We start from the raw sequence: 63,244 nt of genomic DNA, 5'->3' as shown, positions 1-63,244 counted from the left end.
CATGAATTTTAACATTGAAATAGCCACCAGCTTTGGGGAGTGGCTCCTCCATTCTTTGCAGTTTGGCTCTGTGATGTTATAGGATTCTGATGTGTCTTTAAGGAACATTGTTGTAACCACCGTTATATGTCTTCAACCAATCTTGTACAAAGTGGGCCAGGTGGGATGACTTACAACTTGTCTCTATTCTCTTTGTATCATTTCTGCATTTGAAACTGTGAGTATTGGCTATACAGTTGAACTTACTTGTACTTGGAGACATCAGCAGGAGGCTGGGCCAGCTGACTGTGAAAGGGGTCAGGACAATAGAATATTTGACTGATATAGGGACTTGGGTGGTACCCATCCACATCTGATAAGCTTTTCTGTGAACGATCAGAGCAGCAGTGGCATCTACCTGTAAAGAACCGAGTCAAGCATGGACAGATCACTTGCTCATGTGCTAATTCCATCCCATCATGGGTTACATTTTTACACAGGAGAACAATGGGAGTCCCCCTACGTAACCAGTAATATAAGGTCCTCCATTTTATCTTCAGCCTGCTTCTCACCTCTGAAGGTCTTTGCTATGAACTGAAGCTCTGAAGAAGGAATGAACTGAAGCTCTGAAGAAGGACAGATGATCCATCCTAAGATGGATGACCCCAGAGACTTGGCTGAAACTAGCAGTTTCTTCCATCACTGCTATGAGCCTGCAGCACAAACATGTCAATTGGTGTATGGAATTGGATTCCTTTAACATTTTAACTCTCACGCTTTCTCTTTAATTTCTTCCTCCCAAAATCAGCCAGTTCCTGAACGCGATCACTACACGTGCAAGGATTTTCCCTTTAACTGCAAATCCTCCAGCAGTACGCCTCCCTCGTAGCAAAAATATGATAGATTGTAACCCAAGTACAATCCCATTTGTTCAGTTATTCATAAGCATTTTCTTTACGAGCTACAGAAATTGAATGTATGTATCTCAGTTTTTACTCCATTTTGCTCCGTTTCGGGACAAAACTTCTAGCTGACCCCAGGAGTACCCCAGTTGTTGTCTTTCAATCTCTGTAGATCTTTTCCACATTGTCCAAGGTCTTTATCTTTTGCATTTTCCTTGTGAGGTATATTGGAGAGCTTGATGGATGATGCTGGATGATGTTTTTTTCTGAGAGTGTGACCTAGCCATCCCCACTTTCTTTTCTTGATTTGAGTGTCAAGTGATTCTTCTTCTCCAAGGTAAAACGGGTTGGCTTAGGGTTAACAATCCTATCCATAAACACTGAAGGTTACAGAAACATGTACAAAGAAACCTACAACAATACAAGCCTTTGGGAAGAGTTCACAATCCACATGGACTGAGTATGAAGCATGGCAAAGAAAACTGAAGAAAGCCACATACCTAAGAATGAATTAGGAGACAGGCTTTCAGAGACAAGGTCCAATCTAACTGGTAGTTTCTGCTCATCAGAATGGGAGGAAGGGACAGACAAGTAAACGAGTGAGTTTGAAAACTTGGGTGGTTGGACAACCTTAAATCTTGATGAATATGATATTAAAATCTGACTGCAAGTTCGAAAAGTGATGATCCAGTAGGGGTTACTACGATCTATGTGTTTTGTAAAAGTTAGCAGGCCCTCTCAGATGTCCACAGAGTTCAGGGCTACTTCCACTTTTTAATGCCCATAGCCACAATAATGGTCTAGTTTTGTGCACCTAAAAGTGATTTATTTTTATTAATATTTATGAACATTTTAACTTTGTAATATGATGCCATCTACACATTTTTTTAAAAAATATCTTTTACCCAATCACATCCCTCATTTGTTTAAATTTGGAGCTCTAAACTGAGACAATGTGTCACACTTTGGGCTGATAAGGATGTGCCTAAAAAGAAATTGTGAAACTTATCAAATGCTAAAAATTAAGTAACAGAGTGGGAGCTGTGCTAGTCTATATACTATCAAAACAAAAACGTAGTCAAGTAGCACTTTAAAGACTAACAAAATAGTTTATTAGGTGAGCTTTCGTGGGACAAACCCACTTCTTCAGCCTATAGCCGTACCAGAACAGACTCAATTTTTAAGGCATAGAGAACCAAAAACAGTAATCAAAGTTGACAAATCAGAAAAAAATTATCAAGGTGAGCAAATCTGCTCTCTGATCACCTTAGCTGCGTCTACACGTGCACGCTACTTCGAAGTAGCGGCACCAACTTCGAAATAGCGCCCGTCACGTCTACACGCGTCGGGCGCTGTTTCGAAGTTAACTTCGACGTTAGGCGGCGAGACGTCGAAGTCGCTAACCTCATGAGGAGATAGGAATAGCGCCCTACTTCGACGTTCAACGTCGAAGTAGGGACCGTGTAGACGATCCGCGTCCCGCAACGTCGAAATTGCTGGGTCCTCCATGGCGGCCATCAGCTGGGGGGTTGAGAGATGTTCTCTCTCCAGCCCCTGCGGGGCTCTATGGTCACCGTGGGAAGCAGCCCTTAGCCCAGGGCTTCTGGCTGCTTCTGCGGCAGCTGGGGATCTATGCTGCAGGCACAGGGTCTGCAACCAGTTGTCAGCTCTGTGTATCTTGTGTTGTTTAGTGCAAGTGTGTCTGGGAGGGGCCCTTTAAGGGAGCGGCTGGCTGTTGAGTCCGCCCTGTGACCCTCTCTGCAGCTGTGCCTGGCATCCCTATTTCGATGTGTGCTACTTTGACGTGTAGACGTTCCCTCGCTGCGCCTATTTCGATGTTGGGCTGAGCAACGTCGAAGCTGAACATCGATGTTGCCGGCCCTGGAGGACGTGTAGACGTTATTCATCGAAATAGACTATTTCGATGTTGGCTGCACGTGTAGATGTAGCCCTTGATAACTATCACCTTAATAATTTTTTTTTCTGATTTGTCAACTTTGATTACTGTTTTTGGTTCTCTATGCCTGGTACGGCTATGGCATGAAGAAGTGGGTCTTTCCCACGAAAGTTCACCTAATAAATTATTTTGTTAGTCTTTAAAGTGCTACTTGACTGCTTTTTTGTTTAAAAAAATTATGTACATTTGAGGCCCACTTTGAGCTTGAGGAGAAGGCCAAATGTCCTTCTAACCCCTCCTCCAATCCACTGATTGGCCCTGGAAGTTAGTTATAAAAGGTAATTTAATAATTGAGAACAGCCCTGGGAGACATTTTTCCTGACACAGGAAGTGAACAATTGGCCATTGCAAACTTATTGTTGATTATTCAGTTCTGTCTTAGAATAGAGTTCCCTCAGCCTGAGCCACAAGCTCCCCACCACCCAGGGAACCCTAAGTGTCCCTCTCCACCTGCTCACCAGTCTCAGTTCTCCCCCTCACCTATTCTCCAGAGTGCATAGAAGCTGGACATTAATCAACAATGTGCCTTTGTAGCCAAGAAGGCTAATGGCATATTGGGGTGCATCAGTATGAGCCTTGCAGCAGATGTCGGAAATTGATTATTCTCTTTTATTCAACAGTGGTGAGGCCACATCTTGAATTTTCAAAACAAAAAGCAGTCAAGTAGCACTTTAAAGACTAGCAAAATAGTTTATTAGGTGAGCTTTCGTGGGACAGACCCACTTCTTCAGACCATAGCCAGACCAGAACAGACTCAATATTTAAGGCGCAGAGAACCAAAAACAGTAAGCAAGGAGGACAAATCAGAAAAAGATAATCAAGGTGAGCAAATCAGAGAGTGGAAGGGTGCGGGGGAAGGTCAAGAATTAGATTGAGCCAAGTATGCAGACGAGCCCCTATAGTGACTCAGAAAGTTCCCATGACGATTTAAACCATGTGTTAATGTGCCGAATTTGAATATAAAAGCTAGCTTGGCTGTTTCTCTTTCCAGAATGATGCGATAATTCCTTTCAGTAACACACATACCTTGAGGTCATTGACTGTATGCCCCATTCCATTAAAATGTTGACTAACTGGTTTGTGGATCTGGAGTGTTTTGATGTCTGTTTTGTGCCCGTTGACCCTTTGTCTAAGGGAGTTAGAAGTCTGTCCAATATACAAAGCATCTGGGCATTGTCGGCACATGATGGCATATATGATGTTGGTAGAGGAGCATGAGAAAGTGCCCGTGATTCTGTGAGTAACCTGGTTAGGTCCAGTGATGGTATTTCCAGAGAAGAGGCTGTTCTAAGTAGTGTTAGAATTGCAGAACAAGGCGCAGTGGTCTCAAGTTACAGTGGGGGAGGTCTAGGCTGGATATTAGGAAAAACTATTTAGCTAGAAACATGGCAAAGCACTGGAAAGTGTTACCTAGAGAGGTGGTGGAATCTCCATCCCTAGAAGTTTTTAATTCCCAGCTTGACAAAGTCCTTGCTGGGATGATTTAGTTTAGGTTGTTCCTATTTGAGCAGGGGGCTGAACTTGATGACCTCCTGAGGTCTCTTCCATTTCTGTGATTTTATTATACATCCTATTCAGCAAAACATCTGAGCAGAGAACACAAGTGTGTTGCTCCTGTGCCCTAATCTCAGACCTGGGCATCCCAAAATCTGCAGCTGCCAGAAGCTGGGAATAGAAATTTTACCTTTCTGTTCATTGCTTCTTTTCATTCCTTCCAGCCCCCTGCACTCTGGGACTACGTCAACCTAGACTTGCCCTGATTGCTGTTTATTCAATCTGTTATTAAACATCTACAATGAAGGAGGCCTACTACACAATTCATTTTCCCTGAGAGTATGAAAACCTTTTCAAATACCTAACCTTAATCTCCTTTCCTGCTGCCTCCAGCGAATGCACAGCACAAATGAACCCTGTCCTCTTTAGAACAATCTGTAATTTTGAAGATTCCCCATCTATTTTCCTCTCAGCCTTCTATTTCCAAGACTTCTATTTCCAGCTCTTTAAACCTTCTCTCAGAGCTCAAGTTTCAAACATCTTTGATCATCTGTGTTGCTGTCCTGCGGATTGTCTTCCACTTGTCCACACCTTTCCTAAAATGGACCACACAGAACTGGAGCCAGGACATTAAGTGAGGACTCGTGTATGACAAGTTCATCAAGAAAATGAACTGCTCTGTCTCACATACCACATTCTTGTCTACCTTCCCTGGGATGATATGTGCCATCACATCCACAACACAGACTCCTATTACATTTGTGATCCACCATGACCCTCCCTGATCTTTTTCAGAAGTACCACCTCTTAGCATCCATTTTAGTAGTTCATTCAATTTTCCCTTCCTAAAAAAAATGTAATTTGCCCTTTTCTTTCTTTAATTTCATCCTGCCAAGGCTGTACCATTTACATAACCAATAATGATTGTTTTAAAATTTTAATCCTGACCTTCAAGTTGCTTGCTACCCCTCAAGACTTAGTGTCATCTGCCAGTTTTATAGAAATATTCTCCCCTGTATTAGTCAACTTGTTAATTAAAACCTGAGCTATATCGTTTAGAGTTCCACCACCTACATCCTCCGAGTCCCACAGTAAATCATTTGGCACTGTTTTGGAGTTCAATTTTTCCTATTTTTTTCTATTCATCTGGGAGTAATTTCATCTGACAATGTTTCTTCTGTCTGTTTATGAGAACATCATGAAGTACTGTTTCAAGAGATTTATGCAAATCAGCATGTCTCACAGTTACTGCTCCCTGCCGTTGTCAAGTAACCGTCTGAGAAATATTTTAATATAAAATGGAAAAAAATATTTAATGCAAAATGTTGTTTTTTCAAAGAAAACTAGAAAAAGACATGAAGATTTATGATGAAGTCTGAACTTTTTTTATTTCAGTCCATATGTTTGATGCCCAAGAACCAATTGGATGCATTAGTTATAGAAATTCTCAAGCAGACTCTTTAATTTTGTTCATCCTGGATTTAATAGCATATTGAACAAGACGGGTAAGCTCTACTCATTCTACTACAAATTCAACCTCCCAGTATTGGAATTCTCTCCTCCGGCAACATCTGTTGTCCGGCAGGACCACGCATGTTACTGGACCAGAAACCTGAGTTGGGAGGCTTCTAGATGGAGGATCACCCTGGGCAGAGGAGCACAGCAAGGCTCATGTCTTGGGCCAGAGCTGGACTGGGGCCACACCCAAAGCCTGGCCAGGTGCTCGCTGGGCCATGTCTGTGTCAGCAGTTCAGCCAGGGTCACAGCCAGCTCCCGTGGCTGGACAGGGTCTGGAGCTGGCCTCCACATCGGTGGGGCCAGGGCTGCACCAGCTGTACCTATGAGGCTGTGGCTTGAGGCAACACCCACAAGGCTATGGCCATGGCCATGGCCATGTCCATCTCCCATGAGGCTGGGGTCACACTGGCAATCCAGGTGGGGTCAGAAAAAGCCTCTTGGTCCAGAGCCAGTGCCCATCTGCTCCCCAAAAGGGCTTCTGTCCCCAGCCAGAACCAGCCTCCACAGGCCTGGGGTGACACCAGCTGCCTGTCCAGAGCCAGTGCCCGTGGGGCTGTGGCCATGTCCAGCACTAGTAGAGCCAGGGCTAGAGCTGGCAGCAGCTGGCTGGTGTCAGGCTGAGGACTGGCCAGGAGGGCAAAAGTGCAACCAGCAGGAGGGAGAAGCAGCAGACTGAGTGGCCAGAGTAAGGAGACCACCCTTCCTCCAGCAAACTCCCTCATCAAGGACAAGCGAGGCCCTGAGGGTGCCAGCTGAGGGAGGTACAGCCTGTGGTAGAGTCCCTTTGACTCCTCAGTCTGGCAAATACCTGGAAGGGCAGCAGTGACTTTCAGCTAGCTCGTCTTACCCAGAAAGGCAAATTTTTTCACAATTCAGTTCTGTTCCGTTACAGTATCGGGTGTATCAGACAAGCGGGTCTATCTTACCAGCTGCGCTGATGGCGCTTGTCAGTAAAAACTCCCAATTGCTTTCCCTCCGGCGGCACGCAACAGGCTCAGCAAATGAAACGTGGTTCTTGGTGAGGAGGTGTCTCTTTCTTTCCCCATCACTAGATGTGTATCAGATTCGGAATCTTTTAACCTGATTTAAATTTCCTTGAAGTAGGAGTGAAGAATCTAAATTACTTCTGCTTTAAGGATCTTTTGCAATTTTGGGTAGCGTAAAGTGGCGTTAGGATCAATAGAACTGACTGCTCCTAAATCGAAAGACTCTGGCAACATCTGCAGATATCTGCATCTGTTCACATCTCTTTCCATCACTACCCAACTGCCTTTGCTCCATCTTCCATAATAATGAACTGCAGCTTAAGTGAGCTACATGAGGGAGACTGTTTATTCACCTCCCTCCCTTCCCCATCACCCTGGAGATGTCTGATCACAACAGAATGTCCCAAACTACTTCCCTAGAGGAAATAACACCTTCTGCTAAAAACAGCAAGAAGTCCAATCTATCTATCTATCTATCCCCACACCATATCTATCTAACTATCTATCCCCATACACCAGATCTATCTATCTATCTATGTATCCCCCTACACCATATCTATCTATATCTGTCCCCATACACCATATCTATCAATCTATCTATGTATCCCCATACATACATCACCATATCTATCCTACACCCTACACCATATCTATCTATCTATCTATCCCCATACACCATATCTATCTGTCTATCCCCATACACTGTATCTATCTATCTCCATACACTGTATCTATCTATCTATCTATGATTTTGTCTTCAGAAACCTGTTCTCATTAATTCTGCTGTGATAAGTTTACTCTGTTGCCCCTTTGCTTCCCGTATTATTTTTTCCAGTATTCCTACCCTGATCTCCACAGCCCGTGCTGTGTGCCTGAGTCATTTGCTCTCATAATCCTTAGCTGGGGGAGGGTCAGTAATCCACCATTGAAGTCAGACAGTTTTTATACTCCAACAGTGTGAAGTCAACCACATCTATGTTGCAAATAATTTGAGAAACCCCACTTGAAGAGACTGCCCACACAGTTGTCCTGTCCTGCTGGAAATTAGTTCAAGAATATCACTGCTGTCCTGACAGGTCAAACTCTGGCAGGCAGAAGGTTGAGTTAGTGATATGCACCTGCCATCTCTGACCCCTTCTAATGTTAAGCAAATCGCACCACGATGGCCTTGGTTGGCAGAAGTGACCAGAAAGATCATCTGGGACCTTTCCTGACCTTTTTTATTTAAAAGCCTTCATCCTCACTTCGTGCTCTAAAAATTTCTGGGCCCACCTGTGCCACAATATCTGTTTTTTGACATATAAAAGCCCGTGACAGTGCTCGGAGTAGCAAGCAGAGCAAACGTCCAGGCCCCAGGCCTGGTTGCTCAGGACTCTGATGGTGAACCTTCGGTTTTCTGTCTTGTGTAGCTCATTTCAAGGTGATTTCTAAATAGTTTATTTCAGCATCTGGAGCTGTCTAAGATGCGCCGCATGCCAAAATAAGGCTGTATTTCAAGGCATCCCTGTTCTCCTCCTGAGAGAACTGTTTTGAGAAAACGGGCATATTTCTTAGTTGCAGGCAACTATTTCAAGATATTGTCAAATACCAAGGTAGCACCTACCAAGTAGACATAGCCTACAAATCTAACACCAGTCTTGCTTGGAAGGACCCATGAAACCTGCTCACAGCTCCTGGAACCCTGGCTGAGAACCACTGGTCTAGAAGGCAGGCACCTTGGCAGGTGGTTGATGAGGTCTGAATAAAGAGGCAAGTTGCTCTTCTCGTTGATCTTAGCCAGGGGCCTGAAGGGGGCCCATTTGTGACAGGCAAGGGTCATGGGTCAGTTCTGTGTTACAAAGTACTGGCAATGGTATTTGGGTAATGAATTCCCACTGCTTTCATTGAAAATGCCTCCCTGAGACAAGATCTGACTTCTGTTAGTGCTTTGGAGTGTAATGACTTCTCTCCTGCACCAAACTAACAGCTCCCATGTTAGTTGCACCACTGAAAAGTGCTGCTTTTTGGTTCTGCAGATGATGATATTTCTGAGAAAAAACAGAAAGACCACACACCCAGTTTGGTGGCCAGGTTTTTTTCAACAAGGCCCACACACCAAGCTACAGTTTTATAAAAGCAAATATTGCTGTGAGAAGGTATTGGCTCAGGCAGGGTAATGTAGTCCCCTCGGACAATTCTATTGCCCCTCCTTTCACTCTTCTTTTTATACAGTAAAACAAACAAATTATGTAGTATATCCATAGGGAGCTACCATCCTTCCACCTGGTAATTCCAAAAGAAATCCTCATATCACACTGACTTTCTCTTTACAAGAGGTCTGTGTATTCCTCTACAGACTTTTTTAGCGATGTACTTATGTAGTTACTTAAGAGTTCTGTGTGTTCCTGCACCATGTTCTCCAGTCTGGAGCACATGGCTGATATTCTGACAGGATAATGATGACCCTAGCAGATAAACCTAGCTTAGCTCTGGTCCTTAACTATAGTAATGTTATTTTGGGGGTGTTTTTGTTTTATTTATTTATTTTAAATTGAAAGGACAATATATATGCTGTATTTAAATGACTGTATAGTGCAGGGGGTTGGTGTAAGGGAGCTCAGGGTGGAGGAGTGCATGTGAGAGATGGGGGAGGTAAGGTGTAGACGGTAGGTTGCCTACAATATGCCATGTCCCACCCCATTTTCCTACTCTCTTCTTGGCGCAGATGTCCACCTGTGCTCTCTCTGCCGTATATCTATCCCCTGCTTATGCTGCCCCATGGTGGTCACTGCAGAGAATTCCTGTCCCTGATCTCAGGCCCCTCCCTTTCTGTGTTATGGACAACAATAATATTTCAGGAACATCCCATTTCCCTGGCGCCACCAAACACTGACCTCCCTCAATATAGGATAAGAGGAAGCAACATACCAAATTTGGTGGTCCTAGCTAATTTAGAAAGAGTTTTTGAACAAACTGACTCACAGACAGGCAGACTCATGGACAGAGGGAGACATAAACACTCTTAGAGAGAACGACAGAAAAAGAGAAAGAGAGAGAGAGAGAGAGAGAGAGAGAAAGATTAGAATGCTCACACTGTTCTTGTGTTATGGGAAGGGATACATAATTTTGTTTTGTGAGGTCTCTTCACACCAATCGATATTTTGTAAGTCTCTTTATAGTTCCATGGTCATTTCTTTTCCAAGGTGAAAATTCCCACTCTTCTTAATGTTTCTGCATGTGAAGGCCAATCCTAGTTGAATAGTTTTTGTTTCCCTCTGTGATCCTTTTTCCATTTGGAATATATCTTTTGGGAGCTGGTATGGCTTAAACCCCAGACTATATTCAAGGTGTGGCTAATGTGGAATTATATCATGACATTATGACATTTTCTGTCTTATTATCTCTCCTTTTACTGATAGTTTTTCATATTGTGTTGGCTTTTTTGATGACGACTGCACATTGAGCTGTGGTTGTCAGAGAACTGTCCACAATGATCCCAAGATTTCTTTCTTGAATTTAGCTCTCATCAACTTGTTCATAGAGTTGAGGTTATGTTTTCCAGTGTGCCTATCTTTACATCTGAGGATATGTTACATTACAGTTTGGGAAAGGATGTGGGTCCCATTAGAGTTGTTAAAAAAAAGAAGGGAATTATCTGTATTTTGAAAAAAAGCCATGACTTAATCCATTTACTCCCCATATTAATTACATTCAGGACATTATAATCCAAGTTTGGGTCGTTTTGACCAAATATCTATTAATCCAAAACTTTTCTAACACCTCTGAAAGTTCCCCTGACTGTTCTTCCTAAGGCTGCCTTCACCTCCTTGTTTCTTAGCGTGTAAATGAAAGGGTTTAATAGCGGAGTTATGATGGTATTAAAGATGCTCACAGTTTTGTTCAAATATAGTGAGTTCTGTGCTGAAGGCTTCACAAAAATAATAATGGAGGAGCCGAACCAGAGGGTTACCAGAATGAGATGGGCCGAGCAAGTGGAAAAGGCCTTTTGCCAGGCTTGGGCTGATGGGATTCTTGAAATGGTGGCGATAATGCAAACATAGGAGACCACGGTTATTGCACATGAGAAAACGATAACAAGAAATGAGAGAATGAATGTTGTCAGCTCAATCACATATGTGTTCATGCAGGAAAGTGCAATCCAGGAGTCCATTTGGCAAAAGTAATGATTGATGACATTAGCACCACAGAAAGACAATCTTGAAATTAGAGCCACCAGCAGAGAGCTAGACAGGAACGCGCCCAGCCAAGAGGCAAGGGCCAGCTGAGCAGTGATGGTGTTGTTCATGAGAACACTGTAGCGCAATGGGTGGCATATGGCCAGATAGCGGTCATAGGCCATTGTGGCCAGGAGGAAACACTCTGTGGCACCCAACAAGAGATAAAAATACAACTGTATGAGGCATGAAGTGAAAGAGATGGTTTGGCTTGTGCCCAGCATAACGCCAATGGCCTTGGGGAGAAATGATGTGGTGAACCAGATCTCTAGAAAGGAGAGATTGCAGAGGAAGAAGTACATGGGGGTGTGGAGCTGAGGGTGGATCCTCACCAAGGCGATGATGCAAACATTCCCTATGATCGTTAGGACGTATGTCACAGCAAACAGCACGGCAACGGACATCCGGAAATACCAAGTGCCGGGAAAGCCCAGTAGAATGAACTGCTGCACACTGGTTTGATTTCTCAGTTCTGTCCAAGCCATGACATCCATCTGTCAACACATGGAGGATTGGGCCAAGAGAAATCTGATGAGGTTTAACAAGGAGAAGTGCACAGTCTTAGGACCTCGGGACCTGTTCAGTGCTGAAGAACAGAGTTTACTGGACCATGGGAGGTTAATATTGTCTAGAAACATGGTCATCACATTCACTGCTTACTGGGCTATTAAAAGACATTTGATGATATATATATATATATATATACACACACACACACACGCACACACAGATTCAGGACTGGTGGCACTGAACAAATTTTATGGCACCAAAGGAAAATTGGCCACATCCATGATAAGTGGTCATCTGGCTAACTAAAATCATGCAGATAACATATGTTGCTGGATGAGAGAGTGCATGATTAGAGAGGTTCAATGTGTAGTTTGTTTTAGCATGTAAATACCAGGGTACTGCATTTATATGCTTTTCTTATCCTTGGGGAACCCAGAAACTCTTGATACCAACACAGACATTCTTTGTTAGTAGGCACTCATGTCTTTCTGTACTGGTAACCACAGAGCCAGGGTGCTGGTAACATCACTAGTGGTCAACGAACTTGACCGAGCGCTTTTCTCCCCAGGCTTAACTCTGGCATTTCCTTAAGGGTAATATTTGGTCTGGTGAACAAGCAGGCTGTTGTACCAGCTGTTCAGAATAACCTAGGAGAGAAGTATTGAACAACCAGGACAGGTTTACGAAGACAACAGTGCTCCAGCCTTCAGCACGTAGCATCACTGGGTAGTATTTTCAAGATCTGGTCTACCAACTGTTTTCAGGGAACTGGAAGAACAAGCAAGCCAGCAGACAACATACATAGTGTTCTCCATTAGCCTCAGCTAAATTACGGACCCAGTGAATTACAGAAGTTAATTCATTAGAGATCCTTGAGACATTTCATAGAATTGTTGAACTGGAACCGACCTTGAGAGGTCATCAAATCCAATCCCCAGCAACGATGACAGGACCAAGCATGATCTAAACCATCCCTGACATGGAAATCCCCAATGACAGAACGCTCACAACCTCCCTAGGCAATTTATTCCTGTACATAACTACCTTAACATTTAGGAAGCTTTTCCCCATGTCCAACCTATACCTCCCTTCCTGAAATTTAAGCTCATTACTTCTTGTCCTTTTAGATTCTTCAACATTGTTATTATGTCTGCTTTGTCTTCTCTTTTCCAGACTAAATCAAACCATTCTTTTTTTCATATCTCTTTGCATATTTTCTTTTGGCAATTTTCTTTTTGATGACACACAGACATTCAGAGAAAAAAATCTTTGAGTGGATGTTTCTACAAAGAAAAAATCATTTTCATGTAATGGAATCGTAGAACTGTATGACGGGAAGGAGCCTCCACAAATCAATTGTTCCAGTCCCTTGAACAGTGGGAGGACAACTAAACCTCTATCAGCCCCGAGATCTGTTTATCCAAACCTTTTTTAAACACCTAGAGTGAAGGAGAATCCACCATCTCCCTTGGAAGCCAATTACAGAGCTCATCTCCTGTGAGATTTTGAAAGCTTTTCCAAATGCCTAACCTAAATTGCCTTTTGTGTTACCTCCAGTGAACACGCAAAACAACTGAACCTGGTCTGATGTAGAGCAACCTTGAAATCTGAGGATTGCTCATTTATGTTTCTCTCTGCTTCTATTTGCAAGATTCACCGTACCCAGTTTTTCAAACTTCCCTCAATGGTTAAGTTTCCTAAAACTTTTAACAGTTGTGTTGCTCTCCTCTGATTTGTCTCCCCAGTTGTCCACACCTTTCCTAAATTGTGCCACCCAGACTTGGGCACAGGACTCCTGGTGAGGTCTCCTGGATGACAAGTTCATCAAGACAGTAACCTGCTCTATCTTACATACCACATTTCTGTTTCTATACCCCAGAAAGATATATGCCATTACATCCACCTTGCGGACTCCTGTTGCATTTGTGATCCACCATAACCCCCTGAGTTCCTTTTCAGCAGTATGACCCTTAGCCCCCATTTTTGTAGTTCTGGATTTGATTTTCCCCTCCTCAGGAGAAGTAACTTGCCCTTGTCGTTCTTGAAGTTCAGCCTGCTAATTCTGAGCCATTGATCTAATCTGTTTCTCCTGTTTCCCTATGAGAACATTATGAGATACTCTTACAAGATATTATGTAAATCAACATATATCACACCTGAGGCATCTGATGAAGTGGGTGTTTGCCCACGAAAGCTTATATTCCAAAATACCTGTTAGTCGAGCAGGTGCCACAGGACTTCTTGTTGTTCTTGAATATATCACATTTGTTACTTCCTGTGCCAGTTCAGTAACCATGTCTAAAAGATGTTTTGATACGAAATTGAAGATTTTTATTTAATGAGAAGAAAACTGATAATAGTCATGATGATTTTTGATGAAATCTGAATTATTTCTATTTCTATCCATGTTTCATACCCAAGAACCAATTGGCTGTGTTAACTGTAGAAATTCTCAAGGAGGCTTTAATTTTGTTCACCCTAGACTTTACAGCATATTAAACCAGACAGGTAAGTTCTACCCATTCTACTAGTACAGTTTGGTTGACTCGTCAGTAAGAAAAATTCCTGGAAGGCAGCAGGGCCTTTCAGCAAGATCATCTCACTAAGAAAGGCAAAATTATTTCACAATTCAGCTACTTTCCATTACAAAATCTTTTGTATCAAGTCAATGGGTTGAACTCACTAGAAGTGCTGATGGATCTTGTCCATAAAAATTCTCAATTATTTTCTCTCCAGAGGGCTCACAATAGCCTCAACCCCTGAAAAATTGTCCTTTGTAAGGAGGTATCTCTTATTTTCCCCAAACTTAGATGTAGATCAGATATAGGAATATATTTAACCTAATTTCCACTAACTTGTTGGTCACTTGATACCAGTTTAGCCCTGTCCAGGCAGCTTAAAGTATGAGTGAAGAGTTTGCATAACTTCTACTTTAATGATCCGCTCTTGGAGTTCTGTAAAGAGGTTTTAGTACAAATAGAATCAACAACTCTTGAACCAAAAGACTCTGGTAACGTCTAAAGACATCTCTTTCCAACACCATCCAGCTGTCTTTACCCCACGTACCGTGTTAATGAACTGTAGCTCAGATAGGCTGCATGAGGGAGACTGTTTTATACACCTCTCAGCCTCCCCCATCACCCTGGGGATATCTGTTCAGAACAGAATTTCATTGCGCTACCTGCAGGAAATAACTTATGCCACTAAAACAACAAGGAATCCAATTATCCATCTATCTATCTATCTATGATTTAGTTTTTCAGAAAAACATACTTGTTTTCCTTAACTCTGCCGGTGATACATGTGTTCTTGGGCCCTTATGCTTCCTGTATTTGTTATCCAATTCATTACTAGGCTCATTTCTACAGTCTGTGCAGTGTACCTGAGTCATTTGCTATCCTAGTCCTCAGCCCGGTGGAGCATCAGTAAGCCACCGTTGAAGTCAGTCAGCAGACACTCATTGTTTATACACACCAACAGTCTGAAGATAACCACATTTCAGGTCATTCAAGAAACTGTTTGAAGATAACAAGAAGTCTTGTGGCACCTTAGAGACGAACAAGTATTTCAGATCATAAGCTTTCGTGGGCAAAGACCCACTTCATCGGATGCATGAGTTGGGGGCTGGTGGTTTCAGAGGAGTATTTAAAAAGTGGGGTCCCAGTAAAAGGGAGGGCCAGAGCTGACAAGGTCTGTTCAGCAAGGTGGAAAAGGCCCATTATCCATAGTAGGTATCAAAAGAGGAAACAGACATAATGGACATAAATCAGACATCAGGAACAGTAATGTACAGAGGCCCTTAGAAGAACACTAGAATCTCCCGGGACACTCAGTGGCAGGTTTAAGCATGGCAGTCCTGAAACAAAGAAATTTCAGAAACAAAACGGAGAGAGAAATCTCTGAGCTGCAATTTATTTGCAAATTTGATTCCATTAAGGATTAAACAGAGCCTGGGAGTGGCTTGCAGCTGACAAAGGCAGCTTCTCTGTCCTGGGTGTTACAATCTCTCCGTTAGACTCTGACAATGGTTCACATCCCCCTGTCTGATCTGACTTGTTTTCAACTCTTTTGATACCTACTATGGATACTGGGCCATTTCCACCTTGCTGAAGAGACCTTATCAGCTCTGGCCCTCCCTTTTACTGGGACCCCACTCTTTAAATACCCCTCTGAAACCACGCCCCCCATGCATCTGGTGAAGCGGGTCTTTGCCCACAAAAGCTTATGCTCCAAAATATCTGTTAGTCTATAAGGTGCCACCAGATTTCTTGCTGTTCTCGAAGCTACAGACTAACACGGCTCCCTCTCTGATAAAAGTGATTAGTGTAATGAAGTGGTTGTTATATGATGAGCAATCGATAAGATTCAGACTTTTTGGCTTGGGAGGGAGGCAACAGATGTGGGACATGGGGAAGTATATAAAATAATGACGTGTGTGTAGAAGGTTGATAAGGACGTGTTATTTACTCTTCATAACTCAAGAACTAAGCACAGCCAAATGAAATGAATAGGCAGTAGGTTTAAAACGAACAAAAGGATAGGTTTTTTTTCTTTTTTCCCATCCAGTATACTGACAACAGGTGGAACTCCTGCCAGAGGATGGTGTAAAACCCAAGACTGCACCAAGGTTCCAGGAAAAATATGATACGTTCATGGGCTAAGTTTATGCTAGAGGCTAGTAGACCAAATGTGTTTTCTAGACAATACTTGTGGAGTGTCTGCACACAAAATGTGTTTTGTTGGCACAAACTGTTGACCAAAAAAGCTGTGTAGATGCTCCGGGGTCCCCCTTTGTTGACAGAGCAGATAAAAAAATCTACCTGCTTTTATGAGTAGATGCGATCTGTTGATCGAAGTTTTGTTGAAACATCTCTTTCAACAGAAATTCTGTAGACAGATGCTTCTAGAATAGATGTAGCCATGGAGTACAGGTACATCAACATAAACTTATGCAACCACTCACAGGCAGACTCCTTCTTTCTCTGAGTAAGTGGCCTAGGTGTCACTACATGGGAAGTGAATCACCCCACTGGCTTCTGCTCACAGCCTGACTTTTTAATGTTGCTCACTCTCAATAAGTCTTCACCAACTACTTTAGCTTAGGGTTCAGACCAGGCCTCTAATACAAAGGCTTGTATCTGAGACCTTTCCACCACAGTAGCATGTGTGTTTTTGATTGGTAGTGTTACTTTCTCTTGCTCTGACTGTGTGTGTGTGTCTTCTTTTGAGCAGAGTTTACTCTTTTATTTATTTGCTATCAAAGTTTCCCAGAATTGATTGGGGGGAGAGGTGTGGAATGTGTTCCCTGGTCCCAGCCTGAACTCCAGGAAGTGGGCAGGGGAGGTCTTCAAGGCCTGATAAGTTTTTGGTTTATAATGACCTAAACTGTTATGTCATCTACCTAATTCAGCATTGGGAATTCCTGGGAGCATTCTGATACGTGGCCAACAAGGTGAGCATAACTAGATCCCTGACAGTGGTGTCAGTGTTGTCCTAGTTTCTTTAATTCAGATAGATATCCCACACCAATCAGTGCAACACATGAGCATCTACAAGAGTGAAAAATGTTAATGAGTGATAAGGAAATCCCCGCCCCGACCGCCAAATAACAAATAATGAATATTATCAGCTGCTGACTAGTTACTGAGTAAAAGCATTTCTTGGCTCCTATATTTCACATATAACGGAAAGTTTGTAAAAATCATGAATTTTCATGACAACACTTAGACACTGACAAAGGTTCACATCCCCCTTTCTGATCTGACTTGGGCTATTTCCACCTTGCTGAATAGACCTTGTCAGCTCTGGCCCTCCCTGTTACTGGGACCCCACTCTTTAAACACCCCCCTGAACCACCCACCGCTTCATCTGATGAAGCGGGTCTTTGCCCATGAAAGCTTATGCTCCAAAATATCTGTTAGTCCATAAGGTGCCACAAGACTTCTTGTTGTTCTCGAAGCTACAGACTACCACGGTGAACTCTCTGATGTTTGAAGATACTGGCCACACAGTTGTCATGTTCTTCTGGAAATCAGTCCAGGAAATGTCACCAGTGCCTTGACTGTTCAAACTCTGGGAAGGAGAGGTTTGGTTCAGCGAGGAACAAGCAACACACACCCACCTTGGCTCACCCCTTGTTATGCCAAGCAAATTTCACCATCTTGTGTTGTAGGGCAGAAATGCCTAGAAAGGGATGTAACCTGTTTCCTACTCCCCACTATAAAAAAATCCCATGGCTCATCCTTGCCTCAATGACTGTTCTGCACATAAATCCATTGCCTAAGGTGGGAGTAGTGATCAGGGCAATTGCTGAGGTCCCAGGCCCCATGCTAACCTGCTCAGAACCCTGTGGGTGGGCCTTTGGTTTTCTGTCCTGGGCTCCAGTAAGTCTATTCCAGCCCGGCCGGGAGTTGTTCCCTAGTGGACTTTGCCAGCCATGATGCTTCCTGACCAAGGTGACTGGCTGACGGTTGGTCAGTGAATAGAGTGTGATACACACAAGCTATTGCTGACCCCAGTGAGGCCAAGAAAATTCCACCCTCCTGTCCTGGGATGGCAGAAGTGACTGCAAAGTTCTTCTTAGACAGGGTTTTTTTGACCTTTTCCTCTCTAAGCCTCGCTTCTCGGTCCCTGCTCTGAAAACACCACCGCCCTCCTGTGCCACAATAACTGTTTTTCTGCATGTAAAAATCTGTGCCAATGATAGAAGTAGCAAGCAGAACAATTGCCCAGGAGCCAGACCAGGTTGCTCAGGACTCTGATGGTGGGTCTCCAGTTCCCTGTCCTGTGTAGATTATTTCCAGGCTATTTCAAAATCGGCTATTTGAGCACGAGATGCTGTCTAAGCTGTGGCACCTGCAGAAATAAATCTCTGTTTTGAGGCATTCCTCTTCTCCTCCTGAGAGATACCTGAACAGGGCTCCTGTTATCTTGAAAAAATGTTTTGAGACAACAGGCATGTTTTGTGGTTGCAGGTACATATTTCAGGATACTGCCATGTGCCAAGATAGTGCCAACCATGTAGACAGATCCTATAAGCCTAACACTAGCCGAGCTTGGAAAGGCCCATGAAACCTGCTCATGGTCCTCAAGGGACTGCTGCACTGGTGTAGAAGGCAAACAAGCCATCAGGTTGTTGCAGTGGTCTGAATACAGAGGCAAGTTATTGTTCTTATTTATCTTGACCAAGGGAAAGGTGTAGGCCCTGTTATGCAGGGCATGGGTTATTGTTATGTGACAAGGTATTGGCAGTGGTATTTGAGCAATGAATTCCCACCACTTCCATGTGACCTGAGACCAGATGTGACATCTGTTGTTAGTGCTTTGGTGTGAAATGACTTCTCTCTTGTCCTATGCCAACAGTGTTAGCTGCACCAGTGAAAATTCCTGCTTTTTGGTTCGGCAGACCTTGACATTTCTGAGATAAATAGAAAGACCACACTCAGTTTGGTGACAAAGGCTTGGCCATGTTTATTGTCATCAAAGCCAACACACCATGTTACAGTTGCTCAGGCAATATAATGTTGTCCCCTTGGCCAATTCTATTGTCTTTCTGAATACTCTTCCTTTTATGCAATGAAACTAACAAATTATGTAATATATCCATAGGGAGTTACCACCCTTCCACCCAGTAATTCCCAAAATAATCCTCATGTATCCGCATTTCACATCATCCTTCTTTTTACAAGAGGTCTGTGTGTTCTTCTACAGACCTTTTGGTAATGTACTTATGTAATTGATTGGAGTTGTGTGTGTTCCTGCGCCATCTTCTCCCATCAGGAAAGTGTGTCTGATATTCTGACAAGAACATGAGGATGCTAGCAGAGGTACCTATCATTTGTCAGGCCCTTAACTGTAGGAATGCAAGTTTTGAGGGTTTTTTTGTTTTTGTTTTTGTTTTTTTGGTATTTTTTAAATTAAAAGGACACTATATATGCTATATTTAAATGATTGTATAGTGCAGGGGTTTGGGTGTAAGGGGACTCATGAGAGACGGGGGAGGTAAGGTGTAGATGGTAGGTTGCCTAAAATATGCCGTGTCCCAGCCCCTTCTACCTACTCTCTTCTTGGTGCAACTGTCTACCTGTGGTTACTTTGCTGTATATCTGTCCCCTGCATATGCTGCCCCCCTGTGGTCACTGCAGAGAATTCCTGTCTCTGATCTCAGACCCTTCCCTTTTTGTGCTATGGACAACAATAATATTCCAGGAACATCCCATTTTCCTGGCACCACCAAACACTGATCTTGCCTTACTATAGGATAAGAAGAAGCAGCATATCAAATTTGGTGGTCTTAGCTTATTTAAGAGGAATTCTTGAACAAGCAGACTCACAGATGGACGGACTTATGGACAGAGGGAGACATAAACACTCTTAGCTAGACAGAAGGAGAGAGGGTGTGAGAGAAAGAGATTAAAACAGCCACACTGTTCTTTTCTTTTGTGAAGGAGGAAATAATATTCTCTTGATCACCCTCTTTAGACCAATCAAAACGATGCTTTCTGGGGTCAACATCGACCCCATAAGTCCTTGCAAGTTCTGAGAATTAAAGAAGGCCAATGAGAGGAGCACTTCCGTCGTCCTTCTTCCATGAAGACAGCAATGGAAGTCAATGGCTGAAAAGTCGATTTTAGCTACACAATTGGCGTAGCTAAAACTGTGTGCCAGCCATTGACTGCTATGTGTAGTGTAATCAGCACCTCAGATCGAAAGAATAAGAGAAAAAGGGAGCGAGAGATTAGAAAGGCCACTTTGTTCTTGTGTTATGTGAAGGAGTAAATAATATTAACTTGATAACGCCTTTCATATCAGTTGAGATTTTATAAATCTATTTTTAGTTCCCTGGTCATCTCTTTTCCAAGATGAAATGGCCCACTCTTTTGAATGTTTTTTGCATTTGAAAGCCAGTCCGAGTTTAATAGTTTTTGTTGACAATTTCTGTGCCTTTTCACAGTTCTAATATACCTTTTTTGAGCTGGGATGGCATAAACCCCACACTATACTCAAGGTGTAGCTAGCACAAAATTATATCGTGACATTATGACATTTTGTTTTATTTATCTCTTCTTTTCATAGAATCATAGAATCACAGGGCTGGAAGGGATCTCAGGACGTCATCTAGTCCAGCCTCCTGCTTCAAGCAGGATCAACCTCTGCTAAGTCATCCCAGCCAGGACCTTGTCAAGCTGAAACTTAAAATCCTCATGGGATGGAGAAACCACCACCTCTCTAGGCAATGCATTCCAATGATTCACCACCATCCATTCTTTTAGCCTTTCTGATAACCTCCGCACATTGAGCTGTTATTTTCAGAGAACTGTCCCCAATGATCCCAAGATTTCTTTCTTGCATTTAGCTCTCCTTAATTTTAATTTCATTCTTTCTTTAATTTAGGTCTTATCAATGTTTTTGTCAACTTGGAATTATGTTTTCCAGTGTGCTTATCTTTGCTTCAAGGGAAATATCACATTAGAGTTTGTGGTAGAATGTGGGTCCAGCTCTAATCGTAAAAGAAAAGGAATTGTCTTCATTATGCAAAAACCGTGACTTAATGTATTTGCTCCCCATATTAACTTCCTTCAGGACATTATAATTCAAGTTTAGGTCACATGAGTCAAATATCTACTAATTCGTAAATTTTCTAATATTCCCCTGACTGTTCTTCCTAAGACTTCCTTCACCTCCTTATTTCTTAGAGTGTAAATGAAAGGGTTTAATAGCGCAGTTATGATAGTGACAAAGATGCTGACAATTTTGTTCAAATCCTGCGGTCTCTCTGCAAAAGGTTTGACCGTAAGAATAATGCCGGAGCTGAACCAGACAATCACAACAATGAGGTGCACCGAGCAAGTGGAAAAGGCCTTTTGGCAGGCTTGGGTCGATGGGATTCTTGAGATGGTGGAGATAAGGCAAATGTAGGAGACCAGTATTATTGTGCATGAGATGATGAGAACACTGAGTGAGAGAATGAACATTATCAGCTCAATCACACGTGTGTCCGTGCAAGAAAGTGCGAACCAGAACTCCATTTCACAAAATAAATGATTTATGACATTAGGACCACAGAAAGAGAACCTAGATATTAGAGCTGCAAGTAGAGAAATAGACAGGAATCCACCCAGCCAAGAGGCAAGGGCCAACTGAGCAGTGATGGTATTGTTCATAAGGGCTCTGTAGCGCAATGGGTGGCATATGGCGAGATAGCGATCATAGGCCATTGTGGCCAGGAGGAAAGCTTCTGTAGCACCCAATGAGAAGAGAAAAAACAATTGCAGGAGACAGGCAGTGAAAGAGATGGTTTGGCTTGTGCCCAACGTGACTCCAATGGCCTTGGGAAGACAGGATGTGGTGAGCCAGATCTCCAGGAAGGAGAGATTGCAGAGGAAGAAGTACATGGGGGTGTGAAGTTGAGGGTGAGTCTTCACCAAGGCGATGATGGACGTGTTTCCTACAATTATTATGATGTATGTAATAGAAAACAGAGCAGCAAGAGACATCCGGAAATACCAAGTGCCGGGAAAGCCCAGTAGAACGAATTCCTTTACGCTGGTTTGGTTTCTCACCTCTGTCCCAGCTATGGCATCCATCTGTCAACACATGAGACACATAAATTGGTGGAGTGGGCCGAGAGAAACATGATGCAGTTTAACAAAGAAAAATGCAGAGTCCTGGGACCCCCAGAACCTTTTTAGAGTGAAACAACAGAATTTACTGGCCCGCAGGAGGTCAATATTATCTAGCAGCTTTATCAACACGTTTCCTGCTTACTGGGCTCATTAGCAGTCATTTATTAATGAATAAGAGACAAATAACAGCACAGAACCCAGAGAGTCTGGACTCATGGCACTAAACAAACTTTATGGAATCACAAGAAAATTGACCACACCCATGACAAATGATTGCCCAGGTAACTAAAATCGTGCTAGATTACAGATATTGGTGGATAAGAGAGTGCAGAACTAGAAAGGTTCATCAGGTAGTTTGTTTTAGTGTGTAAATATCAGAGTACTGCACCGAAACTATCTTTGCTTAGACTAAGGGATCCCAGAAACTCCTGCCGCTGATGCAGATTTTCTTTGTTTGTTGGAATTCACGTCTTTGTGTACTGATGATGGCAGAGTGAGAGTGATTACAACATCATTCATGAGCAACAAACTCGCCGTAGTGGCTCTCTCACCAAACTGTAACTCTGGGGTTTCCTTAACAGTAACATTGGGATCTGCTGAATGATCAGGCTACCTAATCATCTGTTAATAATAACCACGGTTAGAAGTGTTGGGCAACATGGCCAGCTTTTCTAAGACAATAATGCTTCAGTGAAGCACGCAACCGCACTGGGTAGTGTTTTCCAGACTGCTACTCCACCTGTCTTAGGGGAGCTGGAACAAGAAGCAAGCCAGAAGACAACAAACACATTCTTCTCTATTTGACTCAGCTAAATTAGAGACCCAGTGCATTACAGAAGTTAATTTGTTTGAGATCCTTGAGAAACTGCATAGAATCGTAGGACTGGAAGGAACCATGAGAGGTCATCAAGTCCAGTCCCCAGCACTGATGGGAACACCAAGTACCATCTAGACCATTTCTGACAGGGGAATCTCCAATGACAGAGAGTCCACATCTAGGCTCGACAATTTATTCCTGTACATAACCACCTTGACAGTTAGGATGTTTTTCCTAATGTCCAATCTATACCTCCTTTGCTGCAATTTAAGCCCGTTGTTCTCGTCCTTTCAAGTTCTTCTGGATCGTTGTTATGTCTCTTTTGTCTTCTCTTTTCCAAACTAAACAAAACCATTTTTTAAAATCCACTTGTGTGGTTTTTGGTCAGCAATTGTCTTTTTGATGACAGTCAGACATTAGTTGTTTTTGAGAGGTGATGTTTCCACAAAGAAAAAATCAGTTTCTTGTAATGGGATCATAGAACTGCAGGGCAGGAAGGTTCCTCAAGAAGCCAATTGTTCCAGGCCCCTGCATGGTGGGAGGACACGGAAACCAAGATCAGCACTGATGGCTTTTTGCCTGAATGTCTTTTAAACACCCTAACCTAAATCATCCTTGCTGCTTCCTCCAGTGAACCCACAGAACAAGTGAACCCAGTCCGATGTAGAGCAACCCTAAATTTTGAAGATTGCTCTTCTATTTTCCCTTCAGCCACCTATTTGCAAGACTAAACATGCCCAGTTTTTTTCACCTTTCCTCCTAGGTCAAATTTCCTAAATCCTTTACCAGCTGTGTTGCTCTCCTCTGGATTGTCTCCCATTTGTCCACGTTTCCTAACGTGTGCCACCCGCAACTAGAGCCAGGAGTCCAGATGAGGTCTCATGGATAACAAGTTTGTTGAGATAATAAATGGCTTTATTTTACATACAACGTTCGTATGTGCCATCACATACATGTTGCAGACTCATATTCAATTTGTGATCCGTTATGACCCCCCAACATCCTTTCCAGCTGTATCATGTCTTTCAGTAGCTGCAAGAAGTCCTATGGCAACTTAAAGACTAATGGATATTTTGGAGCATAAGCTTCCATGGGCAAGGACCTGCTTCATCAGATCTGTCGAAGCATATCTTTGCCCACGAAAGCTTATTTTCCAAAAAATCTGTTAGTCTATAAGGTACCATAGGACTTCTTGTTGTTTTTGAAGATGCAGACTAACTTGGCTACCTCTCTTATACTTTTCAGCAGCTGTGCATTCCATTTTCCCTTCCTAAGGGAAGTAATTCACACTTGCCTTTTTTGAATTTCATCCTGCTAGAGTCTGCACCTATTATCTAACCACTTATGGTAATGGTAAAATTCGAATCCTGGCCTTCAGGTTCCTTGCCCTCTCCTGTAACTTGGTGTCATCTGCAAATTTTATAGAAATATTCTCCACTGAATTATCCACATAATTAATGAAAACAGTGAGAACTACTTGACCACAGACTTAATGATACAGAGTTTCACTACATACATTCTATGAATATCAGAGTAAATCATCCTTAACTACCCTTGGAGTACGATCTGTTATACTTTTGTGTATTCATCTGAGAGTAATTTCATCTAGACAATGTTTCTCATGTCTGCATAAGAGAACGTCACGAAGTACAGTTACAAGAGAGTGACAAATCAACATTTCAGTTACTGTCCTCAATTTTTTTTTCATATAAAACTGAACATTTTTATTTAACCAAATGTGTTTTTTCCAAAGGAAACTGAAGAAAAGACATGAAGATTTTTGATGAGATCCAAATTATTTTTATTTTTATCCATGTTTCTTACCCAAGAACCAAATGGCTGTGTTAATTATAGAAATTCTCAAGCAGATTATCTTTGTTCATCTGAGAATATACAGCATTTTAAACAAGACAGGTAAGCTCTACCCCTTTGACTAGTAGAGCCATGACTTAACACATTTGCTTCCCATATTATTTAGATTCATGGTTTTTATAATCCAAGTTTGGGTTATTAGGATCAAATTTCCACTAATGTGAAACTTTTCTAAGACCACTTAATGCTCTCTTGACTGTTTTTGCTAAAGCTTCCTTCACCTCCTTATTTCTTAAAGTGTAAACGAAAGGGCTTAACAGAAGAGTTATGATATTGCTAAAGATCCTGAGAGTTTTGTTCAAATCCAGCATGCTCTGTGAGAAAGGTTTCACAATAACAAAAATGCTGGAGCTGAAACAGCGGGTCACAACAATGAAGTGGGCCAAGCAACTGGAAAAGGCCTTTTGCCAGGCTTGGGATGACGGGATGGTGGAAAGAATGCAAATCTAGAAGACTAGTGTTATCGTACATGAGATGATGACAACACTGTATAAGAAAATGAATGTTGTCAGCTGAATCACACGTGTTCATGCAGGAAAGTGCAATCCAGGAATCCATCTGGCAAAAGAAATGATTGATGATGTTAGCACCACAGAAAGACAACCTGGAGATTAGAGCTGTCTGCAGAAACGTAGACAGGAATCTGCCCACCTAAGAAGCAAGGGCCAGCAGAACAGTGATGGTGTTGTTCATGAAGGCGCTGTAGCACAATGGGTGGCATATGGCCAGATAGTGGTCATAGGCCATGGTGGCCAGGAGGAAACATTCTGTAGCACAACATGAGACAAGCAAAACCAATTGCAGGAGACAGGCAGTGAAAGAGATGCTTTGGCTTGTTCCCAGCATGACACCAATGGCCTTGGGAAGATATGATGCATTGAGCCAGATCTCCAGGAAGGAAAGATTGCAAAGGAAGAAGTACATAGGGGTGTGGAGCTGAGGGTAGGTCCTCACCAAGTCCATGATGGACAAGTTCCTTACAATTTTTAAGATGTACACAACAGAAAAGAGGACAGCAAGACACATCTAGAAATACCAAGTCCCAAGAAAGCCCAGTAAAATGGATTCTTGCAGTTTGGTTTGGTTTCTGACTTCTGTCCCAGCCATGGCATCCCTCTGTCAACACATGGGGTACATAAATTGGAGAAGTGTGCTAAGAGAAATAAGATGAGGTTTAAAACGCAGAAATGCAGAGTTCTGCAACCGCCGGGACCTGCTCCGTGCAGAAGAAAAGAATTTACTGGACCGTGGGAGGTCAATATTATCTAGCAACATTGCCAAAACTTTCAGTGCTTATTGCGTTATTAGAGGATATTTAGTTTTAAACAAGAACTAAATAACAGCCCAGAACACAGAGAGTCAGGATTGGAGGTACCAGACAATATTTATGGTATCACAGGAAACTTGGCTACACCTGTGATAAGTGGGCGTCCATCTAACTAAAATCCCACTGGATTACAGAAGTTGTTGGATGAAAGAGTGCTGGAGTAGAGAGGCTCAGCGTATTGTTTGTTTTACACTGTAAATATCATGATGCTGCATTCAAAGTCTGTGCTTAGTCTAAGAGACCCCAGAAACTCCTGCTGTTAACACAGATGCTGTTTGTGAGTAGGCACTCAGGTCTGTGTGTACGGGTAAAAACAGAAGCAGAGTGGATGCAACGAGTGCCTTTCTCCCCAAACTGTAACTCTGGCATTTCCTTAAGAGTAACATTGGCATCTACTGTATGGGCAGGCTGCCTAGTCAGCTGTTAATAACCAAGAACAGAAGCACTGAGCAACCTGGACAGCTTTACTAAGACAACAATGCTTCAGCATATAACAGCTACTACGACTTACCCCTTGTACTCTGGGTGGAGCATAGGTCATCTATAATCTCCTCCCCTTCACTCTGTCTTGGGACAAAGCTTCTAGTTGACTCCAGCAATACCCCATCTGTTGTCCTTCAGTCCCCAGAGATCTTCTCTACATTGTCCAAAGTCTTCCTTTTTTCCATTTTCCTTCCAGGTTCCATGTGAGAGCTTGATGGATGATGGTTTTCTGAAAGTGTGGCCCAGGCATCCCCACTTTCTCCTCTTAATTTGTGTGACCAAGTATTGTCATTTGATGTGAAGGATGTACCTCAGGCATCTGTTTATGAATGACTGTAGCTTGTGATTTGGAGACATTAGTAAGCCAGGTCATGCATCCATACAAGAGCCACTCTTCACTTTTGTATTAAAGATCCACAGTTTACTCTTTGCAGATATTATGGAGATAAGGCTATCTCATTGAACTGGAAGGGACCTTCAGAGGTCATTGAGTCCAGTTCCCTGCACTCACAGCAGGCCCTATCACAATCCCTGGCAGTCTATTTTTTTAAATCTTCTTGCGTCAGATCCCTAAATGCCCCCCTCAAGGATTGAACCCACAATTCTGGGTTTAGCAAGCCAAACCATTGAGCTATCCCTCCCCATATTATTTCTCAACTTCATACGCGATGGAGAGCCTTGAATGCAGCTGTTGCTTTCCGTACCCTGCCATTGATATCCTTGGCTGTTCCTCCATCTCTGTCCCTAATATTCCCCAAGGAGGTGAACTGCTCCACATCTTCCAGGTCACCCACTCCCAGTGCGATGGAGTTGTTGTTGGATGGGTTGATCCCCATTGTCTTGGTCTTTCCCTTGCTGATGCTCAGTCCAGTCAGTGCAGGAGTTCTATCTGATGTCGTGACCTTTCCTTCCATGCTTTCATGTTCCTCCAACCTGTTTTTAAACACTTACAAGGAAGGAGATTCCACCGTCTTCCTTGCAAGCCTATTGCAAAGCTCAGCTCCCCTTAGAGTACCAAAGGTTTTCTGAATACCTAACTTAAATCTCCCTTCCTGCTACCTCCAGTGAACAAACAGAAGAACTGAATCCTGTCCTCTCTACAGCAACCCAAAAATTTGAAGATTCCTCTCCTATTTTCCCCTCCGTCTTCTATTTGCAAGACTAAACATGCTCAGCTCCTTAAACCTTTCCTGACAGGTCAAGTTTCCTAAATCTTTCATCATTTGTGTTGCTCGCCTCTGGATTGTCTCCCGTTTGTCCAGACCTTTCCTAAGCCACCAAGAACTGGACACAGAACTCCAAGTGAGGTCTCATGGGTGACAGGTTCATTGAGACAATAACTGCTCATCCGTACATACAACATTCCTGTTTACTTACCCCAGAAAGATATTTGCCATTATATCTACATTGCTGATTCATATTACATTTCTGAACCACCATAACCCTCCCCCCACTGATCATTTTCAGCAGTACCACCTCTGTCCCTGTTTTAGTAGTTGTCTATTGAATATTTCCTTCCTAAGGGAAGTAATTTACATTTGTCTTTCTTGAATTTGGTGACAGATGATGTGGGAAAAGCTGAAGTACTTGACACTTATTTTTTTTTGCCTCTCTCTTCACGGACAAGGTCAGCTCCCCCACTACTGCACAACGAAGTATAGGAAGGAGCGGGGCATCCCTCAGTGGGGAAAGAACAAGTTAAGGGCTATTTAGAAAAGCTAGGCATACATAAATGCATGGGTCTGGATTTAATGCATCCAAGGACTGAGGGGATTGGCAAATGTCATTGCAGAGCCTTTGGCCATTATCTTTGAAAATTCCTGGAGATCCACTGACTCAAAAAAGGTAAATATAGTGCCCATCTTTAAAAATCCAGGGAGCTATAGACTGCTCATTCTTACCTCGGTCCCTGTAAAAATCACGGAGGAGATCCTCAAGGAATCATTTTGGAGCACTTGGAAGAGGGGAAAGTGATCAAGAGCAGTCAGCATGGGTTCACCAGGGTCAAGTCATGCCCAACCAATCTGATTAGCTTCTAGGCTTTGTGGACATGCGGTAGTCCATGGATGTGAACCTTGACTTTAGCAAAGCTTTTGATACAGTCTCCCACAACATTCTTGCCCATAAGTTAAGGACGTATGGATTGGATACATGGACTGTAAGATGGATAGAAATGTGGATAGAAGGTCGGGTCCAACAGGGAGTGAACAATGGCTCAATGTCTGGTTGGCACTTGGTTTCAAGGGGAGTGTCCCAAGGATCAGTTCTAAGGCTGGTATTGTCCAACATCTTTATTAATGACCTGAATGAGGGGATGGACTTCACCCTCAGCAAATATGCAGATGACTCTAAGCTAGGGAAAGAGGTAGACATGCTGGAGGGTAGGGATAGGGTCCAGAGTGACCTAGATAAATTGGAGAATTGGGACAAAAGTAATCTGATGAGGTTCAACCAGGACAAGTGCAGAGTCCTGCACTTGGGACTGAAGAATCCCAAGCATTGTTAAGGCTGGGGACTGACTGTTTAAGTGGCAGTACAGAAGAAAATGACCTGGGGATTACTGTGAATGAGAGGCTGCATGTGATTCAACAGGGTGCCCTTGTAGCCATGAAGGCTAGTGGAATATTGGAAGCATTAGGAGGAGCATTTCCATTAGATATAAAGAAGTTATTATTCCCTTCTGACACTGGTCAAGCCACATCTGGAGTATTGTGTCTAGTTCTGGGGGCCCCCAGTACACAAAAGATGTGGATGCATTGGAGCAAGTCCATTGGAGGACAATGAAAACGATTAAGGGGCTGGAGCACATGACCTATGAGGAGAGGCTGAGGGATTTGGGCTCGTTTAGTTTGCAGAAGAGAAGACTGAGCGGTGATTTGAAAGCAGCCTTTAGCTTCCTGAAGACTGAAGGGGGTTCTAAAGAGGATGTAGAGAGGCTGTTCTCAGTAGTGACAGGTGGCAGAACAAGGATCAATGTTCTAAAGTTACAGCAGGGAGGGGGTTTAAGTTGGATAGCAGGAAAAACCATTTTACCAGGAGGGTGGTGAAGCGCTGGAATGTGTTACCTAGAGAGGTGGTGGAATCTCCATTCCTCTTGGTGTTTATGCTGACTGGTTTAGCTAGGGTTGATCCTGCTTTGGGCCTCATGAGGTCCCTTCCAGCCCTAGAATTCTATGATTCTATTAATTTCATCCTGCTCAGTGTAGACAATTTCACCAATTAGGGTAGTTTTAAAGTTGTGAACCTGGTCTTCAAGTTTCTTGCCACCCCTCGCAACCTGGTGTCATCTGCAAATTTTACAGAAATATTCTCCACTGTATCATCCACATCATTCATTCATTCAAACAAGCAAACACTCGTCAACTTATGACTTAACATTAAAGAGTTCCACTACATACACCCTCCAGGTTTCTCAGTAAATCATTTTTAACTGCACTTGGAGTACGATCTTTCATACTTATGTTGAAAGTAATTTCATCTAGACAATATTTATCCTGTTTGGTATGAAAACATCCTGTTACAAGAGATTGACTTAAATCAATGTCTCACAGTTGCTGCTTCCCACATTAGTCAAATACCCCTGTCCGAGAAATGTTTTGATACAAAACTGAACATTTTTATTTCACCCAAAATGTTGTTTTATTGAAGAATACTGAAAAAAGACTTGAGGATTTCTCATGAAATCTAATTATTTTTAAATCAATCCATGTTTCATTCCGAAGAACCAATTGGCTGTGTTAGTTATAGAAATTCGCAAGCAGACTATTTACTTTTCTTCATACTAGATTTAACAGCATATTAAACAGGCTGGGTAAGCTCTGTCCCTTTCCACTAATACAGTTTGGTTGGCTCCTCAGTGAGGCAAATTTCTGTCAGTGCGGCAGGGATTTTCAGCTAGCTTGTCTTATTAAGAAAGGGTCATTTCACAATTCAGTTATATTCAAATACAAAACTGGGTGGATCAGACCAGTGGGTCAAACTTACCAGCTGTATTGATGGAGCCTGTCAAAAAAAAGATCTCTTTATTCCCAACCATTTTCTCTCCAGAGGACACACAAGGAGTAAAAATTTTAAATTACTTCTAATTTAAGGACCCTTTGCACTTTTGGGGTAGTGTAAAGTGGCTTTAGTATAAACAGAATTAACTACACCTGCACCAAAATATGTTGGTAACGTCTTCAGATATCTGCATCTGTTAGAATCTCTTTTCCATAACCACCTAACTGCCTTTACGCCACCTACCGTGTTAATGAACTGCAACTCAAATGGGCTGCATGCGGGAAGCTGTTTTATATGCCTTCCTCCCTTCCTCATCACCCTGGTGATGTCTGTTCAAAACAGAATAGTACAGAGTTCCCTAGAGAAAGTAACACCTTCTCCTAAAAAGCAAGGAATCCAATTATCTACCTATCTATCTATCTATCTATCCATCTATCTATCTATGATTTTGTTTCTAGAAAAACATACTTGTTGTCTTGAACTCTCCAGGGATAAACTTTTTCCTGGTGCCCCTGTCTTCCCATATTATTTTTCTAACATTCCCTAGCTGCATCTTCACAGTCTGCACCATATGCCTGAGTCATTTGCTAACATGGTCATCAGCCAGGCACAGGCTCAGTGACCCACTGCTGAAGTCAGTCAGCTGGTACACATGTTTTATATACAACAACAGTTTGAATTTAACCACATCTCCGTCGCAGGTCATTTGAGAAACCCTGTTTGAAGAAACTGGCCACACAATTGTCCTGTCCTGCTAGAAACTCGTTCAGGAAATGTCACAGGTGCTTTGACTGGTCAAACTCTGCCAGGCAGAAGGTTGAGTCAGTGACATCTGAGAAAGAGTCTGACACACACTGACACATTGTGATGCCAAGTAGATACCACCATCCTGTCCTGGGGTGACAGAACGCCCCTCAAAGGGCATCTTGGACAGAGTTTCTTGACCTTTTTCCCACACCCCCGTCAATGCTATAAAATTTCCATGGCCCTCCTGTGCTACAGTAACTGTTTCTCTGCATATAAAAGCCATTGCATAAAAGACTGATGGTGGGCATTTAGTCTTCTGACCTGGACTCCAGTAAGTCTAATGCAAGCCCTGCTGGCAGTTTACCTGGGTAGACTTTGCAAGCTGTGCTACTCCCTGCTGGTGCTCCCCTGTCCAGCTCTGTGGCCAAGCATCAGAAGGACAGTTTGGAGTAGAAGGCCTGCTTACCTGGACTGGTTGCCAGCAACATGAAAGGCAGGGCCCAGGTGTCCCCTCTCCTCATGGTGCAGTTGCCCCCTGTGGCAAATCTATAGTACAACTCTTCCCTGCGGTATCTGCCCCCTTGTGTTCATTATCAGAGAGGTCGCCGTGTTAGTCTGTATCTTCGAGAACAACAAGAAGTCCTGTGGCACTTTACAGACTAACAGATATTTTGGAGCATAAGCTTTTTGTGGGCAAAGACCTGCTTTGTCATGCATCTGACGAAGTGGGTCTTTGCCCATGAAAGCTTATGCTCCAAAATATCTGTTTGTCTGTAAGGTGCCACAGGACTTCTTGTTGTTCTTGTGTTCATTGCAAACAATAACTCTCCCTGCTCTCAGATCCTTCCCTTTCCTTGGTATGGACAGTAATCATATTCTGGGAACATCCCATTTTCCTGGCACCTCCAAACACTGACCTTGCCTTAAGGTAGGAGAAGTGGAAGCAGCGTGCCAAATTTGGTGGTCCTAGCTCTTACTATGGAGGAGGAGTTCTTGAAGAAATGGACTCACAGACAGACAGACTCATGGACAGAGGGAGACATAAACACTTCTGGATTGATAGATAGATAGATAGATTAGAATGGCCATGTTGTCGTGTTGTGTGTAGAAGAAAATATTGTCATGCTCACTCTGTTCACACCTATTAAGATTTTATAGAATTCTTTGTTGTTCCCTAGTCGTCTCTTTTTGAAGGTGAAAGGTCCCACTCTTTTAAACATTTTTTCACATGAAAGACATTCACAGTTTAATACTTTTTGTTGCACATTCCTGTTTCTTTTCCAGTTCTAATGTATCTTTTTACACATGGGATGGCTTAAACCCAACACTATATTCAAACTGTAGCAAAAACAGATTTTTATGGTGATGTTATAACATTTTCAGTCTTATTATTGATCCTTTTCCTAATGGCTGTTAACATTCAGTTAACTTATTTGACTGCCACTATGCATTGAGTGGATGCTTTCAGAGAACGATGCAGAATGGTCCCCAGACATCTTTATTGGGTGGTAACAGCTAATTTCAATCTCATCAGCTTGTATGTAGGGTTGGGATTATGTTTTCCAATGTGCATTAGTTTGGATTTATCACCCTTGTATTTCATCTGCCATTTTGGTACCCATTCACCCAGGTTTGATAAATTCCTTTGACAATCTCAGCAGTCAGCTTTGGATTTAAATATCTGGAGAAATTTGGTATTGTCTACTATTTTTGTACTTTACTTCTTGCCCGTTTTTCAGCACATTTATGAATATATTCAACAACACATGTCCCAAGTGAGAATTCCACCCAGGAGACTCCTATTTATGTCTTTCCATTCTGGAAAAAAAATTCTGACTTTTTAGTTCCTATTAACCCATGAATGATGCTTGAGAGGATTTTTCCTTGTGTCTCTTGACTGTGTAGCTTGCTTAAGACCTTTTGTCAAGGAATCGTTTCGTCATCTTTCTGTATGTCCAAGTGCACCGTGTCCTTAAGGTCATCCTTGCCCACATCTCTTGTTAGCACCCTCAGGAAGTTCTAAAAGAGAAGTCAGGTACAACACCCCTTTATGAAAGCTGTGATGGCTCTTTCCCTTCAAATCCCATGCATCCACATTTGATAATTCTATTTTTCACTTTTATTTCAACCAATTAGGCTGAAGTTAAGATTCCGTGATTCTCAGCTGATGGGCCTGTAGTGGGCAGAATCATTTATTGTACCTTTTTAAAAATGGGCATTGCATTAGCTGTCTTTCAGTCATCCGGTACAGAAGATGCTTTTAGTACCTGGGCAATTTGATATTTGAGGCCTTTCACATCTCTAGGATGAATCCTGTCAGATCTGGGAAACATATAACCGTTCAGTTTAGCAACTTGTTCCAACATCACTACCAACAGCACAGTCAGGATACATCTACACTAGAGGGAAGGTTGATCTCCTAGAATTCGATTTAGCACACCTAATGGTGATATGCTAAGTCGTACATACATGATGTCCCCATCAACTGCGATATTCCTGTCTTTCAACAGGAGTACGGGACATCAACGGGAGTGCAGGCAGTGGAGGCGGTGCGGAAGTCTGAATTATGGAAAATCATCTTTAGCTACATAATTAAGGTAGCTGACATTGCGTGCCCTAATTCCAGCTTCCCCTGCAGTGCAGACCTGGCCTCGGGGAAAGCTTCTCAAATTTGTCACCCAAAAAAAACAGGTTAGGGGCAGACACGCTCTATGCCTTGAGGCATGAGAAAAGCTGAAATGAATTCATTGAGCTCCTCTGCAATGACCTGGTATTTCTTCAGAGTTCCTTTAGTATCACAACTGTTCAGTGGCTGCTCAGATATCTTGATAGGGTTTCTTGGACTCATCTGCTTCAAAAGAATTGGTGTTAGTTTTTGTGTCTTTGGTTCTTGGCTCTGCCAATTCTTTTTTGCCATGCCCCAATATATTTTTACTAACGTCTTATTTTTAAAGGATACCTTGTGGCTTCCAGCTTCTCCTTTGTCTTAAAATTTTTTAAACATGGTTGCAAAGTTGTGGCCCTGTTCCTATTTTTTTATTTTTTATATTTGGGACACAAATTCAATTTGATACTCTATTGTGGAATTTTTTTAAAAAATGGTTTTTTGTTGGTCTTTCACTTTTGGTACCATGCCTTTTCATTTCTAACATCTTCATTTTTGTTCAGACACCCCTTCTTAAAGTACATGTCACCATGGCGAGCACCTTTATTGTCCCCCAACACTCACATACGTGAGCCATGCCTAGGGCCACAGCAAGGTCTCCAAAATACAATGGTATTTGGCTCATGCTGTTGCTAATAATGGACCAAATCATTCAGATCTTGCTGAGTGACATTCAAAGCTAGCCTCTTGGACTCTTCAATGACAACAGCAACAACAAAAAGTCCTTCTGCCACTGGAGCTCATCTCTTAAGGTTGTTACAGTGAAGGAGAAAAGCTGAAAAACCATGTGACCATCACAAAATCATAGAATACTTGGATTCATCAATCCTTGCAGCAGGACCACATACCATCCATATAATCCCTGATGGATGCTTATCTGAGCTGATCTGAAATATCTCCAGTGATGGAGGTTCCACAGTGTTCTAAGACAATTTATTCCAGTGTTTAACCACCCAGTGACTTGTGGCTTTTGTTGTTGTTGGAATTGCTAACCTACTCAGCTGCAATAGAAATATCAGATATCAATCCTCAGTTTCCAGGTTTCCACAAAGGAATTTTCACATTTGGAGTAAGGAAATGTTACTTGGGGGTAGGATGCAGGCTGGACTGCAATTCTAAAAGAAAAGAAATTGTCTGTATTTTGAAAAAGCCATGAGTTCATCTATTTGTTTCCTACATAAATCATAAAATCATAGAACACTAGGATTGGAAGGGACCTTGAGAGGTCATTATGTCTGGTCCTCTGCCCTCATGGCAGGACCAAGTGCTGTCTAGACCATCCCTGATAGACATTTATCTAACCTGTTCTTAAATATCTCCAGAGTTGGAGATTCCACAACCTCCCTGGGCAATTTATTTCAGTGTTTGACTGCCCTGACAGTTAGGAATTTTTTCCTAATGTCCAACCTCAACCTCCATTGCTTCAGTTTAAGCCTACTGCTTCTTGTTCTGTCCTCTGAGACCAAGAAGAATAAATTTTCTCCCTCCTTCTTAAGACACCATTTTAGATACCTGAAAACTGCTATCATGTTCCCCCTTAATCTTCTTTTTTCCAAACTAGACAAGCCCAATTCTTTCAGACTTTCTTCATAAGTCAAATTACATTGAGAATATTATAAAATAAGTTTTGGTCATTTGCATCAAATTTCTAACAGCCTGAAAATTTTCTAAAACCACCGAAGTTTCCCCTGACTGTTTTTCCAAAGGCTTCCTTTACCTCCTTGTTTCTTAAAGTGTAAATGAATGGGTTCAATAGCGGAGTTATGATAGTGTTAAAGATGTTGACAGTTTTGTTCAAATCCTCTGTGTTCTGTGCTGAAGGCTTCACAAAAAGAATAATGCAGGAACCAAACCAGAGTGTCACGACAATGAGGTGGGCTGAGCAAGTGGAAAAGGCCTTTTGCCAGGCTTGACCTGATGGGATTCTTGAAATGGTGGAGATAATGCAAACATAGGAGACCAGTGTTATTGTGCATGAGAAGATGACTACAATGATTGAGAGAATGAACGCTGTCAGTTCAATGACATGTGTGTCTGTGCAGGAAAGCACAATCCAGGATTCCATGTGGCAAATGAAATGATTGATGATGTTAGCATCACAGAAAGACAACCTGGAGATTAGAGTTGCCACCAGAGCGACAGCCAGGAACCCGCCCATCCAGGAGGCAAGGGCCAGCTGAGCAGTGATGGTGTTGTTCATGAGAACATTGTAGCGCAATGGGTGGCATATGGCCAGATAGCGGTCATAGGCCATTGCTGCCAGGAGGAAACATTCTGTGCCACCCAAGGAGATGAGAAAATACATTTGCATGAGGCAGGCAGTGAAGGAGATGGTTTGACTTGTGCCCAGCATGATGCCTATGGCCTTGGGGGCAGAAGTGGTGGTGAGCCAGATCTCCAGGAAGGAGAGATTGCAGAGGAAGAAGTACATGGGGGTGTGGAGCTGAGGGTGGGTCCTCACCAAGGAGATGATGCAAATATTCCCTATGACCGTTAGGATGTATGTCACAGAAAACAGCACGGCAAGGGACATCCGGAAATACCAAGTGCCGGGAAAGCCCAGTAGAATGAACTCCTGCACGCTGGTTTGGTTTCTTATTTTTGTCTCAGCCTTGACATCCATCTGTCAACACATGGGAAAATTGGAGGATTAGGCCAAGAGAAATCTGACGAGCTTTAAGAAGGAGAAGTGCAGAGTCTTGCACTTAATACATAAGTATCCCAAACACTGCCATCTGTGCAGGACTGACTAAGCAGCAGAAAAGGACCGGGGTGGTACAGCTGATGAGAGTTTGGATATGAATCAACAAAGCACCCTTGCACCCAAGGGTGATAATGGCATATTGGGCTGCATTAGTAGGAGCATTGCTGATTGCAGATCTAGGGAAGTGATTATTTCCCTTTATTCAACATTGGTGAAGACATACAGGGAATACTCTGTCCAGTTCTGGGCTTCCTATTAAAAAAAGAATGTGGACACTTTGGAGAGCATGCAGTTGAGGGCAATAAAAATGATTAGGGACTGGAAAAAAGGACATGAGGAGAGGCTGGGGGATTTAGACTTATTTGGACTAGAGAATAGAAGGGTGAGGGGCGATTTGATATCAGCCTTCTACTTCCTGGAGTGGGATTACAAAGATGATGGAGAAAGGCTGTTTGTGGTGGTGACAGATGCCGGAACAAGGAGCTATGGTCTCAAGGGGCAGTGGGAGAGGTCTAATTTGGATATTAGGAAAAACTATTTCATGAGAAGGGTCATGAAGCACTGGAATGGGTTGAACCTCTCTATAGTGGGACCCCCAGGACCTGTCCAGTGCCAGACAAGAGAATGTGCTGGAGCAGAGGAGGTGAACATTGTCTAAGAAATTACCAACCCCTTTCCCTACTTACTGGGCTCTTAGAATATATTTATTGATAAATGAGAGCCAAATAAAAACACAGAACCAGTAGAGTCATAACTGATGGCAATAATGAAACTTTATGGGGCCACAGGAAAATTGATAAGTGGTTGTCCACCTGTTTGAAATCATGCTGGATTACAGATGTTGCTGGATGACAGAGTGCCCGACTGGAAAGGTTCAACTTGTAGTTTGTTTTAGCCTGTAAATATCAGGGTGTTGATCATAACTCTCTTTGTTTGGTTGAGGAGAGCCCAGAAACGCCTGCTGCCAACATAGATAATCTTTGTTAGTAGGCATTTATGCCTTCATGTACTGGTAACGCCAAAGCCAGCCTGCTTGTAATATAGCAATGCAGCAACAAACTTACCGGAGTGCATTTCTCCCCAATCTGCACCTCTGGCATTTGCTTAATAGTGGCATTGGGGTCTGTGTGAACGAGCAGGCTACCTTATTAGTTATTCATAAAAATGAGGGACAGAAGCACTGAGCAACCTGGATGGCTTTACAGAACTCACAAACTTCAACACATATCAGCCCTGGGTAGTTTTGTCAAGATCTGCTATGCCAATTGACTTCAGAGAGCTGGAGTAGCTAGCCAGCCAGCTGACAACATATACACTCTTCTCCATTTGCCTCAACTAAATTAGAGACCCAGTGAACAGAAGAAGTTAATTTAATTTATTAGCAATCCTTGAGACATTTCATAGAATCACAGGACTGAAGGGACCTCAAGAGGTCGTCAAGTACAATCCCCAGCACTCATGGCATGAACAAGCACCATCTAGACCAGCCCTGACCATTCTGAGAGTTACAAATGTCCAACCTTTACCTCCTTTGCTACCATCACAGCCTACTGCTTCTTGTCCTATCATTAGAGATTGAGGAGAGCAAATTTTTTCCCTCATTCTTGTAACCACATTTTCGGTAGTTTAAGGCTGTTACCACAACCCCTCTCAGATTTTTCTCTTCTAGACAAAAGTTTGGGTTGGCAATTGTCTTTCCCAAGAAACATTTTAGGGTTATTCCTAAACAGAAAAAATTAGATTGTTTTTAATGTTATTGTAGAACTCTAGGGTGGGAAGGGGCCTCAACAAGTAGGCGGTTCACACCCAATGCATGGTGGGAAAACAAGTAAACCTAGATCAGCCCTGATAGCTGCTTTACCAACCAGTTTTTTTAAAAACCTCCAATGAGGGAGATTCCAAAGATTCCTTGGAAGCCTATTGGAGAGCTAAACTCTGACAGTTTGAAAGCTTTTCCCAGCAGTTAACCTAAATCCCCCTTCCTGTTACTTCCAGTAAACACACAGTACACATGAACCCTGTTCTCTCTAGAGCACCCCTGACATTTGAAGAGTCATTTCCTATTTTAACCCCAGCCTTCGGGAACTTTCAGCTACCTTGTCTTACCAGAAAGGCAAAGGTATTTCACAATTCAGTTACTTGCAGTTACAATATCAGGTGTATCGGGCTAGTGGGTCAAACATACCTGCTTTGTTGATGGAGTTTGTCAATAAAAACTGCCTTTATTCCCAATCATTTCTCTCCAGAGGACTCACAAAAGCCTCAGCCCCTGAAAAATGGTCCTTTTTAAAGTGACGTCTCTTGCTTTCCCTCACACTAGAAGTCTATCAAATTTAGGAATAATTTTGACGTGATATTCATTTCCTTGTCAGTCACTTGATACCACTGTAGCAATGTCCAGGCAGCTTAACGTATGAGTGAAGAGTTTAAATTACTTCTCCTTTAAGTATCCTTTTGAACCTTTTGTGTAGTACCAAGTGGTTTTAGTGTAAATAGTCTCATGAAAAACATCTGGAATTCTAAGCAAATCAAAACTTAGACTAAGATGAAGTTATTTGACTCCAATATAAAATGAGTCCTACAGTTTGGACAGAAACTTGGAGAACAAGAAAGAGAACTGCCAAAAAAATCCAAACGTTTATCTCTGTAAAATCATCTGGATCCACTGGCCATACACCATCAAAAACCAAGTCCCGTGGCAACCAACATGCCAATTTTTTGCCGAAGTACAAGAAATCAGGAAGAATAGATGGATGGATTGGACATACTCTCAGAAAACCAACCACCAACTTCACAAGACAAGCCTTAAGTTGGAACCCACAAGGAGAAAGGAAAAAAGGGTGCCCAAGAAACAATTGGTGTAGAGAGACCTGAAGGCAGACACTAAAAAGATGGGATACACCTGGCCAGAACTGGAAGAGATCACCCAGGACAGGGAACACCGGTGAATAGTCATCAATGACCCATACTCCAAGATGTAGGAGTGGAAGAAGCTTACAACCATTACTACTAATTTGAAACAAAAATACTCTGGTAATGTCTGCAGACATCTGCATTGGTTAGTATCTCTTTCCATCACCATCCAACTGCCTTTACCACACCTACCATATTAACGAACTGCAAGCAAATTGTCTGCATGAGGGAAGCTGTTTTATGTGGTTCCCTCCCTTCCCCATCACCGTGGGGACATCTGACCAGAATAGAATGTCACATAGTACCCTAGAGTAAACAACATCTTCTGCTAAAACAGCAAGGAGTCCAATTATCTAGCTAGCTAGCCACTGTTTTGCTTCGTTTCTTCTGAACTCTGCTGATGATAGACCTGTTCTGGTGCCCTTTAGCTTCTCATATAAAAATTTCCAACACTGCTACAATCATCCTCAGAGAATGTGCAGTGTGCCTGAGTCATTTGCTCTCATGTTCATCAGCCAGGTGGAGGGTCAGTCACCCAACACAGAAACCAGTCAGAAGCACTCACCATGGAGATGCGACAACAGTCTGAAGAAGACCACATCTACATTTGAGAAACCCATTTGAAGAGACTGGCCACACAGTTTTCCTGTCCTGCTGGAAAACAGTTCAGGAATAATCACAGATACTCTGATTGGTCAACCCCTGGCAGGAAGAAGGTTGGATCACTGACCAGAAAGCACACTTGCCATCACTGACCCCTTGTGTCCCCAAGCAAATTCCACCCTCCTGTCCTGGAATGTCAGAAGTGGCCAGAAAGGGCATCTGGGACAGGGTTTCTTGCTGTTTACTTTCTAAGCACCCCGCCCCACTCCCTGCTATTACATCTTCATGGCCCACCTGTGCCACAATAACAGTTTTTCTGCCTATAAAAACAAGGGTCAATGATAAGTGTAGCAAGCAGGGCAATTTTCCATGCCACAGACCCCGTGCTAAGTTGCTCAGGACCCAGATGGTGGGCCTTTGATTTTCTGTCCTGGGTCCCTGGAAGTCTAACACCAGCCCTGCTTGGAAGACCCCATGAAACCCCTTCTGAGTCCCCCAGGAGCTCCAGTAACCTTGGTTGAGAGTGATTGCTCTAGAAGACAGGTGAGCTGGCAAGTGGTTGAAGAGGTCTGAAAACAAATGCAATTGGCTTTTCTCCTTGATCTTGATCGAGGCATGCTGGAGGCCCTCTTATATGGAGCATGTGGCCATGCTTAGTTAGAAAGAATTGGCATCGGTATTTGAGCAATGAATTCCCACCGCTTCCTTTGAAAATGCTCTCGTGAGACTAGATTTGACATACGTTTTTAGTGCTTTGATGGGTATTTTCTTTCCTCCTATACTAAGCCAACAGCTCCAGTGTTAGCTGCACTAGTGAAAGTTGGAGGTTTTTGGTTCAGCAGCCCTTGACATTTCTGATAAAAAAAGAAAGATCACACACCCAGTTTGGAGACGAAGGCTTAGCCAGGTTTAATGTCAACAATGGCCACTCACCAAGCTAGTTTGATTAAAGCCAATGTGCCTGTTCAAAGTATCAGCTCAGACAAGCTGATGTTGTGCCTTCAGCCAACTCGATTGTCCCTTCATTTACTCTTCCTTTTATACAGGGAAACAGACAAATTATGCATTAAAGTCATAGGGAGAAAAGTGAAAGTCATAGGGAGAAAGTCAACACAATTCATCTTCCTTATTTTTCCCTTTTGTCTACCTCTATCTTTCATTCTCTAGTGTCCCCAGTTGTGTGTAAACATACCCTTCTCTACTGTTTTTCTAAAGGCCCCATTCACCTCTTTGTTCCTCAGTGTGTATATTATGGGGTTTAACACTGGAGTTACAACTGTGTACATGAGGAAAATTATCTGATCACTCTCTGGGATGGCAATAGATTCAGGGCTCAGGTGGGTGAAAATGGTTGTTCCATAGAGCAAAGTCACCACAGTGATGTGGCAGGAAGAGGTGGAGAAGCCTTTATGCCTTCCTTCTGACAATGACAACCTGATGATGATGGAGATAATACAGATGTAGGACAGGATGATAAACAGGGAAGAGCTCATGATGAACAGCGTTGTCAATGTGAAAATCATGGCCGTGTGCTTGGATGCGTCTACGCAAGCAATGTTCATCACGGGTAGGATGTTGCAGAAGAAATGCTGGATTCAGTTGGGGCAACAGAAGGGTAGGTTATAGAGTCGTGCCGTGTGGACCATTTCCACAATGATGCTGATGGACCATGAAGCGTTGGCCAGCAGGGCACAAACCCGGCAGTGCATGGCGACTGGGTAATACAAGGGCTTGCATTTGGCCATGTAGCGACTGTAGGCCATGACTGCAAGGAGGGAGCACTCTGTGAGGCCCAGGGTGATGAAGACAAACATCTGAACTGCACAGACTGCAAAGAAGATGGTATTTTGCTCTACCAGGAGGTGAACCAGCCGCTGAGGGACCCCACTGGTGGTGAGGCACATTTCCAAGAAAGACAGGTTGATCAGGAAGAAATACATGGGGGTTTGGAGGGAGGAATTTGGCTTTATCTGGAGGATAATGAGCAGGTTCCCCATCAGGGAGACCAGGTAGGCAACAAGAAATACTGTGAACAGAACACCTGTAAATTGGTAACGTAGGAAGACCCTGCCAGGAGGAACACAGCAGAGATGGTCTGGTTCTTGTCAGAGTCTCTCTCGTCATAGATCATCTATTTGGGTGACAAAGAAAGAAACATTAGAGTTGAATCTGCCAAACATGTGGATGCGCACAAAACAATTGATTGTGTTCTCCAATCTGTTGTGACCCATCAGATTAACCTTCACTATGCAATTCTGTACAGACATATTCAACTGGATCCAGTAATCATCAGATATGAGAATTGTAGTTGTATGATTATGGAACGGTTATGATATCATTTTGATGCATCTCCTACCAGATATGTCTTTACATATAATGCACATTCCTGGGGCACCTTAGGGACAAACCATTTATTAGGTCCTGAGGTTATGTGCATAAAGCCCACTTCATCAGATGGATCTGGAGAGTGAAAACAGAGCCCATCAAATGTCAGCAATACCACTGTGCCATGTATATTGGACACACCAGACAGTCTCGGCACCAAGGGATAAATGGACATAAATATGAGATCAGGAACGGTTCCACTCACAAACCATGAAAGCTCATGACATTATAAGTTGTCTCTAAGGCTGCATTTACACTACTCAGTCCTTTTCGAACGATAGAACCATAGGGGTGGAAGGGACCTCAGGAGGTGATCAAGTTGAGCCCCCAGCTTCAAGCAGGATCAATCCCAACTAAGTCATCCCAGCCAGGACCTTGTCAAACCAAAACTATAAAACCTTGAGGGATGGAGAAAAAAAGCATGTATAAATGTTCCGGGGGGCCCTTTGTTCAAAAAGTGATCCTCATGGTGCCAAATTTTTCAGTGTAACTAACTAGCTAACTAAATAAATTAGTTCAAAATAAAGGTGCTACACATAAAAATGCATTTCAAATGAGTACATTGCTATTTCAAAATACAACTTCTACAGATAAAGGCCATGTCTAGACTAGCAAGGTCTTTCAGAAAATCAGGCCCTGTTTCAAAAGAACACACGGAACATTCACCCAAAATGCTTTCTTTAGATCTGAAATCAAAAGAATGCAGCTCTTCTTCCAGAAACTTCTTCCGAAACAAAGCATGTGTAGACACCCGGAAGGCCCTTTTTTCAAAAGATCTGTCCTCATGGCACTGTATTTTTTGATTCCTGGTCAGTTCTTTCCAAAGAGCGGGGACTATGTGGATGCTCCTTATTGAAAGAGAGGATCAAGCTGTCAATGTGTTTTTTGTGTGTGAACATGCTCTTTTGAAAGATGATCTTCTGGAAGAGATCTTCTGGAAGACCATGTGGTGAAAGATTGCTGTAATGTAGACATGGCTATATAGATTATTTTGAAATAGAGCCATTGGATGCATTATGACTTATTTTGGAATAGGCGCTATTCCTCACAGAAGCTTTGTCTACACTTGCGTTCCTCTTTTGAAGAAGGAGTGCAAATGAGGAAAACTGAAAATGCAAACAAGGCACTGATTTACATATATCATGCTTCATTTGCATAATCTCATTTCAGATGAGATTCTTTTGAAAGAAAAAAATCGGTGTAGATGGGGCTCTTTTGAAAATAAATCCTGTCTTTGAAAGAACCCTTCTTACTGAAACAAAATCCCTGGGTCTACACATGCCCCTTCCTTTTGAAAGGGGCGTGTTAATGAATGGGTTCGAAAGATGCTAATGAGACACTGCAATGAATATGCAGTGCCTCATTAGCTTAATGGTGGCCATGGCAATTTGAAAGTGCAGCTTTTCAGATCGCGCACCGCCCGTGGATATGGGACCTTCCAAAAGGACCCTCCCCCAGTTTTTGAAAGCCCTTCTGCCTATCTGGTGATCAGAAGAAGGGCTTTTCAAAAACTGTGGGGGGTCCTTTTGGAAGGTCCCATTTCCATGGGCGGCACACGATTTGAAAAGCTGCACTTTCGAATCGCCGCAGCTGCCATCATGCATATTGCATATTGGGAATAGGAATAGAAGGGCCATTTACTGAAGCTGGTTGCCTACAGCATGCAGAGCCCTGCTCCCAACTGTACACTTTCTTCCTGGTATAGTTGTCCCCCTGTGGTCACTTTGAAGCATAATTGTCTCCTGTGCTTACTGCCCCCAGTGGTCACTGAAGAGCATAACTGTCCCTCCTCTCACACCGCGCCCTGTCCATTTTATGGAAAATAATCATATTCCAGGAACTTCCCATTTTCCAGGCACCACCTTGGCTTAAGTTAGGGTAAGAGGAAGCTGTATACTAAATTTAGTGGTCCTAGGTTATTTAGGAGGAGTTCTTGAACAAATGGATTCGGAGACGGACAGACTCATGGACCGTGAGAGGCATAAAGATAGAAAGATAGAAAGATAGCTAGATAGCTAGATGTGACTAACACCTATTTATGTAATAACAGCTGGACATTTTCTGTCTTATTATCTCTCCTTTTCCTGTTAACTTTTTTGACGGGCACTGCACACTGAGCTGATGTTTTCAGAGAACTATCCAGAATGATCCCAAGATCTCTTTCTTATGTGGCAACAGCTAATTTAGGTCTCATCAACTTCTATGTGGAGTTGGGGTTGTGTTTTACAGTATGCATTACATTGCTTTTATCGTCATTGAATTTAATGTCATTTTTGTGCCCAATCACCTAGTTTTGTGATGTTAATTTTATGATCTGTGCAGTTAGCTTTAGCTTTAAATATCGAGAGAAATTTTGCATCATGTGTAATTTTTATACTTCCCTCTTTGCCTATCTTTAAAGTTCATTTATCAATATGTTCAACAACAAAGGGCCCAAGGGAGGAGTCCGGCCAACAGACTGCTATTTACATATTGCCATTCTAGAATAAATTATTTTTGTTTCCTATCTATTAGCCAGTCTCCAATAACTATAAGGACCTTTCTTCTTATCTCATGATAAGAGTTCAGTTTTCTTCAGAGCTTTTGGCAAAAGACTGTTTCATCTGCTTTCTGAATGTCCATGTGCACTGGGCTATTATGATAATCTTTGTCCGTGTTTGAGAACACCATCAGGAAGTTCTAAAAGATCATTTGGGTAAAAGACCCTCTTATAAAAGCTGTGATGGTTCTTCTCCATCAGCTCCCATCTATCCATGTTTAATAATTCTATTCTTTATTATTGTTTCAACCAATTAGGCTTAAGTTAAGTTGGTGGGTCTGTAATGGGCAGAATTGCTTCTTGTCCCTTTTTAAAAATAGGCATCACTTTAGCTCTCTTTCGGTCATCTGGTACAGAAGCTTCTTTAAGCAATAAATTACATTCCCCAGTCAAGAGCTGGGTAATGTGATGTTTGAGGCCGTTCACAGCTCTGGGATGAATCCCATCAGATCTTGGAAACATATGACTGTTCAGTTTAGCCATTTGTTCCAACATCATTACCTACAGTGCAGTCAGGATACACCTACACTGTAGGGAAGATCAACCCTGCCTTGGTTGATCTTCTGGAGTTCGAATTACTGCACCTAGTGGGAAAAGTGTTAAATTGCATTTATGGGGTGCCCCTGTGAAGCATGGTAGTCTAGTCAATGGGTGTACAGGATCCCATCAACCTCCCTTAGAGGAGATGGTGTGGATGCCCATATTCAGTTATGTCATATTTTTCTAAGTAATTAAAGTAGCTGAAACGGCATAAGTAAAGCGGACTGAAAAAAAAACAGCAATAAAAACTGACAAATCAAATACAAAGGAAGGAGATGGGAGGTAGTGTTAATTCTCCTGCTTGAGATAATTATAGCATCAAAGGAAGGGAGGCAGTCCTTGTCATGCGTGAGGTAGTTGATATCATTGGTCATAACAGATGTCAATGTCTCAAATTTGAATATGAATTCCAACTCACAAATTTCTCACTCTAATCTGTTTTTAAATTTATTTTGCTCCAGGACACAAGTTCTCAGATCTTTAAGAGAATGGTGCACTCCACTGAAGTGTTCACTGTCCGGCTTATACGTATTGAGTTTCTTGATGTCTGCTCTGTATCCGTTTATTCTTTGGCAAAGGTTTTGCCCAGTCTGTCCAATGTACAAAGAGGCAGGGCATTGTTGACACATAATGGCATATATAATGTTACTGGAAGTGCACGAGAATGTGCCTTTGATCCTGTAACTAACATGGTTAAGTTCAGCTATGGTATCCCCAGAACAAATATGAGGACAAAGTTGGCAGCAGGGTTAATTGCAAGGAAAAGTTCCAGGATTAGTATTACTGTGGTGTAGCCTGTGATTGCTGGTGAGAATCTTTCTCAGGTGAGAAGGTCATCTGTAGGAAAGGACAGGCCTGTTATCTAGGGCCTCTGGAGTGTAGTATCATGATCCAGAATAGGTTGTAGGTTTTTAATGATACATTCGACGGGGTTGAGTTGGGGGCTGTAAGTGATCACAAGTAATGCCTCTTCTTCTGTTAATTTATGCCAATGTTCAACAACACAGGTCCCAAGAGAAATGTCCACCCAGGAGATTACTACAAACTTTTTTCTGTTGTGGAAAAATAAACTAAAATCCAATTTTTCTTTCCTATCTTTTAACCAGTCACTGGAACATGAAAGGATTTTTCCCCTTATCCCATGACGTTTTGCTTGCTTCTGAACTTTTGTCAAGAGACAATATCATCACTGTGCCCATAGGAGCATCTTTGTGTGCGTTTGTGAACGCCCTTAGGAGCTTCTGAAGATCAGTCAGGTACAACATCCTTTTAAAAAATCTTTGATAGGTCTTCCCCATCAAATCCCATCAATCCATGTTTGATATTTCCATCCTTTACTAGTGTTTCAACCAGTTAGGCTGAAGTTAGGCTGATGGGCCATTACTGGGTAAAATCTGACCTCTTTCCTTTTTTAAAAATGGGCATCTCATTAGTTGTGTTTCAATCATTTGGCACAGAAGCTGCTTTAAGCGATAGGTTACATGCCCCAGTTAGTAGTGTGGCAATTTGATAGTTGAAGCCCTTCACATGTCTAGGATGAAGTCTCACCCGATCTGAGAAACTTATGATTGTTCAGTTTAGCAATTTGTTCCACCTTTGTATCAACAGCATGGTCAGGATACATCCATACTATGGGGAAGATCAACCCTGCTGTGGTCAATCTTCTAGTGTTCTGTATAGCACACCTAGTTGCGATGCGCTAAATTGCATTTATAGGTGTCCCTGTCAACTGCAGTACGCCTGCCGTCCATTAGGGCTAAGGGAAGTCAATGGGATTGCAGGTTCCCATCAACCTTCCTTAGTGCAGATGGTGAGGAAGCCTGAAATAAGGTGCATCAACTTTAGCTATGTAATTAAGGTAGCAGAAATGGTGTATCCTAATTCAACTTTTCCCTGCAGTGTTGACCTGGCATCAGTTGAAGTTCCTGAAATTTGTCACCACAAAAGAACAGCCTAGTGGTAGAAACACTTTCTGCCTTGAAGAGTGCTTCAAAGAATTCATTGAGCTCCTCTACAATGACTTGATATTCCTTGAGTGCTCCTTTAGGATTGTAACTATGAAGCTGTAATCAACACACTCCTCGATGCGCTTCACTGTCCCATGTAGTTGGGATTTAGACTACCTCCATAGAGAAAGGAGGCCCCACCACAGCCTGAGCTGAGAGCCAAAGTCTTTGGCTGGTGGCTCTTCCAATTCTTTTGGTTTTTTTGGCCTATCCAATTTTAAGTTTTACAAATGTCATGTTTTCAAAGAACGCCTTTTAGACATGATTCCTAATTTGTGGTCCTCTTCCTTTGTTTTTAATTTTTTAAATTTGGGCCATACCTTTAATTTGAGGCTGTATTGCGGGTTTTTAAAAGGTGACCATAGAGCTTGTTGGCCCTTGATTTTTGGTTCTGTGCCTTTTCATTTCCTTTTAATTAACATCCTCTTTTTTAGGTAGTCCCCACTTCTTAAATAAAATGCCACTGTATTGGGCTGCTTTATTGTCCCACCTCCCGCTCCCCGCACACAGACAAACGTTAACTGTGCCTCGGGAGTCCAGCAAGGCCTGCAAAATACAATGGCACTTGGGAAACTATCTCCCTTGACTCATAATGTTATTAATAATGGATCTAACCATTCAGATCCTTCTGAGTGTCATTCAAAGCTCACATCTTTGAATCTTCAACACACAAAATTTCCTTCTGCCACTGGAGCTCATCTGTTGAGTTTGTTACAATAAACGAGAAAAGGTGTGAAAGAAAGCGACCATCGCAGACTCATAAAACAATAGAATTGGAAGGGACCTCAAGAGGTCATCAAGAGCAGTCCCCTGCTCTCACAAAAGGACCACGTGCAATCTACATCATTCCTGATAGCTGTTCATCTAAGCTGCTCTGAAATATCTCCCGTGATGGAGATTCCACAATACCTTATGACAATTTATTCCAGTGTTTAACCACTCAGGGTCTTGTGGCTCTTTTGTGTCCTTGCTATGCTTCTAGCTTGTGATGGAAGCATCAGTTTTTAAATGTTCATTTTCCAGTTTTCCACTAAATAAATTCCACCTTTCTACTAAGGAAATGTTACATGAGAGTTTGGGGCAGGATGTAGGTCCAGTTATAATTTAAAAAAAAAAAAAGACTCATTTGTATTTTGAAAAAGTCATGACTTCAGCTATTTCTTTCCAATATCATAATTCAAGCTTTGGACATTTAGATCAAATTTCTAATAGCTTGAAACTTTTCTAAAACCACTGAAGGTTCCCCTGACTGTTTTTCCTAATGCTTCCTTCACCTCCTTGTTTCTTAGAGTGTAAACAAAAGGATTTAATAGCGGAGTGATGATAGTGTTAAAGATGTTGACAGTTTTGTTCAAATCCTGGGTGTTCTGTGCTGAAGGCTTCACAAAAAGAATAATGCAGGAACTAAACCAGAGGGTCACAACAATAAGGTGGGCTGAGCATGTGGAAAAGGCCTTTTGCCAGGCTTTGGTTGAAGGGATTCTCAAGATGGTTGAGATAATGCAAATGTAGGAGACCACAGTTATTTTACATGAGAAGATAACAATAATTATTGAGAGAAAGAATGTTGTGAGCTCAATGACATGTGTGTCTGTGCAGGAAAGCACAATCCAGGACTCTGTGAGGCAAAAGAAATGATTGATGATGTTAGCACCACAGAAAGACAACCTGGAGATTAGAGCTGCCACCAGAGCGACAGCCAGGAACCCACCCAGCCAAGAGGCAAGGGCCAGCTGAGCAGTGATGGTGTTGTTCATGAGAACGCTGTAGCGCAATGGGTGGCATATGGCCAGATAGCGGTCATAGGCCATGGCAGCCAAGAGGAGACATTCTGTGGCACCCAAGGAGACAAGAATATACATTTGCATGAGGCAGGCAGTGAAAGAGATGGTTTGGCTTGTGCCCAGAGTGACGCCGATAGCCTTAGGGGCCGAAGTGGTGGTGAGCCAGATCTCCAAGAAGGAAAGATTGCAGAGGAAGAAGTACATGGGGGTGTGGAGCTGAGGGTGGGTCCTCACCAAGGCGATGATGCCAATATTCCCTATGACCGTTAGGACGTACGTCAAAGAGAATAGCACAGCAAGGGACATCCGGAAATACCAAGCTCCAGGAAAACCCAGTAGAATGAAATCCTGCACGCTAGTTTGGTTTCTTATTTTTGTCCCAGCCATGGCGTCCATCTGTCAACAAAGGAATAGACAAATTGGAGGATTAGGTGAAGAGAAAGCTGGTGAGATTTAACAAAAAGTGCATATTCCTGCACTTAGCACACAAGAATCCCAAATGCTGCTATGGGTTCAGGAACTGACTTGCTAAGCAGCAGTGCTGCCTAAAGGGACCTGGACATTACCGTGGATGAGAAGTTGGGTATGAATTAACAGTGTGCCTTTGTAGCCAAAGAGGCCAACAGCATGTTGGTCTTCATCAGTAAGAGCATTGCCAGCAGATGTAGGGAAGTGATTATTCCCATTTTTTTGACAATGCTGAGGACACATCTGAAATATTGTGTCCAATTCTGGGCTCCCCATCACCAAAAGAACATTGAAACATTGGCAAGATTCCAATGGAAGGCAACAAAAATGATTAGGGGGCTGGAGCACATGACTTTTGAGGAGAGGATCAGGGATTTAGGCTTGCTTTGTCTACAGAAGAGAAGAGTGAGAGGAGATTTGATATGAGACTTTAATTGCCTGAGACTGTGTTACAAGGAGGATGAAGAGAGGCTGTTTTCAATGGTGACAGATGATAGACTGAGGAGTAGTGGTCTCAATTTACAGTAGGAGTGATCTAGGTTGGACAATAGGAAAAACTATTTGACAAGGAGGATAGAGAAGCACTGGAATGGGAACCTCTGTAATGTGGGACCCTCAGGACCTGTTCAGTGCCAAGCAAGAGAATTTGTTAGAACACGGGAGGTCAATACTGTCTAGTACATTATCCCCCCATTCCCTGTTTCCTGGACTTTTAAGAGACATTTACTGATAAATAAGAGAGAAATAGCAGCAGAGAACCCAGATAGTCAGGACTGGTGGCAATAAACAAAAGTTATGGGGACCACAGAAATATTGGCCACACCCGTGTCCGGTTGTCGTCCAGCTATAGAAAAAATGCAAACTACAGATCATAGAATCCTAGGGCTGGAAGGGATGTCAGAAGGTCCTCTAGTCCAGCCCCTTGCCTCAGGCAGGATCACCCCCCACTAAGTCATCAGATGTTGCTGGACAAGAGAGTAACAGACAGGGGAGTTTCAAGTTGTAGTTTGTTTTAGCCTGTAAATACCAGGATACCACATCTAAAACTCTTGGTTTAGCATAGGGGAACCCAGAAACTCCTGTTGCCAGGACAGATAATCTTTATTAGTAGGCACTCAGGTTTTTTTTGTACTGGTAACAGTAACAACAAAGCCAGCGTTCTTGTAACAGTGCTAGGAATAAGAAACTTGGCCAAGCGCCTGTCTCCCCAAATTGTAGCTCTGGCATTTCCTTTAGTGTAACATTGGGGTCTGCCAAATGAACAGGCTGCTTCATCAGCTGTTAATAACAAGCAAAGACAGAAGCACTGGGCAACCTGGACAACTTTGCAACACCCCAGAACTTCAGTATGTAACAGCACCGGGTAGTGTTTTCAAACTCTGCTACACCATCCGTCTTCAGAGAGCTGGAGCAACAAGCAAGCGAACTGACAACAAGTGCATTCTTCTCTATTTGCCTCAGCTGAATTAGTGACCCAGTGAAATGAAGAAGTGAATTTAATTGATTAGAGATCCTTGAGCCATTTCATAGAATCTTAGCACTAAATGCACCTTAAGAGTTCATCAGGTACAATTCCCACCACTCATGTCACGAACAAGCACCATCTGGACCAGCGTTGACCACTCTGAGAATTGCCAAGCTTTTCCTAATGTCCAACGTGTACCTTTTTTGCTATCATTTCAGCCCATGGATTCTTGTCCTATCGTCAGAGGTTGAGGAGAGTAATTTTTCTCCCTCATTCTGGTAACATTTTAGGTACTTGAAAGCTTTCATGACCTCTCTCAGATTTCTCTTTTCCATGCAAAAAAACCCCATATAGTTCCTATTCATTTACATTGCTTGGCTGGCACTTGCCTTTCCCATGAAATACTAAATAGAAAAGAATAGTGTTTGGGACTGTTATCGTAGAAATGTAGAGTGTGAAGGTGCCTCAGTAAGCCAGCTGTTCCAGACCACCAGCACTGTGGGAGGACAAGTATTCCAAAACCAGCCATGAAAGATGTTTATCCAACCTGTTTTAAACACCTGGAGGTTCTACCATCTCCTTTTGAAGCCCACTGCATCATTCATCTCACCAGAGAGTTTGAAAGCTTTTCTCAACACCTAGCCTAAATCTCCCTTTCTGCTACCTCCAGTGAACACTCAGCACACTTGATCTCTGTTCTCTCTAGAACAACCTTTAAATTTGAAGATTCATTGTGTATTTTACCCTCAGCCTTCTGGAAGTTTCAGCTAGTATGTCTCACCAAGAAAGGCAAAGTTATTTCACAATTCAACTACTTTCCATTACAATATCAGGTGTATCAGGCTAATGGGTCAAACTTACCTGCTGTGGTGATGGACCTCATCAATACAAACTCCCTTTATTCGCAATAATTTTCTCTCCAGAGAATGCACAACAGCCTCAGGTCCTGAAAAAATGGTCCTTTGTAAGGAGGTACCTCTTGCATTCCCAAACTATAGGGCTATGTCTACACTGGAGTTTTGTAAGCAAAAGTAGGATTTTGTAGACAAAACTTGTTGAGCAGCTATACACAAGATATCTTTTGTCGACAGTACCTGAAGGCAACAAAAGCTGTGTAGATCCTTGAGGGGCCCTTTTGTTGACAGAGCACGTCAAAAGATCAATCCGGTTTTATGTGTAGATGCGATCTGTCGATAGAAGTTTTGTTGGAAGATCTCTTCCACCAGTAACTTCTGTAGACATATGCTTATAGGGTAGATATAGATATGTAACAGATTTAGGAATATTTTAATCTGATTTTCATGTCCTTGTTGGTCACTTGCCAGCACTGCATCCGTGTCCAGACAGCTTGAAGTATGAGTGAAGAGTTTAAATTACTTCTTCTTGAAGGATCTCTTGCTCTTTTTGGGTACTATAAAATGTTTTCAGTGTAAATAGAATCTACTTGTTCTCATGAAAAACATCTGGAATTCTAAGCAAATCAGAACTTAGACTAATATAAGGTTATTCAGCTCCAGTATAAAATCAGTCCTTCTGTATGGAGCAGAAACTTGGAGAATGAGAAAGGACTGTCAAAAAAAATGCAGAGATTCACCAATAACTGCATCGGTAAAATCTTCTGGATCCACTGGCCATACGACATCCACTATCAAGACCTGTGGCAAATGACTCACCCACTTCCTGCTGAAGTAGAAGAAATCAGGAAGAGAAGATGGCAATAGACTGGACATATCCTCAGAAAACCAACCACTAATATCACAAGGCAAGCCTCCATTTGGAACCCACAAGGAAAAAGGGGAAAAAAGGGCACCCAACAAACAGTTATTATAGGCAGACCTTAATGCAGACACCAAAAGGACAGGATCCACCTGGTCAGAACTGGAAAAGATCGCCCATGACAGGGAACACTGGTGAATAGTTGTCAATGACCCACACTCCAGAATGTAGGAGTACAAGTGGCTTACAACCAGAAATACTAGTTTTAAGCTAAAAGACTCAAGTAACCACTGCAGAGATCTGCATCGGGTAGAATCTCTTTCCATCACCATCCAACTGCCTTCACCCGACCTACCATCTTAATGAACTGCAACACAAATTAGCTGCGTGAGGGAGACTCTTTTATATGCCTCTCTCCCTTCCCCATCACCCTGTGGATTTCCAATCAGAACATAATGTCATGGAGTTCCCTAGAGGAAATGACACCCTCTGCTAAAACAACAAGGCATCTACCTATCTATCTATCTATCTATCTATCTATCTATCCTCGTACACCATATCTATCTATCTATCTATCCCCATACACAGTATCTATCTATCTATCCCCATACACCGTATCTATCTATCTATCTATAGATTGTTTTGTTTCTCCTTAATTCTGTTGATTAGAGATTTGTTCTGAGCCCCTTTGCTTCCCATATGAATTTTCCAGCATTCCTACAATCATCCTCAGAGTCTGCTCAGTGTGCCTGAGTCATTTGATGTCATGGTCATCAGCCAGCTGGAGGGCCAGTAATCTGATGTAGAAGTCAGCCAGAAGCAATCATTGTGAAGATGTGATAGCAGTCTCAGGATAACCACACCGACACTGCAGGTCAGTAGAGAGAACAGACTTACTGCACAATTCTCCTGTCCTGTTGGAAATCAGTTCAGGAATACCCAGATGTGTCCTGACAGGTCAAACTCTGGCCGCCAGAAAGTTGGGTCAGTGAGAAGTGGGTAATACACACCTGCCATCACTAGTCCCAAGTAAATTCCACTATCCTGTCCTTGGGTGGAAGAGGTGACCAGAAAGGACATCTGTGACATGGTTTCTTGACCTTTATCCTTCTAAGTCCCATTCCCCACTCCCTGCTATAGAATCTCCATGGCTGACCTGTGCCACAAAAATTGTTTTTTAGCATATGAAATTCAGTGCCAGTGTTAGAAGTAGGAAGCAGGGCAATCAGCCAGAGCCTAGTCCCCATACTGAGCTGCTAAGGACCAAGATGGTGGGCCTTTTGTTTTCTGTGAGGGGACCATGTAACTCAAACACTAGGTGTACTTGTAAGAGCCCCTAAGACTTGCTCATAATCCCCCATAGTTACCTTGAATCCTGGTTGATGCCCACTGGTCTAGAAGACAGGTGAGTTTGCAGGGGGCTAAACAGGTGTGAGTACAGAGGCATGTCACTGATCTCCTTGCTCTTGTCCAGGGACATGCTGAAGGCCCAGTTATGTAAACAATGGGGCAGTGATATATTATAGAGTATTGACAAGGGTACTTTTGGCACCACCACTTCCTTTGAAAATGCCATCATGAGACTTGATCTAACATCTGTTGTTAGTGCTGTGGTGTGTATTCACTTCTTTTACGTGTTAGGCCAACAGCTCCAGAGTTAGCTGGATCAGGGAAATTTGCAGGTATTTGGTTCAGCGGTCTTTGATATTTCTCATAAAAAAAAAAAAGCACCACCACCCAATTTGATAGCAAAGGCTCAGCCAAATTCATAGTTAACCATGCCCATAAACAAAGCCACCATTTTCTTTAAACTAATATGCCTGTGAGAAGGTTTTGGGTCATACAACACAATGTTGTCCCCTCGGCCAAATCTATCGTCCCCGTGGATTTAAATATCTGGAGAAATTTTGTACCATCTTCAATTTTGTACTTCACTGTTTGCCGATTTTTCATTAACTGCAGAGGTAGCCATGTAAGTCTGTACCCCAACAAAACAAAACAGAGGAAATGTAGCACTTTAAAGATGAGCAAAATGATTTATTCGGCGATGAGGTTTCGTGGGACAGACCCATTTCATCAGATCAATCTCATTTCCAATACAGATTGATGTTAAGTGCAGAGGACCGAAAAAAAAAAGAAAAAACCCAGCAATAAAAACTGACAAATCAAATACACATCGAAGTAGGCGCTGCAGGGGAATGTCTACATGCCAAAGTAGCACACATCGAAATAAGGGTGCCAGGAACAGCTGCAGACAGGGTCACAGGGTGGACTAGAACTTCCGGGGCAACAGCTAGCCACTCCCTTAAAGGGCCCCTCCCAGACACACTCAGCCTGCACAGCACGCGGTCTGCAGAGCCATAGGCACGCACACCTCGGGTGACGCAGTCATGGACCCCAGCAGCAGCAGCAGCAGCAGCAGCAGCAGCAGCAGCAGCAGCAGCAGCCAGAGGTCCACCCAGCCGCCCCTGTAGGAGCAGTGCTCACCCTGCTCGATGCCATGCAGGAGGCAGCTGATCACATCCTCGCCACAGAGGAGAGGCTGCCTGCAGGGGAGGAGGAAGGAACCCCAAACCCTGCAGCCTCCCGCCCACCCCCCCCACCGCACACGCCGCCGGCTGTGGAGCTACCCCACCAGCACCGACTGGTGGGAGCGGCTGGTGCTCGGACAGTGGGACGACGACCGCTGGCCCCAGAACTTTTGGATGAGCTGGCAGACATTTCTGGAACTATGCCAGTGGCTCACCCCCACACTGAGGCACCAGGACACCGCCATGCAGCATGCCCTCAGTGTGGAGAAATGGGTCGGCATCGCTGTCTGGAAGCTGGCCGCTCCAGACAGCTACCAATCCGTCGGCAAGGCCACCGTCGGTGCTGTCCTCATGAAGGTAAGAGGACGCACGGGGGGAGGAGGAGGCAGCCCTGGGATGGAAGGGGAGGGGAGGGAAGGGGAGCCCTGGCAGGGGAGGGAAACAGAGGGGAGGGGGGGAGCCCTGGCAGGAGAGGGCCACACACACCCTGCACACCCCTCACTGGTGCTGTCCCATGTGTTTCCCCTGCAGGTCGTCCACGCCATCAACACCCTGCTCCTCCACAGGCTTGTAAGGCTTGGGGACCCGGATGCCACCATCGCAGGGTTTGCCACCCTGGGCTTCCCCAATTGCTTTGGGGCTCTGGATGGGACCCACATCCCCATCCATGCCCTGGAGCACAGTGGAGGACGCTACTTAAACAGGAAGGGCTACCACTCAGTGGTCCTCCAGGCCTTGGTGGACAGCCGGGGCCGCTTCCCGGACATATATGTGGGCTGGCCTGGCAGCACCCATGACGCCCGCGTATTCTGGAATTCGGGCCTGTGCCGCTGGCTGGAGGCAGGGACCTACATCCCCCAGCAGGAGATCCCTGTGGGGGATACCACCATGCCCCTCTGCGTCGTCGTAGACGTGGCATATCCCCTCCGGTCCTGGCTCATGCACCCTTACATGGGCCACCTGTCAGCCAGCCAGGAGTGCTTCAACACACGCCTGAACCACGCGCACCAAGTGGTGGAGTGCACATTTGGCCGCCTCAAAGGGCACTGGAGGTGTCTCCTCACCCACCTTGATGCGGGCCCCACCAACATGCCCCAGATTGTGGGCGCATGCTGCACCCTCCACAACCTGGTGGAGAGCAAGGGGGAGGCATTCTTTCAGGGCTGGGCTGTGGAAGCTGGCAGGGCCGATGAGCAGCCACCCACTGCCCCCAGTCGCCAGGTGGACCCCGAAGGGACCCGGGTCCGGGAGACCTTGTGGGCCCAGTTCGACGAGGCTGCAGGGTGAACACTGGCAGGCCCCCCACTGCAGCCCCCCATCCTCCACAACACTCCCTGCCCCTACGCCCACACCACAGAACACCCAAGAGCACCCCCCCACACTTTTCTTGTAAATAAAAACAGACATGTTGTTCGTCAAACCAAAATACGTTGAACTCTTATTATTATCATAACTATTTACAGGCAAAATAAATATTATACATGTATATGTATTATAAGATAAGACGACAGGAAGAAAAGGGGAAGACAAGGAAGGGGAGAACTATTTACATGGGGGGGTAGGTATCATCATAACAACATAACAGGGGTCTAATATAAACTATTTGCAAAAGACAAGTGAAGGGGATATGTACAAAGGGGGAGGGGGAGCACGTCCTGGGCCCCAAACCCCCTAACGTCCAGCGCTGGGGTTGGGCGGCCGTGACCCACACCTCGGGGTCAGCCCTGGCCGGGGCTGGCTGGGGGCCGGGCGGACCGGGAGATATGGCCGGCGGGTGTCAGCTGGCTCCAGGTCCCCCTCGGCGGAAGGGCCCTCAGTGGCGGATGGCGGTGCGACGGCGGGTGGAGCAGTGGGTGGAGCAGCGGGTGGAGCGGTGGGTGGAGCAGGCAGGGTGGGCACAGCAGCGGCCGGCGCGGCATGGGGGGCCAGGTAGTCTGCGACACGCTCGAACGTGCGCATAAAGGCCCCCCATGCCTCCTGGCGCCAGGCCAGCGCCCGTTCCTGAAGGTCAAGGCGCCACTCCTCCACCCACAGCTGCTGCTCGGAGACCTCCAGCTGCCTACGGAGGATCGCCAGCAGCTGGGGGTCTGTCGCCATCTGGGAGTGCTGGCTCCACTGTCATCCCCATCCTGGGGCCGGTCAGTGCTCCTCCGAGGGGCTGGCCTGGACTGATGGCCCCGGTGGGCTCTCTGGGACCACTGACACCTCGCCAGCGCTCTCCGGTCCCTCCAATGGTGCAGCTGCGGAAAACGGGGGGGAAGAAAAGTGGAGACAGCTGTTAGTGTGGGCCCCAAGCTATGGCCCTTGTCCCCCGACCCCTCTTCTGCTGGTTCCCCATCCCCGTCCCTGGGAGATACTGCTGATGATGATGGGTGTCCCACCCCCTCCCTCCGGGGGACCCTAGGTTCCGCTCGCCCCATCCCCAGGGATAGGGCATGGCACTGTCGTGCTGGGGGGGCAGGGGCTGATGCACTCCTCTAAGGGACATGCCACTGCTGTCCTTGGGGCCATGGTCATCTGGGCATGTGGAGGACCCTGGTCATGTCTGTTACCCCTGCCCCTCAACCCCGGGAGTGTGCACCGGGGGGGTACATACCTGATGGTCCACTCCCACGGACGGGGGACACCCGGTGGGCGGATGGCCCGCTGGAGCTCCGGGACGGGATGTCTATCCGGAGCCCCCCATTGCTGGAGGAGGATCCCCCCTCCTCCTCCTTCTCCGGTGCCCCGGGGTGGGCTCCTGGGGGGGCCCCTGGGGTGCGGGGCTTACCTCCGGGGTGGACTCCGCCTCCAGGGCCTGCTGGGGCTCGTTGACCGAGGTATCAAGAGTGGCCAGAGGGGAGGAGATGTGCCGGGGGCTCAGGAGGGACCTGAGCTCCCTGTAAAAGGGGCAAGTGACGGGGGCGGCCCCAGATCGGCCGGCCGCATCCTGGGCCCGGGCGCAACCCAGCCGCAGCTCCTTCACCTTACTCCTGACGTGGTCAGGAGTGTGGGCAGGGTGATCCCGGGCGGCCAGGTCCTCGGCCAGAAGAGTGAACGCATCTGCGTTCCACCTCTTGCTCCCCATTACCTGGAGCACCTCCTCCTCACTCCAGAGCCCCAGCAGGTCCCGAAGCTCGGCCTCCATCAAGGAGGGGCCCCGCTGCCGCTTCCTGGCCTGGCTGCGGGCTGGGAGCCCTGGCTCCGCTTGGGAGGGGTGCCCTTGGGGCGCTTGGGGGGCTGGCGGGCGGCCATCGCAGCGGGGGGGGCGGTGTCTGTGGCTGCAGAGGGGCATGCAGGCTGGCCGCGTGGCTGGGCTGCCACCTGCACGCTCTCTCAGCTTCCTGCACAGGAAGGCAGGGGGCGGGGACCTTTAAGGGGCCGCTGCACGCGGCAACCATTGAGCTCAGGGGCTGGAGAGAGCGTCTCTCAACCCCTCAGCTGATGGCCGCCATGGCGGACCCCGCTATTTCAATGTTGCAGGACGCGCAACGGCTACACGTGCCCTACTTCGACGTTCAACGTCGAAGTAGGGTGCTATTCCCATCTCCTGATGGGGATAGCGACTTCGACGTCTCGCCGCCTTACGTCGATGTCAACTTCAAAATAGCGCCCGCCACGTGTAGCCATGGCGGGCACTATTTCGAAGTTGGCGTGGCTACTTCGAAGTAGCTGGCTTATGTAGACGCGGCTAAAGCGACCATCGCAGACTCATAAAACAATTGAATTGGAAGGGACCTCAAGAGGTCATCAAGAGCAGTCTCCTGCTCTCACAGAAGGACCACGTGCAATCTAGGTCAACCCTGATAGCTGTTCATCTAAGCTGCTCTGAAATATCTCCCATGATGGAGATTCCACAGTTTCTTATGACAATTTAGTCCAGTGTTTAACCACTCAGGGACTTGTGGCTTCCACCTTGTGATGAAAGCATCAGATTTTAAATGTTCAGTTTCCAGTTTTCCACTAAATAAATTCCACCTTTTTACTAAGGAAATGTTACATGAGAGTTTGGGGGCAGGATGTAGGTCCAGCTATAACTTCAAAAAAAAAACCCAATCCTTTGTATTTTGAAAAGATCATGACTTCATCCATTTCTTTCCAATATTCTAATTCAAGCTTTGGAGAAATTTATAATACCTTTAAAGTTTTCTAAAACTACTGAAAGTTTCTCTGACTGTTCTTGCTAATGCTTCCTTCACCTCCTTGTTTCTTAGAGTGTAAATGAAAGGATTTAATAGCGGAGTGATGATAGTGTTAAAGATGTTGAGAATTTTGTTCAAATCCTGGGTGTTCTGTGCTGAAGTCTTCACAAAAAGAATTATGCAGGAGCCGAACCAGAGGGTCACAACAATAAGGTGAGCTGAACAAGTTGAAAAGGCCTTTTGCCAGGCTTTGGTTGAAGGGATTCTCAAGATGGTGGAGATAATGCAAATGTAGGAGACCACAGTTATTGTACATGAGAAGATGACAATAAGTATTGAGAGAATGAATATTGTCACTTCAATGACATGTGTGTCTGTGCAGGAAAGCACAATCCAGGACTCCATGTGGCAAAAGAAATGATTGATGATGTTAGCACCACAGAAAGACAACCTGGAGATTAGAGCTGCCAGCACAGAGATAGACAGGAACCCACCCAGCCAAGAGGCAAGGGCCAGCTGAGCAGTGATGGTGTTGTTCATGAGGGCGCTGTAGCGCAATGGGTGGCATATGGCCAGATAGCGGTCGTAGGCCATGGTGGCCAGAAGATAACATTCTATGCCACCCAGGGAGATAAGAAAAAACATTTGTATGAGGCAGGCATTGAAAGTGATGGTTTGGCTTGTGCCCAGTATGACGCCAATGGCCTTGGGGGATGCAGTAGTGGTAAGCCCGATCTCCAAGAAGGAAAGGTTACAGAGGAAGAAGTACATGGGGTTGTGGAGCTGAGGGTGGGTCCTCACCAAGGCAATGATGCAAATGTTCCCTGTGATCGTTAGGATGTATGTCACAGAAAGCAGCACGGCAAGTGACATCCGGAAGTACCAAGTTCCGGGAAATCCCAGTAGAATGAACTCCTGCACACTGGTTTTATTTCTTATTTTTGTCCCAGCCATGACTTCCATCTGTCAATACAGGGATAGAGAAATTGGAGGATTAAGCCAAAAGAAATTTGATGAGGTTTAATAAGGCGAAGTGCAGAGATCTTCACATAAGAAAGACTGCTACAGATGGGGGACTGACTGGCTAAGCAGCAGTTCTGCAGAAAAGACAGGGGTATTACAGTTGTTGAGAAGTTGGACCTGAATCAATAATGTGACCTTGTAGCCAAGGAGGCCAATGGTATAGTGGGCTCTGTTAGTGGGAGGATTGACAGCAGATCTAGGGAAGAGATTATTCCCGTCAATTCAAAAATGGTAAGGCCACATCTGGAATATTGTGTCCAATTCTGGCCTCCCCATCAGCGTAAGAAAGTGGACACTTTGGAGAGAGTCCAGTGGAAGGCAACAAAAATGATTAGGGGGCTGGAGCACATGACCTATGAGGAAACGCTGAGGGATTTAGGCTTATTTTGCCTAAAGAAGAGAAGAGTGAGGGGATATTTGAAATCAGATTTCAACTACCTGAGAAGGGATTACAACGAGGCTGGAGAGAGCCTCTTTTTGGTGATGACAAATGAGAGAACAAGGAGCAATGCTCTGAAGCTGCATTGGGAGAGGTCTAATTTGGATATTCACGAGGAGGGGAGTGAAGCACTGGAATAGATTTAACCTCTGTAGTGTGGTACCATCAGGACCTGCCCATTGCCAAACAAGACAATTTGTTGGAATTAGGTAGGTCAATATTATTTAGCACATTACCAACACAATTCCAGCTTACTTGACTCTTAGAAGACATTTATTAGAAAAAAAAAAAAGCAAAGTAACATCAGAGAACCGAGAGGGTCAGGCCTGGTGGCACTAAACGAACTTTAAGGGAGCACAGGAAAATTAGCTGCACGAGCTATTATCCGTCGATAGAAAAAAATGCAGATTGCAGATATAGCTGGATGAGAGTGTCGGACTGGAGAGTTTCAATTTACAATTTGTTTTAGCTGGAAATACCAGGGTACTGCACCTAAACTCTTGCGTTAGCCTAAGGGAACCCAGAAACTCCTGCTGCCAACATAAATAATCTTTGTTAGTAGGCACTTAGGCTTTTGTGTACTGGTAACCTCAAAGCCAAGGTGCTTGTACCAACAGTAGGGGGCAACAAACTAGTTCAAGTTCCTTTCTCCACAAATTTTAACTGTGGCTTTACCTTTAGTGTAACGTTGGGTTCTCCTGGATGAGAAGGCTGCTTCATCAGCTGTTAATTATAACCAAGGGCAGAAGCACTGGGCAACCTGGATGGCTTTGCAAACTCCTGAACTTCAGCATGTAACAGCCCTGGGTAGTATTTTCAAGCTCTGCTATAGCAACTGTCTTCAGGGAGCGGGAGCAATAAGCAAGCCAGCTGACAACATATATATTCTTCTGCATTTGCCTGAGCTAAATGAGTAACCCAGTGAAATGAAGAAGTTAATTTGTGAGAGATCCTTTGAGTCATTTCATAAACTCCTGAGTGTTGGAATCTCCATCTTTAGAGGTTTTAATGTCCTGGCTTGACAATTCCTAGCTGGGATGATTTACCTCTTGTTGATCCTGCGTTAGGCAGGGGGCTGAACGCAATGACTTCCTGAGAACCCTCCAGGATAATACATCTCCTACCTAGGACTGAATTATTCTATAAACCATAGGACTAAAGGAACCTCAAGATGTCATCAAGTTGACTGTTCACACCCACTGCATGTTGGGAGAACACGTAAACATAGAAAAGCTCTGATAGCTGCTTTACCAACCCTTTTTTCAGAACCTATGATGAATGAGATTCTACCGTCTCCCTTGGAAATCTACTGCAGAGGTTAACTCCCCTGAGAGTTTGAAAGCTTTTCCCAGCACCTAACCTAAATCTCCCTTCCTGCAACCTTCAGTGAACACATAGTACAAATGAACCCTGTTCTGTCTACAGCAACCCTGACACCTGAAGATTCATTGCCTATTTTAACCCCAGCCATCTGGAACTTTCAGCTACCTTGTCTCACCAAGAAAGGCAAAGTCATTTCACAATTCCGTTACTTTCCATTACAATATCAGGTGTATCAGACTAGTGGGTCAAAATTAGCAGCTGTGTTGATTGTGTTTGTCAATAAAAACTCACTTTATTCCCAATGGCTTTCTCTCCAGGGAACTTAGAACAGCCTCAGCACCTGAAAAATGGTGATCTGTATGGACATGTCTCCTACTTTCCCCAACACTACATATCAGACTTAGATATCTGACATAGATATAGATATAGATATAGATATCAGATATAGATATCAGACTTAGAAATATTTCAATCTGATTTTCATTTCCTTCTCAATCACTTTTCACGACTCTAGCAGCATCCAGGCAGCTTATACTACGAGTGAAGAGTTTAAATTAATTCTATTTCAAGGATCCTTTGCACTTTTGGT

At 43.9% G+C, this 63,244-nt stretch overlaps 5 protein-coding genes across 5 annotated transcripts; all 5 read right to left on the bottom strand.

The window, feature by feature from the left end:
- Positions 1-10,572: 10,572 nt before the first annotated feature.
- LOC142004829 (olfactory receptor 6F1-like) lies at positions 10,573-11,535 on the bottom strand. Its single transcript, XM_074982514.1, has one exon. It carries the CDS (start codon positions 11,533-11,535, stop codon positions 10,573-10,575), a length of 963 nt encoding a protein of 320 aa, XP_074838615.1.
- Positions 11,536-21,159: 9,624 nt separating this feature from the next.
- On the bottom strand, positions 21,160-27,520 carry LOC142004828 (olfactory receptor 6F1-like). The gene is made up of 2 exons (XM_074982513.1): positions 27,389-27,520; positions 21,160-22,146 (listed from the first exon to the last, which is right to left on the bottom strand). Exons 1-2 carry the CDS (start codon positions 27,518-27,520, stop codon positions 21,160-21,162), a joined length of 1,119 nt encoding a protein of 372 aa, XP_074838614.1.
- An 8,223-nt stretch (positions 27,521-35,743) lies between these two features.
- On the bottom strand, positions 35,744-41,877 carry LOC142004827 (olfactory receptor 6F1-like). The gene is made up of 3 exons (XM_074982512.1): positions 41,508-41,877; positions 37,864-37,922; positions 35,744-36,718 (listed from the first exon to the last, which is right to left on the bottom strand). The coding sequence occupies exons 1-3, from the start codon at positions 41,875-41,877 to the stop codon at positions 35,744-35,746; spliced, it is 1,404 nt and encodes a 467-aa protein (XP_074838613.1).
- Positions 41,878-48,990: 7,113 nt separating this feature from the next.
- LOC142004825 (olfactory receptor 6F1-like) lies at positions 48,991-49,956 on the bottom strand. The gene has a single exon (XM_074982511.1). It carries the CDS (start codon positions 49,954-49,956, stop codon positions 48,991-48,993), a length of 966 nt encoding a protein of 321 aa, XP_074838612.1.
- A 9,911-nt stretch (positions 49,957-59,867) lies between these two features.
- On the bottom strand, positions 59,868-60,824 carry LOC142004824 (olfactory receptor 6F1-like). Its single transcript, XM_074982510.1, has one exon. It carries the CDS (start codon positions 60,822-60,824, stop codon positions 59,868-59,870), a length of 957 nt encoding a protein of 318 aa, XP_074838611.1.
- Positions 60,825-63,244: the final 2,420 nt, after the last annotated feature.

This window comes from Carettochelys insculpta, chromosome 32 (genome assembly GCF_033958435.1).
Source record: "Carettochelys insculpta isolate YL-2023 chromosome 32, ASM3395843v1, whole genome shotgun sequence".
In the NCBI taxonomy this organism is placed as follows: Eukaryota; Metazoa; Chordata; order Testudines; family Carettochelyidae; genus Carettochelys; species Carettochelys insculpta.
Note: the sequence above shows the minus strand (reverse complement) of the source record. Positions and strands in the feature narration are given on the sequence as shown.

Bases quoted from the DNA above. Each gene is read 5' to 3' on its own strand.
- LOC142004829 (XM_074982514.1), bottom strand. From the start codon at position 11,535: ATGGCTTGGACAGAACTGAGAAATCAAACCAGTGTGCAGCAGTTCATT.
- LOC142004828 (XM_074982513.1), bottom strand. From the start codon at position 27,520: ATGGGGATCAACCCATCCAACAACAACTCCATCGCACTGGGAGTGGGT. The intron at 22,147-27,388 runs GTACGGAAAGCA...ATGTGTTGACAG, and splicing joins CCAAGGATATCAATGGCAGG to ATGGATGCCATAGCTGGGAC.
- LOC142004827 (XM_074982512.1), bottom strand. From the start codon at position 41,877: ATGAACATTGCTTGCGTAGACGCATCCAAGCACACGGCCATGATTTTC. The intron at 37,923-41,507 runs GTATGTTTACAC...TCGTTCACACAG, and splicing joins TAGAAAAACAGTAGAGAAGG to ACCCCAATGCCACTATTAAG. The intron at 36,719-37,863 runs GTAAGTTTGTTG...ATGTGTTGACAG, and splicing joins TTGGGGAGAAATGCACTCCG to ATGGATGTCAAGGCTGAGAC.
- LOC142004825 (XM_074982511.1), bottom strand. From the start codon at position 49,956: ATGGCTGGGACAAAAATAAGAAACCAAACTAGCGTGCAGGATTTCATT.
- LOC142004824 (XM_074982510.1), bottom strand. From the start codon at position 60,824: ATGGCTGGGACAAAAATAAGAAATAAAACCAGTGTGCAGGAGTTCATT.